Source organism: Lemur catta, chromosome 4, assembly GCF_020740605.2.
Source record: "Lemur catta isolate mLemCat1 chromosome 4, mLemCat1.pri, whole genome shotgun sequence".
In the NCBI taxonomy this organism is placed as follows: domain Eukaryota; kingdom Metazoa; phylum Chordata; class Mammalia; order Primates; family Lemuridae; genus Lemur; species Lemur catta.
Window position 1 is genome coordinate 9849024 of NC_059131.1, and position 72089 is coordinate 9921112.

Genomic DNA, 72089 nt, shown 5'->3' on the forward strand with positions numbered 1-72089 from the left:
AAATATAGAAGGAGTCTAGTAAATACTTGTAGGATGAAGAAAGAGAGGAAAACAATCAAGACCGAGAAGTCTATACCCTCATTATTTAAGTGCGGTCCTTAGACCAGCAACAAGGGTGTCATCTGCAAGCTTGTTAGAAATGCAGACTCCCAGGCCCCACTCCAGACCTGCTGAATCAGAACCTGCACCCTAACAAATCCCCCTGCGAAGCACTGATCTATAGTAACTGCCACACAGCAAGCACCACTGGAATTCCAAACAGGGAGAAAGTAGTAGGAGCTGGGGTGATCAGAGAGCACAGCTTGGAGGTGGTAGAACTTGAGTTGATCTTCTATGAGATTATGGTAGAACTCCTATGAGGAGATGTTTGGCATTCCCCTGGGCAGTGAGGAGCAAGGGAAATGTATGAGGAAGAGTAGACGAATGTGCAGGTAGCCAGAGCCCCCGTGTGTGGTATCCAGCCCACTGCTTTTTGAAGCACCCTGAAGCTACTTGCTCAGTAAGTGAATCTCAGGTGGCAGAGTCAGCAGAGTTATGTTAGGAGGTTCCAGATGTCTGTTACCCCCACAAGCACCCATCTTTTCCAGATGCCATTGTATATACTCATTTTAACCATTTTCTTCTTTCTTTTTGTAAATTGAAATACTTCATGTGGGGTGTGGCAAAGGTGATATATGTAACCTAAATATTTTTACCCCCGTAATATGCTGAAATAAAAAACAAATAAATAAATAAAAGAAATACTTCATGTGGGACTATAACCTAAGGCATAGAAAGGAAAATTCCCAACACTCTTCTCCAGGTACCCCTTGCCTTGGGCAGAATGGTTTGCTCACTATTCCTGAACCACCTGCCTTGCTTCCTGCTTGTCTACTCTTCCTCATGCATTTCCCTTGCTCCTCACTGCCCAGGGGAATTCCAAACATCTCCTCATAGGAGTTCTACCATAATCTCATAGAAAATCAACTCAAGTTCTACCACCTCCAAGCTGTGCTCTCTGATCACCCCAGCTCTACTACTTTCTCCCTGTTTGGAATTCCAGTGGTGCTTGCTGTGTGGCGGTTACTATAGATCAGTGCTTCACAGATTTTCATGTGCACACACATCCCTGGGGGATTTGTTAGGGTTCAAGCTCTGATTCAGCAGGTCTGGAGTGGAGCCCAAGAGTCTGCATTTCTAACAATGCAACTCACTTGATAAAGCTTCTATGTTCTGAAGATTCTATTGGCATGAAGGCATTCTGAGTGCAGTATCAATCCACTGAACACAGTTGTTATCCACATAAAGCAGGCCACATACAGTCACTGGTTCACTGATGGTTAACTTGCCCGGTGCCTTTCTCCAGGCAAAGCAAAATTCACTAGAAGGGAGCTGACTCCCTGTGGCCTCAGTGATCTGCTATGATCATTAACTAAATGTTAATCATCCACAAATCAACGGGTATATGGCCTTAGAAACGAGCCCTGCCTCTCAAAATCCAGGGCAGTCCACTCATTCATACAACAACCCTTTACTGGGTGTTGACCTCACATCGGGGCTTTGCCAGCTACTGTGGATTTGGGAATGGAAAAAAAATGGTCCCTGCATTCAAGCAACTGATAGTCTACCTTGAAAACAGCTAAGCAATTAAAATCTTGTGAGAAGTTTGCTAAATGGGGGAAAGTCAGAGTTTAGAGTTTAGAGGAAACAAAGCTCCCGTCAGCCCAGAGAATTTAATGAGATCCCACAAAGGAGGAAGGAATCAGACTGAGTGTCAGTTGTCATTTGCCAGGTAGACATGTAAGAAAGGACAGGAGGGTTCCGGGCAGGGAAAAGAGTTTGCACAAGGTCAGGGAGGGATGAGTGAGCAGGAAGCGCTGGGGGTTATAGAGGTCACAGGTAAGAACACAGATTTTGGAATCCACTAGTCCAGGGTTCAAATAGGCTTTGCAATATAGTACAAACAGACCCTAAGAAACTGTGTAGAGTACTAAATGTTTGCTGTTTCAAGTAGCTAAATGGGGGGTGAGTAATTTGTTACCCAGCAATAGATAACTAATACACCATGGAACTGATGAGAAACTTAAGTTTCTCCTCACTGGTACCTACTTTTTCTAAAGCTCAAAGCAGAGTGTGGAAGGAGCTAGCAAAGAGTTCGCCTGGTCACAAGTCTTTGTAACTAAGCAAAAGCAAAATATGTGATGTTTGAGGTATTTGCTAGTCTTTTAAAATTTGTAATTAGTTGTGCTTTTTATTCACCCTAAGTAAACATTGACTTTCATAGCAAAATAAATATCTGAATAAATATGTAATGCACATGCACATATATAACACACCGTATTTAATGGTATGTGGGGTGTGTGTGATGCTATGTTTAGTGACAGGTGGGTGAGATACTCCATCACCTCCTGCCCAGCTGCTCACCATTTGGAGCCCCGCTGCTTACAAAGACATGTAATCAACCTAAGTGTCTATCAATACATGAGTGGATTAATAAAAGTGGTATATGTGTACCATGGAGTACTACTCAGTCATAAAAATGGTGAACCTAATGCCTTTTATAATAACCTGGATGGAACTGGACACCATTCTTCTAAGTGAAGTATCTCAAGAATGGAAAATCAAACACCACATGTACTCACTATTAAATTGGAACTAATCGGTCAACACTCACATGCACATATGGAAATAAAACTTAACAGAAATCAAGCAGGTGGGAGGGAGCAGGAGGGGATGGGTAAATACACACCTAACAGGTACAATGCACACTATCTGGGTGATGGGCACACTTATAACTTTTACTCAAACTGTACAAAAGCAATTCATGTAACCAAAATGTTTGTACCCCCATAATATTCTGAAATAAAAAAAGAAGATTGAGTTCCATGGCTCAGATTTTTTTCTAAATAGTTTGTTTTTGACCCTATGAATATATAATGATCAACTACTGTTCTTTTCTAGATCTTTCTTCTTTGAATCTACGTACATTAGATGACCACCTGATGCAGTATTAAAATGAAAGTCTCCTCTAAGCCCTTTCAGTGAATTGCTATAGAGTTCAGCTCTATAGTTACAGCTATAGATTAGAGCTGTAAAAGTCAATAATCAAGTCACCAAACACATAAGTTAGCTACCATTACTTGATAATTTATTTGCATGGCAAATAACTTTGATTTAAATATTTATGATTTTGCAGCCAGTTTGTGAATGCAGTCTTTCATGTATTGAATAAAAATAATGGAAAATAATGCCTCCCATCAAACTCCAGTCAAATTGAATGTTGAATAGCCTAACTGCATACACAGCAGATTTTTCTCAAAAAAAATCAATCTTCCAACATAAAGCCTACATTTATAAATACTGAACAACCCAGTATTTGTTGTAGAACCACATTTACACAGTACTGCATAACACATTTCCATCTCTGCACCTGTGTTTGTGACATGCTCTCCATTTTGAATGCTCTATCAGCTTTCAAGGCCTAGTGCAAATGGACAATGAGGCTTCTGGAATCTTCTCACAAGTGGTGACATTTTCCGCCTCTGAATTCATTTAGTCAAAAATACTCATGACACAATTATTGAGTACCTATTGTATCATATTTCCTGGAGCTCACAGCAGAAGAGATCTTTACAAAACCACCCACAGGCATATGCATGGTGCTACCAGAGTAGCTTATACACTAGAAGACAATGATAAGATTACAGGAGAAAATTCAAAAAACAGTTCCAGAGAAGAGTAGGAGGTAAGAAAGAAGAAACTGATACCACTGCTTTGTTCTTTAATCACTGCATCTTTAATGAATAAGACACTTCTAGAAGCATGGGCTGTAAGAAAGCATAATTAATAAGCCTATAGAAAAAGGTTAAGAATGATTTGTGTAAGCTGGCATAAGGCAGTACAAGTTTAATGAGGGGGTGGACGTGATCAGGTCGGCATTACAGACAGAGAACTCTCTGATGCCAGTAGGGAGGATAGAACAGAGGAAGGCAAGGGCAAACAGGAGAAAGGAGAAACAGAAGGCTGTGGAAGTGATATAGATTAGATACAAAGCCAGTAGTAAGAAATGAACAGGAAGGATATGTTCAAAAGACATTAGGGAGTGAAATCTACAGAACTTTATTGAACATGATGATCAAGAGAGAAGGATGAGTCAATGATGATATCCAAGCCAGGAAGATCAAGTCAATGATGGCAACCCTCACCCATTTGGGGAATTCAGCAGGCAGAACAGATTTTTGAGGTAAGAACAATTCAATTTGGGGATGTTGAGTTTGAAGTGTCCAGGGAACTTATGAGTAGATGTGTCCATTCAACATTTAGATGTATAAATCAGAAGCTCAGGATAGTGATATGTGCTGAAGACATTTTAAAGATATTTTAAAAAAGCTTTATGAAATAAAAACACATTTCCAGAAAAACATATAAAAATAAATATGCAGTTTAATGAATTATTATAAAATGTTTTATAATAAATTGTTATAAATTGTCACCATGTAATTACCACCTAGGTAAAGAGACAGAAAGAACATTTCTAAATTCTAAGAAGCCACCTGCCTAATTACAACCAAGTCCCTCCATCCTAACAGAAACACTATCTTGATTTTATGGTAATCGCTTCCTTGTTTTCCTATCTATTTTTAGCACTGAATTATACATTCTTAACCACTCTAGCTTAATTCTGCCTATTTTGACCTTTATATCAATGGAATTATGTGAGGGTGCATGCTTTTATGCCTGGTGTCTTGTCTTTAACATATCTGAAAAATGTATCCCTGTCACTCTTTGTTGCAGTAGTTTGCTTGTTTTCACTGGAATATAGTATTCACATCTATTTATTGCTGGTGGACATTTGAGTTGTTTTAAGTTCTTGGCCATTATGCGTAAAGCTGCTGTGAACATACACTTATCCCCTGGCAGACATTTCTGCTTGGTAAATAACTTGGAATGGAATTGCAAGGTCAAGGGTTTGCATCCTCAACCTTAGTAGAAAATGTCAAAGTATGTTCTGAAGTCACTGTACCACTTTACACATCTGCCAGCAGTAAATAAGAATTCCAGTTGTTTCACAATCTCACCAGCACTTGATACTGGGTGCTTTTCTAATTTCAGCCATTCTAGTGTGTGTGTGTGTGTGTGTGTGTGTGTGTGTGTGTGTGTGTGTGTGTGTGTGTGCAGGGGTATTACATTGTCATTTCACTGACAAAGTTGAGTACTTTTCCATCTGTGTGTTAATCACTTAGATTTCCTCTTTTGTGGAAAGTCTGTTCCAGTATCTTGGCTATTTTTTCCACTGGGTTGTCTGTCTTTCTCTTACTGATTTATAGGAGATCTTTATATTTTCCGAATAACAGCCCTTTGTTAGTTACATGTATTCTCACTTTATGGATCGTTTTTGGTTTTGTTTTGTTTTTACTCTTTCAGTGGTGATTATCACAGAAGTTCTTAATTTTATTGTATTACAACTACCATTTTTTTCCTATGGTTAATGCTTCTTTTGTTTAGCTAAAAAAATAAATAAATAAATAAAACTTCTCTACCCCAAAGACAGAAAAGATTCTTCTAAATTTTCTTCCATAAATTTCACTGTTTTGGCATTCATGGTAAGGTCTCCAATTTACCTGAAATTGATTTTTCACATGGCTTGAGGTTGATAGCAAGTTTCTTTTTTTTTTTCCAATATAGAAATCCAAATGTTGCAGTATCATAAATCAAGTGTTCTTATGTGTAACTTATTCTGGATTCCCTATTCTGCTCCATTTGACTGTCTATCTTTTGACTAGTACCTTGCTGTCTTAATTACTGTAGCTTTAAAACAATTCTTTATATCTAGTAGAGCAAGTTCTCTTACTTTTTCAAGAGTGTATAGGCTACTTGGAGCCCTCTACTAGTCCATATAAATAGAATTATCCTGCACATAGTCACACAAACCATTGGATTTTTATAAAGATCATATTGAATCTGTAGATATATTTAGGAACATTTAGGAAGAATTGATACCTTTTTTATATTGAGTCTTCCAATCCATGGACATGTAATATTTCTCCATTTACTCTGGTTTTCATTAATTTCTCCCCATTATTTGTGTATAGAGGTCTTGTACCTCTTAGATTAGGTTCATTCCTAGAAATTTGTTATTTTTTAATTGCAAGTAGTAACTTTTTAAATTTTCTTTTTTATGTGTATATTTATTACTGTACATAACAAAATTAATTGTCTTTTATTTGATATGTCTAGCAACCTTGCTAAACTTATTTTTTAATTTTAGTAATTTATCAGTATAATCTCACACTTGTTACATGCAGAATCATATTATTAGTGAATACTGACAGTTTTATTTCCATTTGTACAACTTTTATTTGTTCTTCTCACCTTCCTACACTGGGTAGATCTCTCAGGGTTAAGCAAAAGTGGCAAGAGTACATATTCTACTCTTTTTCCCAATCTCAAATGGAAATTTTTTTTCATGGATACCTATGCAAAATTCTAAACAAAATATGAATAAAGTGAATTCTGTAATATATCAAAGAGGTTACTACATCATACCCAAATTGGATATTTCAGAAATGCAAGTTATTGAGCAAGATTGGTACTTAATATGTCTTTTTAGTAATACCCTTGTCCAATTTTGCCATCCAGGTTTTGCTGGACTTATAAAACTATATAGGGAATGTTGTTTCTTTTTTCCCCCTGGAGGCTTTTGTGTACTATTTCTTCATTACTTGTTTGGTAGAATTTTCTAGAGAAGCCATATAAGTCTGAAGTTTTCTTTGTGGGAAAGTTTTTGTTTATGGATTCATATCATTAATAATAATAGAACTATTTAATTTGTTTGTTTCTTCTGTGGTAGCTTGGAAATTTTATTAGAATATTTAACTCCATTTAACTCTACTTTCCTTCTTACTTTTTTGCCATAAATTTAATTCTTTTAATTTTATGTATTAACAACTCTATAAGGAATTACTAATATGTTCTAAATTCAATATTTGTTTGGAATTATCCACCTATTTATCATAGTCCTTGCATTTAATTTCTTCCCACATTAAAAAATTCTATCTGAGACAATGTTCTTTTTGTTTGAAGAACACCTTTTAATATTTCCTTCAGTATTAACACTGGTCTCCTAGTGGAAAATTCTATTTTTACCGGAATGAAATTATCTATTTCACCTTCATTCATAAAGAATATATTTGCTGATTATAGAATGCCAGATTGACATTTTCACATTTAAGATATCAGTTCATTTTACTATGATATAACTTGGTGTGTCTGCTGTATTTTGTTTGTTTACTCATGTTGCCTTCTTGGGTTTAATTAGGGTTTTCAATCTATGGCCTGATGACTTTCATGTATTTTCAAAAATTCTCTTACATTATTATTTTGAATTTTTTTTCCTGTCCAGTCAATCTCTTCTCCTTCTAAGACTCAAACTACACCTTTTACTTCATGCCTCTTTGTCTCAAATGCTCTTATTTTCTGTATTTTCTATTCATTATTTTCATTATGCCCTATTCTGAATATTTTTTTCTGCTATACTTTCCACTTCACTAAGAAACAATGTGGTTGTGTTTAATTTGCTATTAATCTCATTAATTAAATTTTTAATTTCATACATTTTCAAAGTTCTAGAGTTTGTATTTGGTTTTCTTTTAATTTTGTTGCATTACTTTTGATAATTTCTAGTTTTCTGAGAAAATTATCTCATATTTTATCTGGTTATAAATTAAAAGCATCACTCCTTTAAAGTCTTTTACTGATAATTTCAATGTCTGAAGTTTTTGTGAGTCTGTTTCTATTGTCTATTGCTTTGACTTTTTTATTCATGTTGTCTTGTCTGTTGATGTGCTTTGTTATGTTTGATTGTGTGCCAGATATTTTTTAAAAAGTGTTTACAGAAATTCTGGGGGGCCTTAGGTAACGTTATCTGCCCCTAGATTTTTGTTCTTTTCTGCCAGATACCTGATGGCATCAGCAAACCTAAATTATCTTTGCCCAAATTCTAGAATTGAGACTTTCTCTACCATACAGATAACTATATTACAAAAAAAAAAGAAAAGGTCAAATATAATGATGAAGAAAAGTCCACTGAATTTGACAGCTAGAGAGTAGTCTTTTTTTTTTTTTCTTTTTTTCAAAAGACAGGATCTTCCTATGTTGCCCAGGCAGGACTCAAACTCCTTTGCTCAAGTGATCCTCCTGGCTCAGCCTCCTGAGAAGCTGGGACTGTAGGCACATGCCACTGTACTCAGCAAGGAAGGAGTCTTAATGATGTTGGTTAAGGCAGTACATGTGGAATAGTAGAGAAAGTCAGATTTCAGGAGGTTGAAGAAAGAATGTTGACATAAAGACATAGAAAAGTAAGTGTGAAAATGTTTTCAAGGAGCTTGAATTTAATGGGAAGAAAATATAGGGGAAAGGCCATATGTGAGGACCTCCATTTCCACAATGGTAGCAAAGAAGCAAGCTGGTTTCTCTCTCTCCCCCACAGAAAACTAAAAACAAATATACAGCATGAGATTGTCATAAGTAATAACACTGAATTCAAACTGGAGAATGAGATAGTTCCCAGGGCCACAGACAAAAAACTCCAAGCAGATGATAAGAGAATTAGACTTCCATATCTATGATGTTGCTTCCCCCAATCTGTCCATCACCAAGTGTTCAGAAAATTTCCTCTCAATTCATGGTTTCTATACTGGAAAAAGTGAGATCAAGATGAACAAGCAGATTCTCTGACATCTTAGGTTTTCTCGCAAGAGACTTGTCCCTGCCTCAGCCCACGGGGAGAATTAGGAGTAACTGAAGGGAGAAATATTCCTAAGGACAACCAGAGTAAAAGGGGTAAGGTGGGACTACTATCTCCAGCACTGGAAACTCTGCTTTGTAACTCAGCGGAAGGAAACACCAAATCAAAGTGGCTGTTCAGCAGCATCACAGTGTAAGAGAATCATTCCACAGGTCCCATGGGCATGAGTCCCTAGCCAGTCTTCCCACACTACCAGGATATTCCTTTTGGGATCACCCCCATTCAGGAGAGACAGCACGTTGATTGTAAGAGCCAAGGCAAACCTGGGCAGAATGCACCATGTAGTGTTAAGGAGGAGGCAGCAACAGAGCAAGAAAAAAGGAAAGAAAGAAAGAAAGAAAATCAACAGGTAAATTACAAAGAATTTCTAAGCAACCATATATAATAAAAACAAAAATAAACCAGACAGAAAGGACTGGAATAATTAACTAATCCTTCATTGCAAATACATATATGTACATCCCTAAGAAACAACAGCAAACAGGGAACAATGACCTCCCCAAACAAAGCAAGAAACGAGTGACTGACCCTAAAGAGATAGTGATATGCGAGCTCTCTGACCAAGAATTCAAAAAAGAATTTTTAAGGAAACTCAGTGATCTTGAAGACAACAGAGAAAAGCAGTTCAGAAATTGATCACAGAAATTTAACAAAGAGATTGAAATAATAAAAAAATCAAAAATCTTAGAACTGAGAAATATGTCTGCTGAATTGAAAATTTTTTGGAGGCTCTCAACAGCAAGATGGATCAGCAGAGGAAAGAATCAGAAAATTCAAATACAGCTATATGAAATTAAACAAACAGAGAAGAAAAAAGAAAAAGGAACGAAAAGCAATGAAGAGTACTTACAAGATATAGAAAATTACCTCAGAAGACCAATTCTAAGAATTATTGGTATTCAAGAGGAAGTTGAACAAGAGCAAATGATAGAAAGATTATTCAAAAAGTAATAGCAGAAAATGTTCCAAAATCTGAGAAAAAGATAAATACCTGGGTACAAGAAGGTCAGAGGACACCAAACAGATTTGAACCAAATAAGACTACCGCAAAACATATAATAATCAAATTCTCAAAGGTCAAGGACAAAGACAGGATCCTAAAAGCAGCAAGAAAAAAGAATAAAATAACATATAAAGGAGCTTCAATTCATTAGGAAACAGACTTCTCAATGGAAACCATTTATCCCAGGAGAAAGTGAGATGACATCTTTAAAGTGCTAAAAGAAAAAAAAACTTCCAAGAATACTGTATCCAGTTAACTATCCTTCAAATATGAAAAAGAGAAAGTCTTTCCCAGACATACAAAAGCCAAGAGAATTCACCATCACCAGACCCATCTTACAAGAAATGCAAAAGGGAGTTCTTCAATCTAGGGGGAAAAAAAAAAGAAACTAGTGTACAAAAAGAAAACATTTGAAGGTATAAAACACATTGGCAAAATTAAGTACACAAACAAACTTAGAATAATCTAATACTGTAATTGTGGTGTGCGATCCACTTATAACTCTAGTATGAAGCCCCAAAAGACAAATCTATCAAAAACAATAATACCTACAGGAAACTGTTAGGAGATAGACAATATAAAAATATGTAAACTGAAACAAGAAAAGGTCAAAATGTTGGAGGATGGAGTGAAAGTGTAGAGGGTTTTTTACTTTTTTCTTTGTTGTTTCTATTATTTTCTTTGTGATCTAAGATAAAGTTGTCATCTCTTTAAGATAACTTATGTGCATGTGTGTGTGTGTGTGTGTGTGTGTGTGTGCGTGCGTGTGTATTCTATAAGCTTCAGGTTAACCAGAATGCAAAAATCCATAATACATTCACTAAAAATAAAAAGCAATGAATTAAAATATAGTATCAGAGAAAATCACTTAACTACAAGGAACAACACTAAAAAAGGAAGAAAGGAAGAGAGAATTTACAAAACAACCAAGAAACAAGCAAAAAAATGGCAGTAGTAAATCTTTACCTGTCAGTAAAAACACAAAATGTAAGCAGACTCAATTTTCCAATTAAAAGGCATTGAGTGGCTGAATGGATAAATAAACAAAACCCAACTTTATGCTGCCTACAAGAACCCCACTTCAACTATAAAGGCACACATAGATTCAAAGTGTAGGGGTAGAAAAACATTTTCTATGCAACTAGAAACAAAAAAAAGAGCAGGAATATCATATTAGATAAAATATACTACAAATAAAAGACTTTAAAAAGAGACAAAAAGGATGACTATATTATGATAAAGGGGTCAATTTACCAAGAAGATGTAATAATTATAAATACCTATGCACCCAAAAAACAGCTCCCAAGTATATAAAGCAAACATAAATAGATCTAAAAGGAGAGATAAACTACAATACAATAATGGTAAGAGACTTCAACACCACACTCTCAGTAATGGACAGATGATTATTTAGACAGAAAATCAACAAAGCAACATTGGAGTTAAATTACACACTAGACCAAATAGGCCTAGCTAACATTCATAGAACATTTCACTCAGCTGCTATAGAATACACATTCTTTTTATCAGCACATAAAACATTCTCCAGAGTAGGCTATATCCTAGACTACAAAACAAGTCTCAACAAATTCAAAAAAGTATAAATCATATTTAGTATTTTTTTCTGACCACAAGGGAATAAAACTAGAAATTAATAACAAGAGGAACTTTTAAAAGTACACTAACACATGGAAAATTAAACAACATGCTCTTGAATGGCCAAAGGGTCACTGAATGAATTAAAAAGGAAATTAAAATATTTCTTGAAACTAATGAAAATGGAAATAGAGCATATGCAAATTTATGGAATACAATCAAAGCTACACTAAGACAGAAGTTCATATTAATAAATTCCTATATCAACAAAGTAAAAAGACTTCAAATAAACAACCTGAAAATGCACCTCAAGGAACTAAATAAGCAAGAACAAACCAAATCAAAATTAGTAGAAGGAAAGAAAGAATAATGGTCACAGCACAAATAAACGAAATTGAGACTAAAAAAAAAAACAGAAGATCAACAAAATGAAAAGTTGTTTTTCTTTAAAGATAAACAAAATTGACAAGCTTTTAGCTAGACTAATTAAGAAAAAATACAGAAGACTCAAATAAATAAAATCAGAAACTAAAAATAAAACATAGTAACTGAGGCCAAAGAATTATCAGAGACTATTAGGAACAACTATATGCCAACAAATTGGAAAACCTAGAGGAAATGGGTAAATTTCTAGACACATACAACCTATCAAGATTGAATCATGAAAACATAGACCTCAAAAAAATAAGGAACAAGACCACAGCTGTAATAATATGTCTCCCACCAAAGAAAAGTCCAGGACCTAATGATGTCACTGCTGAATTCTAACAAATATTTAAAGAAGAATTAATACCAATTCTACTCAAACTCCTCAAAAACTTGAAGAGGAGGGAATGCTTCTGAAAACATTCTATAAGGCCAGTATTATCCTGATACCAAAACCAGGAAAGAACACAACAAAAAAGAAAACTACAGGCCAATATAACTGACGAACATAGATGCAGAAAACCTCAACAAAATACTACCAAACCAAATTCAACAACTCATCAAAGAGATCATTTACCATGACCAGGTAGGATTCATCCCAGGGATGCAAGGATGGTTCATTATATACAAATCAGTAAATGTGATATATTATATTAACAGAACCAAGAACAAAACAAATATGATTATTTAAATAGTTTCTGAAAAAACATTTGATAAAAGCCAATATCCCTTTATGATACAAATGCTTAACAAACTGGGTATAGAAGGAACATACCTCAAAATGATAACCATATATGTCAAACCCACAGCTAACATCATACTAAACAGGGAAAAATTGAAAACCTTTTTTCTAAGATCTAGAACAAGACAAAGATGCTCACTTTTAACACTTTTATTCAACATATTACTGGAAGTCATGGCCAGAAAAATTAAACAAGAGAAAGAAAGGGCATCTAAATTAGAAAGGAAGAAGTCAAATTAGGCCTGTTCACAGATGACATAATCTTATACTTAGAAAAACATAAAGGCTCCACAAAAAAAAAACATATTAGAGTTTATAAACAAATTCAGTAAAGTTTCAAGATACAAAATCAATATACAAAAATCAGTAGTGTTTATATACGCCAATAGTATTAATCTAAAAAAGAAATCAAGAAGGCAATTCCATGTACAATAGGTACAAAGAATATAAAATAGGAATCAACTTAACCAAATAAATGAAATATCTATACAAAGAAAACTACAAGACACTGATGAAAGAAATTGTAGTCACAAAAAAAAAAAAAAAATGAAAAGATATTCCAGGGTCATGGATTGAAAGAATTAACATTGTTAAAATGGCAATAGTACTCAAAGCACTTTACAGGTTTTCAAAGAAATTTCTGACAACATACCAATGACATTCTTTACAGAAATAGAAAAAAAAATTCTAAAATTTATATGAACCACAAAAGACTCCAAATAGCCAAAGCAATCCTGAGGAAAAAGAACAAAGCTGAAAGCATCACACTACTTCAAAATATACTGCAAAACTATAGTAACCTCATTAGCATCATACTAGCATAAAAATAGACACTTAGACCAATGGAACAGAATAGAAAACCAGGTATAAATCAACACATTTACAACCAATTCATTTTCAACAAAGGCGCCAAGAACATACAATAGGGAAAGGATTGTCTTTTCAATAAATGGTGCTGGGAAAACTGCATAACCATATGCAGAAATGAAACTAGACCTTTATTTTTCATCATTTATAAAAAAAATCAAATAAAATATATTAAAAACTTAAACCTAAAACCTGAAAATATGAATTTACTAGAAGAAAACATTGGGGAAATGCTCCAACAAATTGGTCTGGGAAAAGATTTTTGTGTAAGATATCAAAAGCACAGGCAACCAAAACAAAAATAGAAAATGGGATTATATCAAGCTAAAAAGCTTCTGCACAGCAAAGGAAACAATCAACAAAGTGAAGAGACAACCCACAGAATGGGAAAAAAATATTTGCACACTATCCATCTGACAAAGGATTAATAACTGAGTATACAAGCAGCTCAAACAACTCAGTAGTAAAAAAAAAAAAAAAAACAACAAATAATCCCATTTAAAAATGGGCAAAAGATCTAAATAGACATTTCTCAAAAGATGGCATACAAATGGCCAAGAGGTATGTAACAAAATGCTCAACATCACTAATCATCAAAGAAATGCAAATCAGAACCACAATGAGATAGCATTTCAGCCCAGTTAAAATGGCTTTTATCAATAAGACAGAGATTAACAGATGCTGGTGAGGATGTGGAAAGAGGGGAGCCTTCGTACTCTGTTGGTGGGAATGTACATTATTAGTACAGCAACCATGGAAAACAAAAATGGAACTACCATATGTTCCAGCAATCTCACCTCTGAGTATATCCAAAAGAAAGTAAATCAATACAGGGAAGAGACATCTGCACTGCCATATTTATTGTAGCACTATACACAATAGCCAAAATATGGAATCAAACCAAGTGGCCATCAATGGATGAATAGGAAAAGAAAATGTGGTATATGCACAAGGGAATATTAGCAATTAAAAAATAAAATCCTATCATTCACTGCAACATGAATGGAACTGAAAGTCATATGTTAAGTGAAACAATCCAAGCACAGAATGCAAAATATTACATGTTCTCAATCATATATGGGAGCTAAAAGAGAAGACCCCATGAAGCTAGAGAGTAGACAGGTAGTCACCAGAGGCTGCTCAAAGTGGGTGGGGACAAAGAGAAGAGGATTAATGGGTACAAATATACAATTTGATAGAATAAATAAGTGTTAGATTGATGAATAGGGTGACTACAGTTTACAATAATCCATTGTACATTTCCAAATAGATAGAAGAAGATAATTCAAATGTTTCTAGCATAAAGACAAATATTTAAGGTATTAGATATCCCAATTATACTGATTTGACCTTTTCAAATTATATGAATGTATTAAATGATCAAATGTACCCCAGAAATACGTACATCTATTGTGTATCAATTTAATAAAATAAAAAGTATATGCAGCATTTTTGTACCTTTTCATTACATCTAAATTATGCTTATATGAAGGCTTGCTTTCCCTGCTCAGATATAATCTTATTACTAGTAAAATCTTCTTGCTGTCCAGAACTTTGACTTCTACTTACTTGCAATGCCAACACACATCCTGGAATCTTGCTCATTGCAGATGCACAATAAATCTAATTGAGATAACTACATTAACCATTTGGGAGTCATTCTGAATACTTAATCTCAACAAAATATGTATTTTGTTTTATTGTCTTCATTTATCTCATTGGTGTCTTTGGAGAGATCAGTACATTCTCCAAGGACTAATAAGAGCCACAAGGATTTACGAGCATCTTAGTGCATGTACACCAGCAATCTGGATGTGAGTTGAGAGACAAAAGAACAGGAAGCCTTGATGATTCATTTAGAAGAACACCCAGTCTGGCAGAGGAGACAAAAATGCATATGCAAGTTTAGAAAAACAAAACATTTTCCCTTTTAGTTCTTGAAAAACACAGACTTTAGATCACATTATTGCTTTCAAGGGTTGCACTGAGCAGACATAGCTCTTCAACAAGTACCCCTTTGAGAAATCTCAGGATGATGCTATTCCCTCAATAATTTAAGTGTTCTATTATGTGGTAACTTGTACTTTACTACTGGGCTTAAAAATTTATATTGCATTCTTTAAGAGCCTGGCATTGCACTGCAAAACAGGCAATGTGAAATATATCTTGGAAATACTCCCATCATACCAGCATCACTCTCTCTCCCTGGTGGGAAGGGAGGTGAAGCCGGGTTGTCTTGGCAAGTGCACACCCTAGAAAGCCAGAGTGGGATGTGGGGCTTCCCGTATTTATTGTTTTCTGTGCCTATAGCCAGAAGGCTAGGACCACAGAGCAGACCTAGAAGAGCACGTCTAACCCATAAGGAAAGTAACACCATCCCAGGTGGGGATTAGGATTAGAATCTGGAGCCAAGAGTCAATGAGCAAAGAATGATCGATCCATACAAGCAATGAGCAACAGGTCAATACACAATTCAGGAAGGGAATCAAGATGAATGCTGGAGATCATTGGCTTTGTTTTCAGCTATTCCTGGCATTCTGGGAGTAAGCCAGATTTATTTAAAGAATCTATAAAGGAAAAATTATTTCTGGAGGGTGCAGGAGTGCAATTTCTGGAGTCAGAGAGACCAGGTTTCAATCCTACCTTATCCTCTTAGCTGTGAAATCTTGGGAGGAGAGAAAAAAAAACAAGCAAATGTGTAATCTTTCTAAGTTTCAGGTTGTTTATCTGTAAGATTAAAATAACTAAATTTCAAGGTTGCTTCCATGGTTAAATGAGATAGTATATATGAAATTGCCTAGCACAATGTTGAACATATAAAAGGCAATTAATAAATGCTATTTTTCCATTATATCATATATTAATTAAGGTAATATAAGCTGCTATAGCAGATAAACCCTGAATTCTAAGTGGCTTAACACAATAAAAATTCTTTGCTCACTCATATTACAGTGCGGTACCAGCATCTGTGGTTGGGAAGCCTCACACAAGATAATTCAGGGACTCAGGCTTCTCTCCTCTGTGGAGCCACCCGCTCCAGGTTACTGGCGTCCCCTCCATTCAGCCAACGAGAACAAAGGGAAACTATGGAGAAGGCACACCACTTTTATGCATTTTGACCCAGAAGAGACACATCAGGGGCACATTTCAGGAACTCTGCAATTTGGAGACTCTTTTCTTTTATACAGGTCCTCACAAAGCTTTCTATTTTCTTCCCTGAAGACACATTATCTTCCTTACCCTAGAATATGGCAAATCTGCTCTGGGGAAGAGCAGGGGACATCCCTATCTTTATCATTCCAAATGAGATTAAATTTTATATGGAAGGAGTCACTGTCTGTGTCTTTCCAAGGTCATTGGCTTATGTACACCTTCTTGAAAAGATATTGAATTGAGGACAAATTGGCTTTTAATACATGGATGTATAACCATGACAGATTCAAGGAGAATTATATACCAGCTCTTATAATACCTACTTTTTAGGACAAGGAAACCTAAGATTTAAAAAGCTGACTACCTTCCTGGAGGCCACCTGATAGCAAGCAGTGAGTAGGGAAACTGGAAGTGGCATCTTGGTCATCTTGGTCTCAAGGCAATACGGCTTCCAGTGAGAAATGTTGAGGGCAAAAGCCAATTTTTTACAAGTGACAAAACTAGCAGTCCAACAGGATGCCTTAGATGAGATCACTTACTTATTAAGACTTGAATCCAGGACTCCCTAAGATTTTTCATGTATGCCACAGGTATGCCAGGTAGCAGTACAGGTATAGAAACACCATACATGCAAATCCTATTCTCCCATTTCTAATAGGTGTTTGAGTCTTGGTCAGTTCTTTAAACTTTAAGATCCCTTTTTTACTAAATGTGAAAAGTGGACTTTCATTGAGAAGTTATGGTGAGAATTAAAATGAAATAACATATTATAAAGGAGCCAACATAGTGCCTGGAACCGTACGGATGCAAAGCTTTGTGGTTAAGAGCAAGCTTTGAAGTTCTACTATTCTGGCTGCTCTTATGAACTGTGTGACCTTGAGCGATTTATTTAACATCTCCTTAACTCAGTTAAAGAATCTGAACAAAGGGAATAATAATAACATCTATATCTGAGGACTGTTGGGGGGATTAAATAAAATAATCCATAGAAGCACCTAGAAAGGTACCTAGCACATAAGAAGGACTCAAAAAATGTTAGCTTTCATTATTATTACATATAGTGTAAACTGTTACAGTCATGCCATCAATTCTGCTGCTGTAAGGAGCCTCCAACGTTCAGAAACCTCCTCAAAGACCTCCTCTAGGAGGGGTCACCAAACATGTGGCTCTCTTGGTCTCCCCCCACATTTAAATTGAGTAACTCAGCTTTTATCTGTATTATCTGTTATCCCTCCATAGATGGATTTCTTCCAAGCGTTTCTGTGTTAAAAGTAAATAGAAACCACCTCCCTCTGTTTTGCTGCTTTTAAACTATACTAAGGCTTAGATCAGCCACCTCACCTTTCTGGACTTCAATTTCCCCATCTGTAGAACAGAGGGAGGTGGGCGGGGGTGGAGAATAATAACTTTAACTGCTTTCCCCTCTCACTTCCTATGACACTAAAATTATACAGCCTTGGTATCAATACCCCTTTAGCTTGTTCTTAATACCATATATCTCAGTGTGAATTGAGGTTGGAGGTGGTGTGCGGAGTAGGAAATTTGGAGGGAAAAATGTATTAATAGAAGAACATGAGGAATCTATGGGCGGACATGTCCTACCAAAGGATAAGCGCACAAAGTAAGCGGACCCACAGAAGAACGAGAATATGAATGTCCAACTCTACTATCTCAGACAGGTCAGTGATAGAAAGCATAGCTCCTTAGCTATGAAAGAAAAGGGCAGCTTAATTTTCAACTGGGCTTAAAAAGAAAATCTCTTATAGTTCTAAAACACGTACTATATTTTATATTTTAACTTCTCTGAAATAGGAAATTGTCTTATAACAATGTATATATTAATCCAATATTGTTTTGTTTTTTATAAACATTGATGGTAAGTCATTGAGGCATCTTATAATTAAATGTGTGCTAGACTTGCAGAAATATGGTAATACATATGCAGTATCTACAATGTACCTAGGTGCTTTCTATAGGAGATCACATTGTATCCTCACAACAATCCTATGAAACTGGTATTATTTTTGTCCCTAGGCTATTCAAAAAATTATAGAATTTGTTAATCTGTTCAAGTTAGCAGAACTCTAAAGTAGCAAGATTAGGATTCAAACTGAATATTTGACACACTCCAAATCTCATACTCCTTTAATTATACTAAATATGCCTCTAGAAGAAATTGTTTCCCAGTTCTCCTATTTTCAGAGGAATTTTAATCAGAGTAACAGCTTCAGTCTCTGAATCCACCTCATGGGAAGTGGGATGCTTTATCAGATTGACAAAATTGCAAGAGACTAACATCAATTAGTTCTTATCACCCCATAGAAACAGGTATTTGGTGTTCAAAGTTCCTATTGTCATGTGGTCATTTCCACTCCACTATTTCAGAGAGATCAGCCTCTCTCTTCAGTGCAGTCAGCTTAATGGTGCAAGGTCCACCCTTGCAGTTAGTGACTAGTGGTTCTGGGTACTATAACCACGCAGATGATATGAAGAAAACAGACTCTAGACATAGACCAACCCATATTCTCCAACCTAGTAATGCTTGCAATGTTTTTCTCTCCATCTATCAGTCTCTTCTGTTTCTCAGTTGACTCTTATTGCAGTGGGACAGAAAATGTTTGGTTACTGGTTTGTTATAAATTGCTAATGCAAATAAGTCTAGAATATATTATAATAGCAATAACAATAATATTATACATATATATATTCATCTAGAATTTTCATTACTTAGCTTTTAGGTGCAGGAATCAAATCCCAGAGATGCTAAGTGACTTGCCAAAGAGCTCTGAAGTGGAAAGTGTATAAGGAGAATGCATCATGTTTCCGGATGCCTAGTCAAATATTCTTCTCCTTCATCCCACTTAATTATGTACTGATTAAAATATAATGGTCAAATGAGGTTATGTGGCTAAAAATTGACCACTGAGGGTGTAGAACTTCCTCTTGAGACATCAGGATCATTTTGAAAAAATACAGCTAAGCAGATTTAATGACGATCAACAACCAGAGTCAATATCCATTTGAACCACAAAAAAATAGATGATCTGAAATGGGCCTTGCCCTAGCATTGAAGTGATTTGCACAATTCAGAAATAGCTTTGGAGAAATCTAATGCTAAGAGACTACTAACAAGTCATAGACCTAACTGTAACATTGTGAGTCATAATAATGACATACACTTGACTCTTTCAGTCATAGAAACACCACAGAACGGTGTGCCCAAAAGACCTTGAATGGCTTATACGCTATGCAGAGAAATGAAAAGCAAACAGAATAAACTGTAAGAGCTTAAGAGTAGCAAATAAAACCTATTGGGTAAATGAAACAAGTTGACATGTCATTAACTGGAGTTTACAGACTGGTCTGTGGCTTGGTTAGGAAGCCAGTCTTTCTGGCTGTGATCCAAGAGTCAATAAAATCTGTGTTGAGCCATAGCGGTTGTCTGAATAGAAAGCAATTCAAAGTATTTCTAAACAGCTCTGTCTCTACATCATGGCTCAGGAGGGTTGAGGGGTTGCAGATTGGTAGATTAATTATATCGCATTCACAAACAATCTCAAAAGTCCAAGGAAGCATGGAATCAATCCTCTCTAGGGGAAGACCTGAGCAGCTGGCCTAGAAGAGTAAATTTATAAGTGTTCTACCTCAAGATCCAGCCAAGGGCAAATATCTTCATTTGGCAGGGTCTGAATTTTAAAAGTGATGTTTCTAAATGCCTGCCCTAACTCTTCCATTTTAGAATTCAGCAAGCATCTACTGGGCACTAATATGCATGCATGCAAAAAGTGCTTTGTAAGCTGAAAAGTGGATGAATGCAAGGAGTGGTTATCATTCATTAGAACATTTTATAGATCATGCACATGATTGTTTTAAAAATAAGTTAATTTTTCCTCTCTTCTAAGAGGTGGAGTTTTTTTATTGTTTTGTCTTTTGGTTTGGGTTTATTTCCTCTTATAAAGAAAGGATCATGCATATAATTTTTCTATTTACATGTTTGTTTTAAATGTGCTTACACATATTTTCAAAACATAAAAATTAGCAAATCTCATTTTTGACTGCTTACTATGTTCCTGAATTATTAAATGTTTTCTTTTCTAATCATTATGACAGCCCTACAGAGGTACAGAAAAAGGAAAACATATGCCCATGATTGTCTAAATGATGTGGGATTCAAAGCCACAACTTCACACTTCACATTGTTTGTTACTAGACCTTGGTAATGAGTGCCTTTGATGGAGTACCTGCTGTGGGCCAAGCATCACCATGTATTTTACATAGAATATTTCAATTATTAACTTTATTTTACAGTTAAAGAAACTAAAGGCAGAAAGAGTAAGCAACTTGCCTAATATTATAGCTTACAAAAAAACAAAGCTAGAAAAAAGCTAAATCAAGATGTGCCTTGCTCTACAGCTTTTGATTTTTCTACCACACCACCCATCCCTTCTAGTCTGTATAGTCAGGGGTCCAGATTAATAATGGCATTTGTTTTCTCAGGACATCTTGATCAGTATTTATTTTATATATTTAATATTGGAAGTAGTTATTTTGATTTTGGACTTTAACAAGAAAACACTATAATATGTTGAGAATGACTAACATTTCACTAGGGGAAGATCTACATGTAGTTTGCTATTAATGACTTAAAAATAAGTGCCTATAGAAAATTACAAAAATATATTCATAAAACTGATATGTGGTAGTACCTGAAAATCCTTCTCTCTAAAGTTGCTTTGTTGATACTTCCCTCATTATTCTGCAGCTAAGGCTATAGGCATCGACAGAATATGATCCTGGTGTGTCACATACCAACCAGGACTCAGAACCCCTCTGAGGTTTCTTCAGTGATTGTTCTAGGTATGTCTTCTCCCTCTTTCCGAGCTTACTCTAAACAACACAACAGGGACTTTGCCATTAGACTAGCTTGTATAATCCATCTCTATGGCTTTATCTTCCCAATACCCCATTCTTCCTTTGGAAAAGTATTCCTTCCCACCTCCATTGAGTTCTGATAAGGTTGCAAATTATGAAAATATACTTTGCCTTATAGCAAAGAGTATGGGTTGGAGAGATTGTGGAAGGGTGGTGGTCATGAGCCAGACTGAGCCCAACAAAATCACTGCCTAGAATTTTCTGAAGAGGGGCTGGAGGAAGTGTTCTCTCCTTGCACTTGTATTATAATTTGTATGTTACCTCAGAGGTACCGGTGGACGTCTCCATATTTATGTACAAGCCTGAGAGAATGAAGCCAACTCACAGATTAAAGAAAAAAGAAGCCTCTACCTTCATGGTCCTTACAGCGAATGGAAGGAAACAGGAAATGAAATAAACAAGCAAATTATGCAGCATGGTAAATGCTATTGCTGTTGACTCCCAAGCCTGGTGACAACTTCCTATCTCAGTACCTGCACCATCCTGCCTCTTCACTGAGGACTTCCCCTTGCACCTGAAGTGGTGCTTATCCCTTGTACAGAGCTACCCAGAAGTGCCAGAGAGTTAATGTGCCCAGGGCAGCCGTCAACCAATAAAGGATGCTGGGATTCTACGGAAAATATCTGTTTCTCCATCTCTCAGTTGGGTAATTCTGGAGTACATTCAAACTAGCTATTCAGAAAATCTCTAGCAGGATTGAGTCAAAGTTACCCACAGTGGTACCAGCTCATGCATGCACCTCTATTGGCTTTCCTCTGCACCCTGTCTCACTTTCCCCACTCCCTTTCTCATGTGTTAAGTTATCCAGGGTTTTCATTGGTTGATGGGACAAACTATGGTTCCTAATTCTGCGCCTGCTTTTAGTGGATCACAAGTGGTCCACACCATCCTCCTCCTCTACTAATCATTTTAGATTGCTCTTACCCTCAGTCAGCATTGCTCCTAGTCTGGGTGGTCTGATGAGTAGGGTGACAAAAACCCTCATCCCCGAGATGTCTGAAGTCCTGGTTGCCACGTCCTTCTCAGGCCATGACTGCTGCCCTTGTCCATTTGTACCACTAAAATTGGGCACAAAAAGTAGTAACAGAGGTCCAAGTTGGTGAACCAAATGTCCAATATAGTCTTCTCTGTAGCCATTGTGTAGCTGTAATGTTCAGGGTCTATCACCACAGCCTGGATGGTGATTCCTTTCCCTGCCTATAGGGCTTTTGTCACAAAGACTCAAAACTGATGAGTGGTAGACATAACCTTAAGTGATACGGGGCTTCTACTTCTCGCCGTGATTAAGTAACAAAACTGAACTTATTTTTTTGTACGAAATTAAACTTTTATTTTGAATGTAAATGGAAAGACATTTACAATATTTAAAAAGAGAGAACACAAATATGGCAGAATATCACCACAGGGTGAATTTATGTGAAAGATACATGGAATTTCATTTCTAAATATTCAACAATACCATAGACTAACCTTACTTTTGGCTTCAGTTTTCACTCCATTTCCTTTCTGGGAATGATTAACATCCTCAATTTGATTTCAGGGTTTACAAGTTAGGAACAAAACAATGAAGGGAGGAGACAGAGCAAAGGTGAGCTGGCAGCAGCTGGGAGGCAGTTATTACCGAACACATCAACCTACAGGGCTGTGGAGCAAGTAAATTCATTCATAAAATTTCTTGTGCATCCAATTTAGTCTTGGGCTTAAAAACTTTGATTTCTGATTTAAAAATAGTAGCTGAGAAGATGAACTTATTTTTCTCCTTTAAAACTTATAAACACATGTAAAACAATGGTTTTCAAACATTGGCCAATGGGCTTCAGAGTGGTCTGTGAGAGAAGGAAGGCAAATTAAGTGTTCACTGCAAATCCCTTCAGTTTACTCCCCAAGGAGATTCTACAGTACAGGGGGTGGCTGGGGTGGGGCAGCTGGCAGTGGGGGGGGTGGGTTGGGACAAACCAAGTCCAAGGGGTTCCCTGGGTGGTAGAGCCAGAATTCAGATTTCAGGGAACCCAAAGTGTCTGGAATCCACAGGGCAGAGTACCAGAGAGCTGCACAGACAGAAAGAACGCCAGAGAGCTGCAAAGAGGCCCCCTCCAGTCTTTGGCTGAGTACTGATCAAATTATGGGCTTAGAAAACTACCTAGTCCAGGGAAAAGCCATCAGAAAGGAGCATGCTGAACAATCCCCAGCATTCACACAGATCAGGGAATAGTCTATGTTCCTGCCAACTAAAATGGAGAGGCCTCCTAACATATGGGGCATTGAGTAGGATCCTGAGAAGGGTATTGTCTCAGCAGTGGGGCCAAAGTTGTCCTAGAATAAATTTTATTTAGGTCCTAACTAGCAAAACTTAAAAGCAAGCCTCAAGTGAATCAAACTATTTACATGTAAGTTAACTGTGTCCTAGGGGGAAAAAAGGCAAAAAATAATTTTAAAAACACACACAAAACATCCGGCATATAATAACATAAAATCTACAATAAAAATTACAGCTGTGCAATGCATCTTCAGATAATGCTGAGAAATCAAACCATAGAAACAAAAAATTACACAATGACAGAAGTTAGTAGACAGAGATATTAATGTACTATTATAACAATATTTCCTATATTCCAGAAGGTAGAAGAATACAATTGTTTAATAAAGAGAGAAATTGAAGATAGTAGAAAAATCCAGATCAAACTTGTAGACCTAAATATGTTTGAGGTTAAAAATAAGCTGAAAATGAAATAAAATAAAAATTCAGTCAATGGAACTAACTGCAAATTACACACCTCAGAGAAATAAACATGAGTGGCTTCGAAGGCACAGTAATTAATAGAAACTATCCAAAATGAAAGACTCAGAGGGAAAAAAAGACTGAAAAACCATAAATAAATGGATTATCAGTTAGCTGTGGAGCAACACCAAGAGGCCTAACATATATGTAATTGAAGATTATGAACAGAGGTAAAGAGATCAATGAAGACAAAATAATATCTAAATAAAACATAGCACAAAAAATGACATTTTAAAAAACTAAACCTACAGAAGCAAGATAGTCAATGAGTTTCATGCAAAAGAAAATTCAAGAAAATTCACCAAGGCACATCATAAACTCTCGTTTATTAAGAGTTTATCAACACTCTTGATAAAAAGAAAACATAAAATCAGTGAAAGGATGGAAAAAGAATTGCATACAGTGGAATTCAGATAAGAAAGACAGCAGTTTTCTCACCCAAAACAATATAAGCCAGCAAAGAGTAAAGTAACATGTTTAAAATTACTGAGGTTAAAAAAAAAAAAACTGTGAACTTAGAATTTCATACCCAGTGAAAACATTTTTCAGACACAAAGGTGAAATAAAAACATTTTTAGATATATGACACCTGAGAAAATCCTTTGCCAGAAAGCCAATACAATAAGAAATGTGAAATTAAAAGCTTCAGGCAGAAGAAAAATGAGACTAGTTGGAAATTTGGGTTTACACAAAGATATAAAGAACATCAGAAATGTAAACTATATGAATAAATATAATAAATATAAATATAACATTTTTATTTTAAAAATATATTTAATATATTTAAGTAGATCTCAATAATCTAAAATTTCACCTTATGAGAACAGAAAAAGAAGAGCAAATTAAAATCAGAAGGATAACAAAGATAACAGGAAAAATCAGTGTAACAGACAACAGAGAAAACAATGAACAAAGTCAATGTAACCAAAGCTGGTTCTTTGAAAAGGTTTATAAAATTGATAAAACTCCAGCAAGAATAGGAGAATAAGTAGAGAAAACATAAACTACTGACATCAAGAATGAGTCATGGGATATTACTACGAATCTTAGAAACAATAAAAGAATAACAAGGGAATATGAAGAAATCTCTAGGTCAATAAATTTGAAATTTTAGTTGAAAGGGACAAATGCCTTAAAAGACACAGACTCACTCAATAAGAAATAGATAAATTGAAAAACAAATAATAGTAATTCTACATAAATATTTCCAGAAAAATTAATGTGGGATTAATATACAACTCTTTCTATGAGGCCTACACTGCACTAATGACAAAATGAACATGATTACAAGATGAGAAAACCATTATCTTTCAGAGCATAGATGTAAATATTCTTACCAAAAATTTGGTAAATAGAATCTAAAAACAAAAAAATTTAAAAGAATAATACATTATGATCCAGTAGGGTTTATCTCAGAAATGCAAGTTTGGTTTAGCAGTAGGAAATCAGTAATATAATTTATTTTATTAATAAACAAAAAAAAACTTATTTGACCATCTCAATAGACATAAAAGACCCTTTAACAAAATTCAACATCTATTCATGATAGAAACTGTGAGAGAACTAGAAATAGAAGGAAACATCTCATTGTATGAGAAAATGTTGCCAGAAAAAACTGTATCATCGTACTTAATGTCAATAAACAGAATACTTCAGGCTAAGATCAGATAGAAAGCAAAGATAAACAATCTCACACTTTTATTCAACATTATAAAGAGATCTTAGGGCAATATGGCAAGAAAAGGAAATAAAACCACACAAATTGGAAAAGAGAAAGTAAAACAGTTTTTATTTGAAAACTATTTGATCATCTGATTGTCTATGTAGAAAATTCTAAAAAATCTACAAAAAAAAGCTAGGACTACTGTTCTCACTGGACAAGTGAGATGAACAAAGTTTCAGGATATAAAATCAATAAGGAAAAATAAATTATAGCTTTATAAACTAGCCACAATTAAAAACACAATTAAAATAGCATCAAAAATATGAAATACTTGATATTTGGTGTCCCCAAAACTTGATACTATATTATGAAGAGAATGAGCGTGTTAACACAGCCCGGTAGAACAACTGTAAGCATATACTATTTTCTGACCCATGTGAAGCAGACCACTCTGGTCCTCCTCTCTGGAAGGGAAGAGGAGGAAAAGACAGCATTTCCTAGATCAATGGTGGCACACCATGAGACTGTGTGAGCTTGCTCTAACAACCATACTACATCTGGCATAGTGGCTGCAGCTGGGGCAACTGTTTGGTTGAGCCCGCAGGACCCATCTAGTTTGTGTAGGGGTCACACAGGTGAATTTAATGGGGATATGATGGAGATGACCAGTTCTGCATTCTATAGGTCTTTAAAGGTGGCATTAATCTCTGCCATTCCCTATGGAATACATTCGATTTCAAAATTTATTTATTTATTTTTTTTTTTAGTTTATTATCCCTATTGAGAAAAAGGCAATTTCAGAGGCTTCCACTTGGCCTTTGCCATGACAATAGCCCTTATTTTCAGGTCAAGGAACCAATGTGAATGTTCTTCCAACTATCAAGTACATCCGTTCCAAAATTTAGGGATTATGAAAATGACAACCAGGTGGACCCACAGACCCAGTGTCTTCTCCACTGTGAGCCAGACCTACTCCAGAACTCCACTCATTACCCAGTTTACTACGCCCCGACTCTAACAGAGGGCCCGCGATACCAGGTCCTCCACTGTCAAGTTCTGGTCCAGCCTTGTGTTCAGCAGTCCTCAAAATGCCTGGATATTTTCTTTTTCCAAGAGTACCTCTTTGGCATATAGATATTCATGTAAATGGCAAAATGTCCCTTTAGGGACTTACAAATCATTGAATCATCTGGGGGGAAGTATGTACTTTATGTGGTATCACATGTTCTTGTGGGAAACCCCTATCCTTCAGTCAGTGGGTTTTGAATTTAGAAACCAGTTCAGCCAGGAGACAGGGGCAGGGAATGATGACGTCTTGGGGGCAGCTGATGTCAACCTTCTGATCATGCTCCATTATTTCCTTTTGATTATACAGATTGAGCTGTCCCTTTGCTGGCTGATCATCTCCATTGTTCTTACAGACTAACATGATTTTCGCTCTCTGTAGGTCAGGGGCTCCTGGCTGCCCCCCAGCCTTGCTATTCATGATGAGTCTGGTTTGCTTCTGCTGCTTACGAGCTACCACCCAGCCCTGTGTGTCACAAGAATGCAGCACCCCATTGCTATCAGAGCATCACTCCCAACTTACAGAGGGCAACCACTGCTAAGCTTTTCAGTGATATCCTTGTCCCTCTTACCAGCACCACCCTCATCACTTTCTTAACTACCATCCTCTGAGCTCTCCTGTAGAATATGCATAACTGATGATTTTTCTGGCCTGTGCATGGTATATTCACTTTAGCATGACCATTTCTCTAAGCCTTTGGATCTGATCTCTTCTTCCACCTCAGCCATGGTGTTTCTATTTCACCTAGTGGTCCCACAGGGAGCTATGGACCTGACATGTCCTTTAGAGTTCTCTCAAATTAAAGGAAGGCAGTCATAACTTTGTACCCTCACAAATGCCAGTGTTGGATATGAGCACCTATAAAAAGTGGCCAGATCATTGGGTGGACCACGTTCCTCTGGCTGAGGACAATTCCCAGGGAGTGTCTTAGCTGTGAGTCATCAGCATCTAATACTCCTGGCAGCTGGAAAAGTAATTATCTCCACTCAGAAGCTGGGATCTGAGCAGGACACCACAATATCTCTTATGTCTTCATTTTTGTTTTCATAGATTCTACATTGAGAGAAGTTTTAGGTTCACAGAAAAACTTAATGGAAAATAAAGACAGTTCCCATGTACTCCCTGCCCTCACACTCACTATTAACATTCCCCATCATAGGGGTACACTTGTTACAAATGATGAACCCACATTGACATACCATTACCACTCAAAATCCATAGTTTACATTAGGTTTACTCTTTCTGTTGTACATTTTATGGATTTTGACAAATGTATAATGATATGTATCCACCATTACAATATCATACATACACCATTCATTGCCCTAAAAATCCCCTGTAATCTGCCTATTCATCTCTCCCGCCACACTAACCCCTGGCAATCACTGATCCTTTTACTGTATCCATAGATTCTACTTTTCCAAAATGTGAGAATTATACAGTATGTAGACTTTTCAGATTGGCTTCTTTCCCTTAGTAATATGCATTTAAATTTCCTCCCTGTCTTTTATGGCTTTATAGTTCATTTATTTTCAACACTGGATAATACTCCATTGTCTGGATGTACCACAGTTTATTCACCTACTGAAGTACATCTTGATTTCAAATTTTGGAAATTATGAACAAAGCTGCCATAAACACCTATATGCAGATTTTTGTGCAAATATTCGATGTTTTTTAGAACTGCTAGGACTCAGAGTACATTCTTTTCTCTGATTTTTCCTGCCATGTAGAAAGTTTTCTGGAACAATCCTCCAGCTACTCTGCATACACATAGATAAATAAGTTTAATTCAGGAGAAAACTGTAGGACAAAGCTATATTCTCCAACCCGCTTTTACCAACAGTAATACTAATAGTATATTTTTATTTTGATATGATTTTTATAACTGTATATCAAGATGCAAAGATTATCAAGAGGTACAAACAGATTATCAATCTGTTTATAGATTCTTGATTAAGAATTTATAGGGAAGACTTCAGTTCTCATAGTATTATAGCATAACCCACCAGTTAGAAAGAAAATCAAATGAAACTATAAACAACACATGCCTACAGGATAACTAGAACAATACAAACTTTGACATTTATGTAAATGGTGAACTAAAGATCCAAAACTAATAGGGAAAGCTTTGGGCCTCATCCCAGAGCAGAGAACAGCAGACTTCACAGAAAAGAGGAGGGTGCATCATGCTCCTAGTGAAGAAACACAGGAAGCATCATGCTCATTAAAAAGAGGATCCCACTCTAGTGGGGAAACACCAGTGGAACATCTAGGAGAGAGTAGACTAGCTATTGGAAAAGCTAAAGGAAGCAGTTTGAAAGTACATGGGGGTAAAGGAAGTAGTCTTGGGAAAGCACTAGTTTTGGGGCAGAGAAAGCCAACCTGGAAGAAGAGTCATCTCCTGGAGACTTGGTAATGAAGGAAAAGAAAAAAGTATATTGCAGAATTAGAAGACACTACCGAACAACATCTATCCTCCCTAAGGAAAGTTTTCATTAATTTTTTAAAAATATACAGATGAAAGAACCCTTGAGCAAAGAAATTTAGTAGGTACCCCAAATCCACCAAATCTTTTCATAGATACATTAAGTTTTGCTATTCCATAAAATCCAAGACCCTTTAGAATGAACAGGAAAATACAGCAAAATTCATGTGAAATCACTGTCAGAAGAAAATAAAAAGTGAACACCAAAAATTTTCAGCTCATTAAATGCTCTATAAATTCCACCTAAATAGAGAAAAACTATAACACAACACACCAGCGTGAAGTAAGGCAAACATGCAATGGCAAATATAAAATAACACCATGAATTAGAAATTCAAAACTCAGGATAAAAATGCATATACAAAGTAACTCAAGAAAGAAAATGAAGAAAAAGACAAAATCACACCAGAAATAAAGGCTAAATTATAAAGCAAAAAGGAGTACAGATGTTGCTAAAACTATAATAAGAGATACTGAAGAGAGTAATGCAAACAGTTAAGAGAACAAAAATAAGATGAAAAAAGCTAAAAGTTGGGATCTGAAAATAAGAGATATTGAAGATAATAAAAGGGGATCCAACATACGTGTAATATAGTTTCTGAAAAACTAGAACAAATGGAACAGAATCAATGTTTGTGATCACAATCTAAGAAAAATTTCCAAAACAAAAAAAATAAGAGCTAAATATTCATATTAAAAAGATCCACAATGTACCTGGGAAAATTTACTCTGAATGGTCAACTTTGAGGCATACCTACAGAAATTATTGGATGTTAAAGCCAAAAGAGAATAAAAAAGAACCTAGCCCACCCCAGCGCTTCTGTCTGGCTGGACGCAGCCGCGCTGTGCGTCTACACAGCGTTCTTGTCTGCGCTTGAGCTGCAAGGGCAGAGCTGAGTAGTTACCGCAGAGACTGCAGGGCCTACAAAGCCCCCAATATTTACTAACTGGCCTTTTAACAAAAAAAGTTTGCCAATTCCTATATCAGAGAATGGGCTTTAACCAGATAAGGGATTACTGGGGAACCTGCCAAAATGTCTAGCGGTGAATACAGAATAAAGATAATAGTAACTCTGAAAGAAGAACTAAGATGGGGACAATGGTGGAAGAATAATACATAAATGTTCCGTGTTCTGACAAAGTAACAGGGGAGGGGAAGAGAGAAAGGGGGAAGAATAACTCCCCTGACAGCTGCTCCCGCCACTGCACTACACCAGCACTTCCCTCCTCTCCCCGTCCCCACGCTCGGTTGGCTGCAGTGCTCAGCACACTGTGTGAGATGAGATCAATAAAAATAATGGCTGTGATTTTCAATCCAAAATTTCATTCCAATCCCACTAATTAATCTTGTCTTTCAGAGGAGCTGACCCACCCTTGAGTTACCAGGGTTCGCTGTGTCCTTCTAGACTAAAAGCAGTCATGAGCAGCCTCCCGGAAAAATCTCCCCAGCCCAACGCTCAGGTCTTCACCCTCAAAGTTTTACCTCTATAAGAAGAGATAAAAATAATTATGAGATGGAAAAATGAACCCTGGAAGAGATAGAAAGTTTCCCCAAAGCACAAAGAAAATGTGCCTGAGCTATTTGTGCCTCCTTTTTCACGACTCCACACTTGGCATTCAAAATAAGGTCATCGGAAAAGAAAGGTCCTCTCAAGCAGGACTTGTCCATCTGCCAGCTTCCGGAAAAGGAAGAGAGTGAGGTGACCCTCAAAGAGAAATCATCAAGGGAACAAAAGGATCCAGAACGGGTTCTGCATAGGAGAGAACTTTACTCTTCCCACCAAATTATGCATCATCTAGCATCAGGGCCAAATTACACATTGCTAAGGGCTACATTTTGTCTTTAACTCTTCCTCAGAGAGTTTATGAGAGAGGGTTTTGCCTCTCCCAGAGAAAGAATAAGCCATTAGCAAATGATATCCCAGAATGGCGCAGCCCCTCCTGGGGGACATGCCAGTGAGTTCAAATGGGGGCATCTGACCCTGTCCCTTTTATGAGAGTTCCATACCATTGATTCTTATAGTTCTGACTTTTCACTGGCTCCTTTTCCTTTAGAAAAAATAAATAAATAAATAAAACTATGGCCATTCTAAAAAAATAAATAAATAAAAATAAAAAATAAAAATAAAAAAACATGTCTAGTAAGAGCCTGATAAGTTTTTGTTACTAGTAGTGTCAAAAATGCAACAATATTCTCTAGCACTCTGTCCACAGAGACTCATAACAGGTTGTCTGTTTCTCTTCAGCTGCCCATCGTGGTTTTGTTATTCTATTGTTTATGTGAACCACTCGACATCCCTTGGTGATATTTACCCACATAAAACCTAAAATTAGATTTCATAAGGGGTGATAGTAGACATCAGCACAGCAGTGACAATGTGTATAACTGCTAAAATGTGCTTGAAATATGTCAACTTAAGCATTTGCCTAATTTCACATTTACATATTAAAGATACTATTGAAAGACATGGTAATTTTGTGCTTAGTTGGAATAAAGAAAATGAAAAGAAGCTACAAGGTGTACACGTCTCTTCTTGAAAGCATTTCCTTTATCTTTGAAAATTTGTCCATATTTTCTCCAAAAACTATCTTCATTATATTTCTAGCTAATACAGCAAGGTAGGATGGCATTAAGCTTATGTATCACAAAGTTAATACTCATGCTGTAGTTTACATTTTATTTATTTAACATGAACATACATTTCAAATATTTAAATGCTTTATGTTTGCAATCTCTCTTGCATCCTTTTAACATGCACAATATACAAGAAAATTCTTCAATGTAGATACTCAGGTCAAAGGAGCTCTGGATTTAGAAATTAAAGCCGTGCTAATCCCTAAAAAAAATTGAGAAGTGATTTCTGAGGTATGGACAACTTTCGTGGGCAGAAGTTCGTGATCAAAAGTCACTAAGACTTGGAGGCAAGATACAAGAATTCTAACACCAGCTCCACCACTGCAGGTGCATATCTCTGGCTAATTTGATCAACCTCTCAGGAGGTGTCCACCCTCCAACCAACAAACTGGCTGCTAGAAAGTTAAGGAATTTAAATACAGCATGGAAAGAGAATACAGCATTGATGTCCATCCAGTGGCTGATGGGGGGACTCCTAGTGGCAAAGGGAATACAGATTCCCTCAAGGCTCTGGGTGCCCACACCTTCCATGGCCCAGCCCGGCATCTTCTTCGTGATGGAGAGCTTCATTCAAAGATGCACTCAATGTACCAATTTTTATAGAGATGGGCTTGTGCTCAAACCTCAGCAGAGAGCTGTGTGACAAATGAAGCCAGAACACAAAAGGCCCTGGAGGACTCTGGGAACTACTCCTTCACCCTAACCCTAACTCTCACCAGCACCAGCATCTGACTACTGAGGTTGGAATAATATTTCAATGACAAGAGAGCTGGAGAGGCTCAGTCTGCAGCAGAGAAAAAAGCTACTTTCATGTGCACGACCTTTCATATGTACACCCACTGGAAAACAGCTCCTGGAATCTGACCACATCAGAACTGCTCACCTCAGGAGCAGTGAGAAAGATGGTAGGATGAGGGAGAGGGAAAAGGGTAGAAACTCTATTCTGTGTCAATGTGTCTCTTAAAAGTGTGCCGCACAGAGTTGAGTGGCCTGATATCATTTTGTATTTATTTATGCAACAAAAATACATAGAGCACCTACCATGTGCATGCCCTAATCCAGCCCTGAGGATACTGCAGTGGGTGGCATAGCTCAGAGCTCTTCCTCAAGGAGCTGACATTCCAATGAAGGAAGACATGCAGTAAAAAATAAACAAGTGCAAACGCTAACAAGTGCTCTGGAGGAAATCGGCAGGTAACATAATGGAAGGTGACTGGAAGATCACTTTGGGGAGTGTAATTTGGGGAAGGCGTCTCAGAAGAGATGCCATTTGAGCTGGAAACCAGTGTAAAGAAGGTTCGGAGAGATGAAAGCAGTAAGTGCAAAGGCCCTGAGGCAAGAGGAGAAAAGGCCATGGTAGATGGAGAGCATGAGAAGAGAAAGGGAGCACATAAGGTCAGAAAAGAGGCAGAGCCCAAATCATAGAGGACCTCAGAGGCCATGTCTGGGATTTGGGATTTTATTCTAAGTTCAATGAAAAGTCATGAAAGACTTTTAAAGATGAAAATAATGCAGTATGATTTGTGTATGCCAATATTACTCTTACTACTGTCTGGAGAATGGATTTGGGGTGACAACAAGCCTGGAAGCTCAGGGAAATCAGTTGTTTAGACAAGAAATGGGACTAGGCTTAGACTGGAGTGTTGGTAGGAGACATGGAGGGAAATGGGAGAATTTGAGATACATCTTTAAAAGAATGATGAGATTTGCTGATGGATAGGATGGACAGAGTAAGAGAAGGAATAGAATCAAGGATGATAGCAACACCTAGGTTTTTGGACTGAGTAATTAGGTTGGCAATAGTGTACTTTCCTGAGATACAGAACATTGGAAGAGGGAGAAGTATGTCTGAGGAAGAGGCAGAATCAAGAACTCCGTTTTGATGCCCATTGGGCACCCACAGCACGATGTCCAAAGAACAGTAGGACTGATGAATCTGCAATGAGGTATAGTTGTGAGGACTACAGGCATAAATCTGGAATTCATCAGCATCCAGATGGAGTATAAAGTCCCTGGAGTAAAGTTCCCCAGAGATTTTCAAAGTGGAAGGAAAGAGTGCCCAAGATGGAGCCCTGGAGTGCTCCTCCGTTTAGAAGTCAGGGAGGAGAGAAGCGTGCAAGGACCGGAGAAGCAGAGGCTTGTGTGGTGGGAGGGGAAGAATAAGCAGTCAGAGTACACAAGAAAATGTATCCAGGAGAGACATATGTGTGAAATATCCTTACAAAATTGAAGAGAATGAGAACAAAAGTTGTGTCCATCAGATTTGACATGTGGTAACCTGAACCAAAACAGTTTCTCTGACGTGGTGGGAACAGAATCCAGATGGCAATGGAATGAACTAAAGGGTAGACGGGTGGTAAAGCAATGAAGAGAACCAGCAACTGCCTTTGAGGAGTTCGCTATGTAAGCAAGGACTGGGACAGTACCTGGAGGGTGGCAGATCAGGGACCCAGCCCAGATCAGATTTCTAGGACTCAACGCCTGTCCTCCCTGTTTTATCACACACACCACAGCCCTCATTGCCCTCAAGATAAGCTCGGACCTCTCAGGCAGGCAGGCAGTCAAGGACCGCATAGCCTGACCTCCAAGAACAATCCCACCTCAATTCCTGCCTTTTCTCTGTCCTTGCCACCCCCGATTCCACTATCTACGCCAAACCCAGACCATGATTGTCCCCATTCTCCTATCCTTTCATTCTCTTTGAAGCCTCTGTGCTGTCCTACATGCTGTTCTTCTTGCCAGAAATGCCTTTCCCTCCCTAAGTCTTCAGTACTTAAGGTTCAGTTCAATTTACCTCCTGCATGAAAGCCTTCCAGTAAACCTGCGATGTCGTCACCTGGCCTGCCTGTGTGGCACTCCACCAGAGCCTCTGCAATGATCTGTGGATGTGTCTGTGCATCACTCGCAGTTCCCGAAGGCAGGGGCTGTCTTTTTCCCTGCTCTATAGCTTGTACCTAGCATAGGCCTATGGCCCATAGGTAGATGTGAGATGAATAAATCCACCCACTGATATTATCAAAATAACTTGAGGCAACTGTCTCCCCATACCTTGAGCCAGTGTCCACAGTAACTGATCCAAACTCTAATACTATTCCTTTTTTTTTCCACCTTCCTCAGAGGGCAATGCCCAAGGTGAATAAGTGGGCAAAGTGTTAAACAGAAGAGAAGTAATGGTGAGGGCTTAGTAGAATCCCAAGATTCAGTAAATATATATTAGCTATTTTTAATTTTTGTTACCTGAGGGCCATTCTCCTATTTCACATAATTTCAGATTATCAAGAGGTCAGTATTTCCTGCAAAATTGCAGAGTTCTGCAAAATATAAAGGAGTTAAGGATAAGCTTCTTGTTCTGAAGTGAAATCAGGTAGATAAACATGATCCCAATGGAAATTTAACCTTCTTAAACTGATTGACAGAGAAAACAATTTTTCATAGCAGACTGTCTTAGAAACCCCGTGAAATTTCATAATCCTTTTTTGAATAAAGTACTCTGAATTGGCATTTTTTAAAAATGATAGCTCTTCTAGAATGTTCCCTGCTTCTGAAGAGGGTATGTGAGGACAAGCCTACCAGAAGCACAGAGCAGGGAAGGCTCAAATGTAGAGCCTGGGCCGTGTGGTGTAGCATCTCCTTTGCCCCATCTCAGCAGCTCCGTCTGCCCACGAGGGGACTGAGAACTTTGCCATCTTCCCTCTGCCTCATTTCCAACACCTAACTGGCCACTAAATCGTATCTGTTTTAGGTTCACATCTCTACAATCTACCACTTCCTCTCAGCTCCGCTCTCCACAAGTCTGAGCTCCTGCAGGTCCTGTCTGGGCCACTGTACAGCTGCAATTCATCACACGTCTCCACGCTAACCTCAGTCTCCCTCTGCTCGCAAATCTTCATTGCTTTCTTTCCCTGCAAATATCAGAAAACATGCTTCTCATCTGCTATTTAAGCCTTCCAGAGTCTGGCCCACCTTACTGCTGGCTTTTCCTCTTATCGAAGAATTATGCAACTGAAAAGTATTAAATTAACTGTTTCTGTCCCAGAATGCTCTCTCTTTATCTACCCACCCCGTTTGCTCTGGCAGGACTGGAGTGAGAGCAAAACACCATGAAGACTGTACCGAGCTGTGCGGTTCTGCGGGCTGAGCTCGACCACACAAGCAATTCTGCCAGCACAGTCCACACAAGAGCATCCCGAGGGAGTCTGAAACGTGAGTGATTGAGAAGGACATTTTCTTCTTTTTTGTAATTAACCATAGTAAATCAGACTCATCGAACCTCATTCTCCCTGATTTCTCTACATCCATCAAGACTGTGGGCCATTCTCTTCTTTTTCTTAGGTCAAAGAAAATGTTTTAATATGTAGTATTAGTATATTCTTTACATCAACACAGTCATAAAATATAATTTAATATTTCCTTATGAAGAAAGGGGTTCACGAAAATAAAAGTGGCTCTAGAGCCCATCAAAGTCATAATACGACCCAGCTTCCATTCATAGGACAGTTTAAGCTTAAGGTCAAAGCCAGGTAAATGTAGCTGGCTGTCAGGTCCAAAGAGAAAGAGGAAAACATGAATGAGAAGACCAGTTATAAGGTCAGATACCAGGAAAAGTGGGAACGATTTCGGAGTAGACCATGAGGTCAGCTGAAGTGAGTAGCTGTAAAGAGAAAGCATGAATCGCATGAACGGTAGGTGCTTGCTCTTTGCTGAGTGTTCCCACACTTTCGTCACCATGTGTCCGTGCTAGGGCAGTGCTCTCTGTCCGGAACTCCCTTTTTGCCCTTCGCCACCACCTGCTCAAATCCCACCGACTCCATTAAGGCCCACTGCATGTCTACTCAAGGGAATATTTTCTTATCCTTCCTAACTGGAGGTGCATTCCTCACCCTTTCAATCCCTAGGATACTTTTGTGTCTTTCTCGTGGCTCCAATTAATAATCTGTTTTGACAGTGACTGATTTAAGTTTGAGTAACTGGTGGTTAAGAGCAGTGGCATTCTGTCTTGTATCCCTGCAGTCTCTGCTATTTTACACACTGTAGCTTCTCCATCAACGTTTGCTCCATTCACCACTTAGACTGGAACAGTGCCATCAAGGAAAAAGGAGTTGCTAATGTTTTCTATATTCTAAATGGAAATATTTGTCTGAACCAACTGACTCAACTCGTATGTGAGCACTCAAACCCAAATGGAAAGTCTCCAAACCAAGGATACTGGCAGATATCCTGTAGAAACACAAGCATTAAAAGAATGCCCCACCACCAAAACAAGTCCTTATAACAGGCCCAGAGAACACATTCCTGTGCTTTTCCAAAACCTAAGAAAATGATCCAGACTTCCCCCATTCTTACCATACGTGGAGTTTTGAGGGACAGATGTGTTGGCCTGACATAAAAATCCTTTCCAGATTCATTTTCTAACTTTTCTAGGAAAGGTACAGGGGGATGAGCATGAGATGAGAAAGGTAGTTCTTCAATCGCTAGATGTGGGAATTTGACTATGTTATATTGCTCTTCTAAGGCTCCTAATCTATAAAATGGAGATGATGGAAATTAACCAACAGGACAGGTTTTCAAGAAAGCACATGCATGAAATAACCTGGACAAAATAGGTGGTCAATTAATTTGTGACCCATTTTACTGGGAAAGCCATATAATCACATGCACGTATTTGGTAAACTAATATTTTTAAATCTTAAAATGATAATCTAATATGCCTGTGTGAATGCACATGTGTGATTTTACATGTTCTAAATAACTAAAATCTTAAGACATGTGCTTTGAAATAATCAATGACTTTCAGCAGTTTATTTGAAGCATAATAATGTGCAAACTCCTAATGTATTTTTCTAAGGAAATTATAGACTTTTTCCTTTGATGCTAATACCTATCTTTCCTGATTCATTTCCCCTCATTTAGGGGAACTATGAAAAGAAAAATTTATCCTTTATTCATAGTTCCTAAGGATTTTGTTCTCTAGAGCTCAAAGATTCATTTTACAAAAGAGATAATGAAAGAGTTTTAGTTAAGGAAGTAGAATGTATTATGATGTAAGATAAATTTCCATATCTTCCACACAGCAAAAAACTCAATCTCAAGCCTGCAAAAGGCCTCAGAAAAAAATATAACGCTTAGCATATGGCATATTTCACAATTTTTAACTTTATTGAGCACTACTAAGCACTTTTTACTGATAAAGGAATTATCTATATTTTATCTATGAGAATTTGAAAATTATTTTGCTGAAAGTTGTGAAGTTAAAACATATTAATGGTAGTGATAATCATGTTCTCTTAGAATAGCAGGCATTAAAATCAAAGTGTAAATTGCCTTAGAATTTAGCTTCAAAAATACCCCTTGGTAAATGAAAAAGATTATTAACAGCAAATCTTTTTAGAATAAAAGCATTAGAGTTACTAATTTCTGTAAAAAATTACCACCTTCTTTCTTGCCAAGTTATTCCCTCAGAGATTGGAAGCTGAAGGGAAAGAATGATTCTGAAATAGTTGTATTAGCATAAATATGCCGTGCCACATCTAAATGTGTTGTCAATTTTTCATGGCTACTGGAAGAGAAAGCAGAAAGGCAGTTGCACTTAGCGGGCTAAGCACAGGGCTGAGGTGGGGGACAGAAGCCCCTGTTCTAAACCCAGACAAACCACATCAGACAAATAACTCCCACGAAAAGGATACAACAAAAATAAAATATAGAGGTAAAAATTAGACTGTTGAGATAAAAGTGCTTTAAAATTTTTTTTTGCTAAAATTAAAAGGAAATAAATTAACAGGAAGCACATTTTTAACATTTTCCTCCACATGTAGGTACCTGGTTCTGACAGAAAAGCTCTTCAATGTTTGTAAGAAGAGTGAATCATCCCAGTTTAAAAGAAGGAATCACTTATTTATCGACTGAAGATCACTAAATGTATGAATTTTACCAGACACTTTACCCACATAATTTTACTCAATCCTCAGAACTACCTGTGAAATTTATACTGTCATTAGCATTTAAGAAATAAGGAAATTGAGCATAAGAGAGAGCAAAGGGAATAGTCCAAAGATTCACACCTAGGAAATAGCAGAACATATGATGTACACACAGGACTCTGTATTCCAAAGCTTTCCCTTCACTCAGGGTGCCGCCATGATGCTTTCCTAGAATCCAGTTCTGACCGAAAGCCCAGGACCACCACAGTGCACATCTTCAACCAAAGGGACCTGCAGCTTTACCTAATGTACCTTCACCACTTTTTACAATTTTCTGGAATTCTCAGGGAGACAAGAGACAGCTGTGGTATTATATGAACAGCACTGGGCTTGGAATCAAGTAATGTAGATCAAATCCCAGCTCTGACAATTCTTTTCTGGCCAAAAGCACTGACCCACCATTTCATTAAACCTCAGTTTCCTCTTTTATAAAATGGGACTGGTAATTCCTCCCAGTATTGTGATGAGACAAGCCAAATGGTGTGTGCTATAATTGCCTAGCATGGCACACAGAACCCAGGATAGGCCCAATTAAAACATTTTTAAAGGAAATGAACTCAGAAATGGTAGTCATTCCTCATGCATGAGGCAATGCTGTATTGTAAGTCGTTCTCCTTTCCCACAATAAAAAAACTATATATAACAGTCGCATAGAGTTCTAGAATAATAGGAAGGGGAGAGAGGTGAACAAGAGGTAGCAATGATCACATGACCCATCCAGAGGGAAGTGATCCCAGGCTGTCCACCACCTCTGCTGGTGAAAATAAATCAACCAACCAACCTCAAGGTCACGTCAAAGAAATGTTGCAACCTGCAGCTAAAGCATAAACCCACTGTGGTGAGATGGGCTGTCACAGTGGAATAAATCAAGATCATGTAGGAGAACACCTGAGTTTTCTTCCCTGCCTTGTTCCTAATTTTCTGTCTAATTCTTAAATCTCTTTTTTCCCTGGAACTCCATTTCCTCTGCTATGCAATGAAGTGTTTATACTGTCTCTGTGGTGGTTGTTTAATTTAGATATTCTCCTAGTCCCAGTACTTAGTTTTCATTAGGAAGATCTGCTTAGCTTTAGCAAATGTCTTTTCAACATCATTTGATTTGATCAATAAGCTCTTTTTACTCGTTTATTTTGTATATTTAATAAGTTGTGTTTATGGCTTTTTCTAGCATCTAACCACCTTTTTATTTCTGGGATAAACACAATTGCCATTGTATTATTCTTTAAATAGTCTGTTTGGATTCTATTTTTATAATTTCATTTAGATTTATAGCAACTTTATTCTTAATACTGATCTACTATTTTCTTTTCTTTTCTTTTGTTTTAGTTTTTGCCCTTCCTTATCAGGATTAAGACCAGTCACTTCTTTAAATGAATTGGGGAGATCTTTTTCTAAAGCCTAGAATAATTTAACATGAGAATCACCTGTTCTCTAAAGGCAAGATAAAACTCAACTGTGAAAGAATCTTGCTAATTTTTTAATAATAGTTGGATTCTTCAAGTTTTCTACTTCTTGGATCAACTTTGGTAATTTAAATTTCATTAAGAAAATAAAGTGGCACATTGTCAGGAAATAGAGTTGCATGTAAGTCTCTTACTCTCCTCCATACATATGACTATTACCTTTTCATTTCTAATTACAAGTATTTTCATTCTTTCTTTTCCTTCACCAAATTTCCTTCATCTACATTTTGGTCTTTTCAAGAAAACTGCTTTTGGATTTATATATCCTTTCTGCTATTGTTTTGCTTTTTATATCTTTTCTTCCAACTTTTTATATTTTCCTCTTAGTTTTTGTTACATGTCCTACTTCTTTTTCTAATTTTTCAAGATAGGCAACGATTCCTTTATTTTTGTCTTTCTTCTTTAAAACAAATATGCTTGAGACTATAAATTTTGCTTTGAGTTCACCCTTATCTGTCTCAATCTTGGCAGAAAGTGTATGCTGTTATTCCCTGTCTGTACTCAGCGGATACACTTTCCAACTTCCTTTACTCTATGTTCCAGGAACCCCGCCTCCATGGGCGTCATCACCCAGGTTCTCTTGCTGGACAGCTTTCACCCAACTTTGGCCAAAAGGGGGCAGCAACAGGAAATCAGAAAACAGGAGAAAAGAGTTCTGCCCCACTCAGGCCCTGTTCCATCCCAGCAGTTCTTGCAGTGGCAGTTGCTACAGTTCTTCCACAAAGCACCTCATCCATAGCTTCAGCAGACTCGATTTCTCCAACACTATTTTTTCTTGTCCCTTCAAGCCCAGGGGTGAGAACAGCCTCCCACTGTTGCCAGTCTTTGCAACCTTCTTTAACTCTGCCCAGACCTCTGCAAATAATCACTTTCAGTAAAATCTCTTCAGTTGAACCATTTTACAAGAGTCTGTTTCCTGTTGAGACTGATACAGCATATTTATTATCTAATAGCTTATTATTTTAAAATAGATTCCTTCTTATATCCAGTATTCAATATAACTTACAAATGTATTTCTTAATTTCCAAAAGTTAAGACTCTATTGGTGTGATTTTTTAAATTAACTTTAGACTTGTAGAGACTAAAAAAAAAAAAAGCCATAGCTCTCATACATGTTTAATCAAAAAGCTACTAAAGGGTCTGCTCCACCAAGATGAGAAAGTAAACCAAGAAATAAGAACATGTGGGATCCAGAAAACAGAGGATCCAACAAGCATGAGGCAAAGAGACTTCCCCGATCATTGGAATCAAGTCCTCAGATGCCAAGGATGCAGTCCAGAATGGAGCAGGCGTGTAGGGGGCCACCAAAAGGATGTTTCTAATAACAAAATATGAACATCTGAACTGATATGTGGTATGTTTGACTGCATTGACAGAGGATTTAAAGGTACTTTGAAGAGTATGAAAAAAAAAATGAATAAGTACCATGACAGCTAAGCAAATGAAAGGAATAAGTAATCATTAACTAAAAAGTGAAAAAGTTGTACAAAAAAGAAATATAAATATTATGTGGCTGATCTGTGAGCATTGTAACCATAATAATATAGGCACTGAATATTAATTTAACCAAAAACTGGAATCCTGCCACGTTGGGTGGGAGGGAGGGAAGGTATATAAGGGTCTAACCCTTAATTCTATGGGAGAATGTCAAAGCACACTGCATAAGCTGATAAATAAAAAAAATGGCATAATAAGCACATTATGTAGGAATCCAGAGGTAAATACCAGAAGAGATAGCTTACATAATTTAAAGAGGTTCATTCTAGAAAGCAGGGCCCAGGAGTGTGGAGGAGAGAGACAGAATTGCTGTTTTGTTATTCTTACTGTTATTGTTACTGCTGTTGTTGTTTTTGTTATAACCCTTATTATTCTATTTTTTTTAAACTATATAAATATATTACTTTGACAAGAAGTTAAATGTTTAAAACAGAAAAACAGAGAAAGCTAAGAAATTTAGCTTTGCCTCACCAGGCAACCAGGAACAAAACAACAAAATTATTCTGGGAGAAGTGAAGCCATTAACACCATAGTGTAAATTACATGAATTGGCTCCTATTTATAAATCTCAGCAGTCCACTGGTTCGGAGTTCCCTAGGAGGCTCTTTAGCACAGGCAGGAAAGGGGGTATAGCCTAACTCTGCCCCTCAAAATATTAGAGACCTTGCTTCAGCTGTGCCAAGAAACTCTGTTTTATCTTGATAATATCAATGTTCATTTTATTCTAAATGACAAACTAGTATATATGCATTATTAAATCTTTTACAAATTTGATGCCTTACTGCTTGAAATTTAAGAGCAGTTTTATTCTGTTTCTTATAGCAACTTAATTTTTCCCTTAGTCATTCATCCTCCTACGCTCCCACACTTAACAAATCTGCCTTCCCCAGTGTTGTGGGGGGATGTCTCCGTAGCATATATCTGGAAGCCCATCCTAACAACAAACCAATTAGCTGCTAAGAAACACACTGCAGAGTTCTCCTGCCATTTCTTTTCACTCAAATTTTGTGTTGTAAATAGCCCAGCAAAGCGGGAGCACTGACTGTGTGTCAGCACTGCAGCTTTTGCAGCTTCTTTCTAGACTTTGCAGGGCCTTAGTAAGGGGACAGGACACAGGGAGCCCAGGCCTGTTAGTGACAGAAGGCTACAGACCATTAAAAAGATGAAGCTGGTGTTTTTAAACACCTGGGAAATAGATCACAGTGAACAACTATCATGCATTTACCGTAACTCCTCTGTTGGTAGTGTATAAGCATTTACATATAAATATCTTATTTTTTTGTAAAAATCATATGAAATTAGATCACATAACTGGAAAGAAAAGGAAGGGACTTTAGTTCAGAGATTCCCGAGTCTTAGTTGGAGGTGCCTAGAGTTGCATGGAAATATCTCAGGGGCCTCTGTGGCAGTCAGGGGAGGAGAATAATGACTCGTGAGGCCCCAAAGCCTGAGCAGTTCCTCCTTTCTTCATCATTTTACACATGGGAAAACTAAGGCCTCCAGGAAGAAGGAGAAAATCACCCAATATCACACAACTAGCATGTGGCAACGCTGGAACCAAACTCACATCTCCTGATTCCCAGTTCAAAGTTTTCTCCACTGCCTTTTGCTGCCTTTCTAATTTTAGGCGCTTTTCTACATATAGAAACTAAAAATGTATCCCTTTCTAGGGAGTTATGGAGATGTTACTACTCTGCATTTTCCCCAAGGAAAGAAGTTTGATAAATTATTTAAATATCCACTTTTCTCAGCTAAAACGTGCACTGTTTTTCTCTGGGTAAAATGAGAAAACACTTATTTTACCGAGCCATTTATAGGCACCATTTTTCTTCTTAAAAGCTTCCCTTCTCCCATATCCATAGCTTTGGAAACACCAGGAGATATAATGATGAGATATTGATTGCCCTCTCTCTTGTCTCCACCCTATTCTAATGCTTCTATAACTTCAGAATAATTTTTGTGGAGGAAGCACTAATTCAGAAACGTGTTTCTACATCTGGGTTCTGTTGAAGCTGGAGCGACGCTGGCCAGGGCGTGTGCAGCAGCATTCCAGAGCATCAGCCCCACTTTGTGCTATTATCTCCTGTTAGGACATCGTATCTCATTAGTGGCAAGAACGTTGAATTACTGACCTCAGGTGGGCGCTTTCAGTTCTCAAGCAGGTTCAATGAGATGGGTGTGGTTAAAAAGCAGACTGTGGTCTTCAGGAGCGAGGAGGAACCTTTTGAGTCCCCAGTGCAAGGGAACCAGTTTGGCTCCTGGAAGGACTGGGGGTTATGCGCCCTCACAGTGTCGGAGCAGGAGACAGGGCTGAGACGGATGCAGGGGCTTGCAGAGCGGGTGCGGGTGTTAAAGTAAACCACCCTCGGGCAGTAGCTAGCTAGAGGGGCTGGTAACTGCAGACAAGAACTGGCTTCAACCATCTTGTCAGCTATCCCTGTCACCTTACATGAACTTTGACTAATTATAGTATCATTTACATGGTTTTAAAATTTCTCCACCCTTGAAATCACCATGACAATTCTGAGACAACCATTTAAAGTATGAAAATGGGAGGGAACCCAATTGTAGGAATTACCACCCAAATTCTTAGTAAAAAAAGCCAATCCCTTCCATCCGCCTGGTGCACCTGCTCTTTTTGAGCCTGCCACCCCACCCCCTACCCACCCCGGCTCTCCAGCTCTCTTGCACTTTTGCTTTCAATCTTTCAACAAAAAGCTGCTTGCTTGACTTGTGTGATGCGTCCTGAGATTCTTTTCTCCCAGTGTCACCAAGAACAGGGAAAAACCTCCACGCGGAAGCGACTAACAATAACGCACCCAAGGCTTGGGATTGGGCACGTTCTTGGCTGGGCCACATGGAGGTGGGGGGCAATGCTGAGGGAAGGACCCAATTCCCTTTCAAATTATCAAGCATTCTGGTCTAATGAAATATGTTCTGGATTTAGACGCTCAAAAGCTATTCCATGGCCTAGAGACTCCACAATCTCAGATAATTTAATTAAATTTAATGAATTTAATTGGTTTTCCCATAGGCTAGAAATAAATAAGGACTGCCTTTTTGTTGATATTGTGCAGATTCAAGTAGATAATTCACGTTAAATGCCAACACATGCCTACAAATCCTTTAGGAATGTAAAGCCTCTCTCTTCCTTGAGGAGAAGAGGTGAAAACCACCACTGGTGTTTCTAAGGAGACAGGATAGCTTCTCCCAGTAAGACTCAGAAGGTGCTAGGCAAATCAATCGCCCATTCTAAAATGGATCCATCTGTGTAGTTATGCTGGTAAAACCATCAAACAGCGGAAAACAGAGAAAAAACAGAATTGCAGACTAGAGGAGTTCTTCTGTTTTTCTATTGCTGCATAGTAAGCCACCCTAAAACTTAGCAGTTTAAAACATAGCTCGTATTAGTGTCTCTTACCATTCTGTAGTTTCAGCTCTATTAGGAAGTTCTTCAATGGGTCTCACTTGGGGTCTCTCATGTGGTTTCAGCCCATGGTAGATCATCCAGAGGCTCCACTGGAAAAGTAGGATGACCAGGCCTCTTTCCCTCTTCAGGCAGTTTCTCTGGGCCTCTCCCACTACGTGGTCTCTCCCGCAGGTGGCTGGAATTCTTTCGTGGGAGCTCAGCACTCCCAAAAAGCAAGAGTTCCAAGACGGAGGAAGCAGGAACTTGCAGCCTTTCCTAATGCCTGGAATCAATGCCCAAGAACTTTCTCCATATTATATGGTAAAGCAGTCCCAGGCCCAGCCCAGATTCAAGGATTGGGGACCAAAGACCTGCCCAGAGAGGCCTCAGCCTCCAGCAGTCCAGGTGGCTGATGTCCATGAGTAACATTAGCCTGTGTTTTTCACACAGAATATTTTCACTAAATAAATGTCAAATGACTGAATGAATATATAAATAGTTTTCCTTAGTCCAGATTAATTTTTTATACTAGTGCTTGGTTAAGTAAAATAAAGAAGGGTTACATTTGTGGCTGGCTCACCTACAGCCGCTGCCGTTTAGAATGTCAGGCTCAGCCTAGCACAGGTTCTTCAGATACCTCATTCTCCACACCTATTTAACTAGGAACTGGGCTAATGGGCCACACATGAGCTTCCTAAGGAAACGTCACTGACTTTACAATCCAATATTTTTAAAGTGATTATGACATGATGTGACTATAATCAATTTAACCTGGAACTGGGTGTGTGGTTGCTGTTTTCAACATACTTCTGTCCATTCTTCCAGGGTCCTTTAAAAAGCAGGATCACATCTTTTTTTTTTTTCCCCAGCACCCGGTATCAGGCCAAAGTTTACCCTAGGAAAGAGTTTACCTAGAGCTTGTGATTTCAGGAGCCTGGGGAAAGAGACACACTCACAAACGTGGCTCTCCCACCTGCTGACTGTTTTCAGGGAGCAAAGTATTTCATTCCACAAAATAAAACCTGGTTTACAGGAAGGACAGAGTAGGTAGAATCCTTACCAAAATATCAATGACTGCTGCTACATGCTCCAAGAGAGTGGTTATAAGAGGGGAGGGAGAGATAATACTAGAACAAAAGGAAACCTAAAAACGTGGGTAGAAAGAATGGAGAGTTCTGAGACATATCTTATTCAAGAGTCCTTTTGTGATTTATCCTACCTCTCTAAGCATTTAGTGCAAGACACATAGGCATACTCAACAGGTATTTGTAAATGGAATAAATGTATGAATATCACTACTAAACATGCCTGTTTTGGCTACACTAAAAGACTTACTATAGTCCAAGTAAAAAGTAAAGAACCTGAGCTTTTTACCATTTTTCCTTTTTTGTACAGGTATTCCCTCCATCTGGTACATCCTACCCCATGAAGTTTCACCACTGAAATTTTATTCATCCTTTATGGTTTGGTTATAAATGCCAAGTCTTCCAGGAAATCATCCTGAATCTCTGAATCGATAGAGAATTCCTTCTCTTCCAGGTCACCCAAGCAGTTCATGATTACTTCCAAAATAATAACTCTAATGCCTAGTTTCATCAATAATTTGACAAAATTTTCTGAATGGTGAATTGAGCTCTGGGGCATAAGATCAGACTAAGGTAAGTCCTCTTTCCAAGGAGTTCAACATCTAGGAGAGAGAGAGAGAGAAACATTTAAACGGTCACAACAAATTATGATTAGTACAAGGACAAAATGTGCATAGGGCATAGAAAGTAGCACAGAGGAAGGAAATAACTTCAGAGGAGAAGCATCAGGAACCATCTGTGAGAGGAGGTGACACAGCTTAGGGAAATAGAGGGAAACCATCCCATACTAACCATTTGCAAAGACTTGAACCTGAACCTTCATGCTGAGTTTGCAATCCCACATGGCTGCAGAGGTGGTCACTGATGCTAGAGGTCTACAAGAGGACAGGGATCTGGTCACTGACAGCCTTGGGGTCCATCTCAAGGACTTGAACTTCTCATGGATGTGAGTGGAAGTCACTGCCAGGTGTTACGTAGAGGCACGGCTCATTTCTTGTCCATCTTTGTAACCCTAGGGTCAAAGAAATAACAATAACCATATGGGCATCTATTGAGTGCTTGCTGAGTGCCTGGCACTGTGGCTGTCACTTCACATGCATTACTTAGTAGGTACTCAATAAAAGTTCACCCCATTAAATTAAATGGAACTGCAGCCCTATCCCATCCAGACAGGGTAAAAATAGAAACTGTCATCATAACTTTAGCAGAGAGAGTTAAAAAAAATTATAAGTTTAAAGAAGTTTTATAATGAAAAAGGATCAGAATAAAGGAGGAAAAATTGATTCTTCCTCAGCTAAAGGCCAAACCAGAAGACTCAGGTAATAAGAAAACGAAGAGTAATTTTTTAAGTGGTAAAAGAGCTGGAGAGGATTTTATAAACACTTTAAGGGAGAAAAAAGATAAACCACAGAGAAAAATGGGTCTTCTAATAAATGAGTAGGAAAAGAGAATTAACAATAAATGAGAATGGCTGAAATATTGAACTCATCCTTTGCAAGAAAAATGAGAGGAAATAACTTAGATTCTTAGCAAGTAATAAAAATCTTGCAAAATACTTAATAGGGATAGGAATCTAGTAAGGAAATATTCATTAAATTTAATTCATCATTTTTAAATAGGCAGCCCACAGCCCTCACAAGGTGCGTTTCTGGCAGGAATCAGATGAGGGTTAGCTCTCTCCTAATGTAGTTACTGCTCCAAAAAACAATGACCTTGAGGAAAGATCAAAAGTTCTGCAGAAGGACAGTCCCACATGCAGGTACGGCCACCGGACAGTGCCAAGGAAAGCAGGTGCTGGGATCAGCAGTCCCGTGCTGGGAAACTCCCGTGGGATTTGGCTGTCTTGTGATGACGGCCACCCCCCACAAAGAGCACCACTGGGCTCTTGCAGGTCACTCGAACTCTCTGTCATAAGGCTACTTCCCAATCTTTCTGAATCTTAGCTTTTTCTTTGTTCTGTAAAATGAGAGTGCTTAATTTAAGCAGCAATAATTTCTTTTTTCCCTTCTAACCCTCAAATTTCTCACATTCTCTATGTCTAATATTTTCTGTAAGGGAAAGTTAAGGGAGAAGAAGGTGGGCGGTAACTATGTGTATGTACACCTATTTGTAGGATAATATCTGTGCAAACTTTGGAAAATGGCTAGGAAGATGGTCTGAAGCATTGTTTCCTGCCATCGCTGTCTATCTGGGGATTTTTGCCTCATCTGGCAGTGAGACTTGCTCACTGATTAAAATGAGTCAACCCAAGACTCAAAGTTACTGAAAACTGAAGCTTCTGAAAGTTTGGAGAAAGGGGAGGAGTATGGAAGACCAAGAACCAGGAGGTTATAAGGAGAGTAATGTAGACTGGAATTGGTAATCAAACAAGCATAATCTCAAAGCCAGAAAGTCTGAGAGGAAGGGGTCCCAAAAAAACCCACAAAAAGAATTCTTATTAGAGCACATTAGCCATTCTGGGGAAAATAAACTAGGTGGGAACGTTATGTCAGAGGACCAAAGGAACAGGCAGTCACACGGTTAAGAAACCATGATAAAAGCTAGGCAGAAAGATGAGAGACAGCAAAGACACAGTTTGAACCAATGAAAAAGACCAATCCGAATGAAAGACAATTTGTGTCAACAAGCTCTCAAATGAATAGGAGGACAACCTAAAGCCCTCTAAATAGTGTCTTCATAGCTCCAAAGTGTCCTAGAAAATAAGGACCAATTATAATATTTTGCAACCCATTTTCTAGTGATGCCCAACCCTTTTGATGAAGTTACCAGCAATTCCATCTGCACAAGATGGTTAAAAATCAGTCCATATAAGCATGTTCTGAATGTCACAGAATCTCAAAACACTACAACCAGATTCTTTTTGTGTGTGTGTGAAATAAGCTTTGCAAAATAAAATATGGAGAATAAAAGCCAGAAGTTGATAAAGAAAAACCAGATGAAAAATACATACCAACTATTTTCCCAAAGTGTTGATGAGAGCCTAGTGTGCTCAGAAGACAAGCCCCAGGTGAGGAACCGTACCTGGCCCAGACACTTTAAGAAAAGCTGCTCCCGTGTGACTCTTACCACTTTGAAGGAGCAGGTGTTGCTGGCATTTAGCTGAAATGCATGGAGAGAAAAATATACACCAGAGGGGGCCGGATCTTATAGCCACACTGTCAGTATGACGACCCCCAGAGCCAACTCACTAGGATGCAATCAAGGCGTTTTGAGGAAAAATTTCACATTAGCACAAAAATCATATAGCTGGTTTCATAGGATCAAAATAACGATCAAAATCACGGTTTCAGAGGAATTGGGGAGCAGGTGTCAACACTGGAGTTCAACGTTGACTTTTCAGAGCTGAGAAAATCAAGGTTCGGGGAGGAGGAGCACCTTCACCCCAAGGCATGGTCACATCTGGCGGGTTGTCAGAGGCAGCACAGCCCAAAGCAGGAGGGTGGAGCAGGCGGACCCAGAAGAGCAAGGACAGCTGGAGGAGCTCCAGGTGGAGTGCCGGTCACCACCTGCAGGGGCGGACCCCGAGCTTGACCCACCCCTCTACTCCATTAGGTTGTGTTAGGCGCCCCCTCCTGGACCCTCAGAGAAACACTGGCTTTTCTCATTCTGTGCTTTCACATTGTTTTATTAATATAATTATTTGTATTTTTCTTTTCCCTGCAGTCCTAAGAGGACAGGGGATGCATCCTATTGAATGGCGTGACTCTAATGAGGGCTCAGTACATGTCTGTTGAATGAACAAATGGATGGATGCACTAAATGAAAACTCCCAAGTAGATTGACAAAGACCCCAGACATGTAATCACGAAATCGGAGCAGAAAATCTGTAAGCAGAAAGACACGTGGTGCTCACATGTCACCCTGCACCCACCTGCCCCACCCAGTGTCTGCTGGAGAGCTGGGCCAAGGACCCAACTCTCTGGTGCCCCTGCCTTGCTCTCTGTGGTCTCACCAGGGAATGAGGAACTAACCAAATAGCCTGGCCAACAAAGAAATGAACAAGATCTGTAAAATGCCACTCACCTATTTATCTGCCTCCTCCAAGTATCCTGAACTTAATGCCATGTGGGAAAAGTGACCTGGCCAAAGTGCTTGTGATCTGGGGAGATTAAAATGAGACTCATCCTGGTGAAAGCAATCAGACCACACGTGACTCATGTGTGTTCGGGGTGATGTGGATAGATAGTGATTGCTGATCAGATGGGCTCCCCGCCGACACAATGTCTTTGTCGCTCAAATCCCAAAGTGCCTTCTATCTCCAGAGTCCCAGGGCACTTTCTTGGCTATGTATGACAGCCTTGGTCACAATTGGCTCTATACACTGGTGTGTATGCATGTTTGTAAAATGCCATCAAATTTCAACCTTCCTGAGGGCAGAGAATACTGCTTACTCGTCATTTTATTCCTATTCCCTAGTTTGGTTTCTAGAACAGAGCAGGCACTCCAGTAGTAGTACTAGCAGCAGCAGCAGCAGCAGAAGCAGCAGTACCTACTCTTAACTGAACACCTGGTATTGTCAGAAACTGTGCACAATTTGTGCCTATCTATTTCATCTAATGCTAAAAACAACTCTAAACAGTAGGTGCTTATTATCTCTATTTTGCAGGCTTCTCTTACAGGTGAGAAAAAGAAAGGTAAGCAAGATCAAATAAACTGCTTGTAAGTGGCAGAGCCAAGATCCACACTCACATCTCATTGACCCCAGAGTCTGCTCTCTTCCTAGTTGAATGAACCACCGGCTCGGTGACTGAAGGCACAGAAGGCTGCCCCCGCCTGTGATACGGGGCTGAACTCCAAGGCACATGCTGTTCCGGCCCCACCTTTACTTTCTGTTGCTCCTACACAGGCCGCCTTGCTCTGCCCTAGAGAACTGTGGAATGCCGGAGTCCTGGGGGCCTCAGAGATAACTTGACAGAGGCCCCAGAGGTGGCCTGGCCTGCCCAATGTCCCTCTGAGAATCTGGATGAGAACAGGACAGGCAACCTGGTGGCCTGGCTCTCAGGGATCTTTCTCCATTATTCCCCAATTTTTCTTACGTTGTGGTCCCAGCTCTGTCCTCACCACAGAGAAAACCTCAAACAGAAGCACTGAATAATTTTCTTCTGCCAAATCCAAGAACACAAAGCTGAGGGCTCCCATTATTAACGTTGATGACATGAGGAAAACATCTCTAGCTTAGCCTATTCCCTCTATTCCGGTCGGCTTCCTGTCCTCTTTCCCCAGACCTACCGTCAAGGTATTTCGAGTTGAATCCCTCAAGCAGAGGCTATGCCTATTATCCCTCCTGAGAGGTAGGCGTCTGTGCCTGTCACCCACTTCCCAGTGAATGAAATTAAAACGTCAGCCTGGTACCAAATGCTTTTGCTCACTACTGTCTTTGGCCACTAGTACCCTGGCTGCTGTGGGGTAGACAGGATTCACTCCCTCTGCTGGCGTCTGGTGAGACAGTGGCATCTCCAGATGGGCCAGCCTGCTGAAATTGCAGTCCCCGCTGTCACCCTGGTCATTAGTTCATCCTGCCCCACCACAGAGGCTCACCTCATGGAACAGGGTCTCCTGTCTGGAAGATGAGAGCTGTAGCAATGGACTTCCTGAAGTGTTTCCCTGGCCCTTTGAAGGAGGCACATCTTCACACAAATACAAAGCCAGAACAAAATAACATAGGATTTTTTTTCTATATACAGTACAATACTAGAAAGAACACAGTATCTGATTTCCTCTTGTGTAAATTTGGTATATCCCCCAGTTGCTGTGAGAAGTCAGTGAGGCTAAATAGCCAGATACGTATGAAGCAGCTAGCATCATGCAGGCACATGTCAGAGATTCAATGGCAGGGAGCTTTTTCCCTACCCTCCAAGCTTCCTTCTAGACACACCTCAAATGCAATCACTTCCCCACAGCCTTTCGGGAGTGCCTCCCTCCACTCCAGCCCAAATTGTGAAGATGTTTCCTTGACACTCAATTTCTCTTGACAATGATCATATTCAGGCTTCCATTATTATCATTTATGTGTCTTTAAGTCAGTGACAGGGACCTTGTCTTATTCACCTTACTGGTGTAGCAGGTGAATGGCGTTGGATTAGACTGGAATGGATAGGACTTGACATCACCAGCTCTGCCATGAACTTGCTGTGTGACCTTTCTCTGCACCTGAACTCACTTGTCTACAAAACAGGAGGGTGAGACAAGAGGCTTTTGTCCCAGAGCAGCAGTTCTCAAAGCCTCCTTTCCAAATCAGCATCACCTGGAAACTTATTAGAACTCCAAAACACCAGACCTACTGGATCAGAAACTCTGGGGATGGATCCCATTGTTAAAGTATGAGAATGGCTGTCCTCAAAAGTATAGAAAACCATCACAGCTTCTGAGAGCCTCCCAAAGCTATAAGCAAAAATCTCTATGTTCATGTAGATACTTGTGTATCCTTTTCCTGAAAAGAGTTTGCTAATCTTTCATTGTATTCTTGGCTTCCTTGGCCTTAAAAAGAGGTGGGCACCCCTGAGTAAGCCTTGCCCTACAACTCTTTCTTGATATAAAATGCCATGAATCTTAACTAAAAAAAAAAAAGAACATGTGATGATTAACATAATCACTGCTTAATTTCCATGCTGATTGATTAGATGAACACAAGCTAAGGGACCAGGGCGATACACCAACAAGAAGTCCAAAAGGGAAGAGCATTTATGCGAATCTGCCAACTGCTCTGAAAATAAAATTAGTCCCAGACCTCTGTCCCTCCCCTACCTCAAAGATCATAGCTTCTCAGAGTTGGAAAGGTCATCAGCACCCATCTGAGCCGTGGCTATGTGTTAGGACCACCTGGGGAATGTTAGAGCCACAGCTAGAGCCCACTCCCAGAGACTTCTACATAATTAGTCTCAGATGGGGTCTGATCCATCTCTTTTAATAAGTTCTCCCAAGTGATTCTAAATTTCAGCTAGAAATGCAAACCATTAAGCCTAGGGGAGTGTTTCTCAAAAAATGATTGTCCACTAACCTGCACTGGAACAAATCCAGGTCATTTTTATGCCTATCGACCATGGACACCTGCTATAGAATAATGGAGGAGGTGCCCAGGCTCAGAAAGCAGATCTGTGAATGAGGGTTGGATTTGATATTAGAATTCATTTGTAAGCTCAAATCCTGAACCTACTAATATCCCATGATCTCTCTAAGCTCCGTTTTCTTGCCTGTAAAAAATAGGGTAGTCCTGTGTACTCCTGTGCCATTGTAGGAAGAGATGAGGTAATGATACAAAGTGCTTTGTGAACGATGATGCACTAGGTCAGTGCACGGCGGTAAACACAACATGCCAGGGAGGGAATCAAGTTGGAGGGACTGAAGAGGTTTCCATTTTCAAAGTGGGAGGTTAGTGACGAGATTGCCCACTGGGTGACGGCCACAGAGCGCAGGGTGGGAAGGCAAAGGCGGCACCCACACGCCCAGCAGCAGCTGTGGGGACAGCTCAGTCGAGCTTGCTTCTTCCCCAGCCTTTTGGAGTAGGGAGCACTAAAGGGTTAATTTACTCCAAAATTGACGCTATCAGGCTTTGCCTGTTGCTGGCAGGATTGTTGTTGTTCCTGCTAATTAAAAACAGGTGCACTTGCCTGAGACTTGCTTTCTCAGGTCTGGTTGCCCTGGAGACTACCATCTCCACAGGTAACCGGCTTAGGAGGAAGAGTTCTAGCTTCATTTGCATATGAGAATTTGGGTTTCACCTGAGGTTCATAAGAAGAACAGAAAAATTACATGTGCTTAGCTGTTCTTCAAGAAAGAAAATGGCTTGATGAAAAAGGCTTCTGAGAAGGCAGAAAGGGTAGCAAAGAAAGAGCAGGACTGCTTAAGAGGGTGTGAAAACTGAGGTATAAGAAGGGCAGGTTGGTCAAAGCCATTCCACCGGGTAAGAGCGAGCCATAATTCAAACCCAGCTCTCCTAGGCTTTACCCCTGACCGCCATGCTGCTTTTCTGCTCTGAGCCTCAAACTCTTGCACGAAATGAAGACTTTGCACTGCTCTAAGCTTCCGTCTTGCCCTGTAAGTCTATGACACAAGTCCATCCTACTGCGGCAGAAGAGAGCATTTCTCCTTCCATGTCAACCTGTCTGGCCATCTCAGAACCAAGGTCTCTCAGCAAGGCCCAGCCCAGGTTTTCTGACTCTGAGCTAAGGAGGGAAGAGGTAATTGAGAGACAATACTGAGAGAGGGAGGCCGGTGCAATAGAACAACTGCACCGAGGCTTTAATTTGATTTTGAGCTTTGTGGTTGGGCAGATATGAGGCTGACATTTGGAGTGGATGATTTGGATGTCAAAACGAAGCCAAGAACTTGATTTATAGTGGTTAGGATCTGTGCCCAAAGATTTAACATCTGATTTCCCACCCACCCCCCACACTTTTTAATTTACAGCTCTTGAGCCAATTTAATTGGATTTGTCTTCAGTGGGGCTGTTTGTTATCATTTGAGAACGCAGGCTTTCAAAATAAGAGCCTTCAAAATTGTACAGGGAATAGTAAAGAATCAGAATATAAGAATTCCGATGCTCCTTGCTAATTTACCCGCACAGCATGAAGCAGGGTGAGAGGAGTCTTAAGTTAGTGTGTTACCTGGAATGACTTGGCTGGATGACAACTTCAGAAAAGTTTAGTAAAATCAACTTCTCTTCCCTAAGTCAATCACTTGAGGATGTGAAAACTTGTCTCTCTGTTCCTTCCTTTGAACAAAGGAACTCAAAGTTACCTTTCTGAACCTTCCCCTCAAATTTAGCTTTCAAGATGTTATCGAAAGCAAATTTTCGAACAATCTACCAACTTTTCAAGATCACTCAATTTAGCTGTCACTCAACAACTCTGAGGGAGCTGTGAAAAAGTGGATATTGCACTATTCTTGAAGTCAGAAAATGTGCATTTGTTTTTCTCTCTAGCCTGTATGACCTTGAACAAATCCCTTCCGCACTTAACTCAAGTGTTTTCTCACCTATAAGAGCAACCCTTCCCCTTTCTGCCTCAGGAATCCGTGAGGGTCAATTGGGATGGCACGGAGACATGCCGGACAGGTCTGAAACACTATCATTGCTTATACCAATAGTGCTGAAAGGAAGTGACGCTCCCTCAGAGAGGCACACGGGGCTATTGCACAGTGGAGTACAGGACAGTACATGGGTTTTAGAGTAAGGCACACCCAGGGTCATAGCCCAGCTCTGCCATTGACAACTTCCCCTACAGCCTCTAAGCTATAGTTTCTTCTGCTATAAAATCAGAGTGATATGTCACCCATTTGTTGTCAAGATTAAAGAAAATGATTTAAATCCCAATAGTTAATGTTGAGTAAAAATGCAATGAAATTTCCTTCCCTAGTGTATTGGTTAAAGACCCAGATTCCATAGCTAGACTGTGCAACTTCCTGGCATGTGCCTCTGGACAAGCTGCCTAACCTCTCTTAATCTCAACTTCCCCATCTATAAAATACAGACAATTATAGTACCTAATACATAGGGTTGCCATGAGGATTAAATGAATATATTACTATCGTGTGTCACAAGGAGATGTTCTGAGAAATGTGTGGTTAGGAGGTCTTGCCCCTGTGAGAACATCATAGAGTGCACTTGCACAAACCTAGGTGGTGGAGCCTACTGCACACCTACGGATGGTCTAGCCTATTGCTTCTAGGCTGCAGACCTGGACAGCATGTTACTGCACTGCATATTATAGGCCATTGAAACACAATGGTGAGTATTTGTGTATCTAAACATACCTAAACATAGGAAAGGTACAGTGAAAATACTTAATTGTAACCTTATGGGACCACCGTCGTATATGCAGTTTGTCATTGACTGAAACATCACCATGCAGTGCATGACTGTATTTGAAAAGTGCTTAGAAAGGTACCTGCCCATAGTAAGTGCTATTTATCAAACCATTTTAATAAGAATTCACTCAAACCTGTGTTTTACTCAAGCAACACTAGTAAATACAATTAATTATAGGAAAGCCGAACCCTAAACTTCACCCCTCATTATCGTACCTTAAAAGTACTAGCTATTAATATTTCAATTAGGAAAATCTGCCTCCAACATAGATATACATAATACGGAGCAAACCCAGAAACAAAATGTCTCATCAGGTCATCGCCATGCCAAATGACCCAATGGCTTAGAAGGGGACAGAAAGGTTGGGCACAGATGTGCATGACACCCTCTCCTCCCTTTTCTCATGTAGATCTCTTCTTTCACATGTTTAGTCAATGCAGAGACTGGGAATCCACTCTCTGCCACTACCAGTTTCTCTAGGTTTGTTATGAAATTTCTCACCAGATATTCATTTAAAAAAATAAAAAGAAATCCCTTTAATAAGTCAATTTAGAGATCCTATGGTGTTCATCTGTTACAAGGGAATTTTTATCTGAAATAATGTTATAGGCCAAAGTTTCATTTTTGCCTCCTATTCTATATCTTGGTCTGGATCTATTTTATTTTAAACAACACAAGGCATAGACTGAAATTTCCCAAGAGCATTTCAAAGAGCGATTTCTCATTTCCTGCCCATATGAATTGATGTTCTTAAAATAGAAAGTTTCTTCTGAAACCAGGTTAATATGAACATGAAATGATGGGGGGAAAATCTGAAAAGAAAGAACATTAAACCTTTTACAAAATCTATTTATAAGAGACTGTATCTCACTCATGAGCATGAAAACAAGCCACTCATTGGCACTGGAACTATTTAGCTGTCATTCGCTCATTAATTCACAAATGTTTACAGAATGCCTTCTGGGTGCCAAAGGCTGCCATCAGCATTAGCACTGATAGTCTGTGGGGAAAGGAGGACAAATAAAAGAGACAGGTAGAACATAGGCCTGTGCTTGGCAGAGGTGAGCGTGGGGAGTGGGTAGAGTTCAGAGCCTGATGCCTCTAATCACTGAGAGACAGTCAGGAAAGGCTTCCTAGAGGAATATCTAATATTTGCTAGTCATTAAGGACTAGTAAAAATCCCAAAACAATAGATGTTGGCATGGATGTGGAGAGACAGGAACACTCATACACTGCTGGTGGTGGGACTACAAACTAGTACAACCGCTATGGTAAGTGGCATGGAGATACCTCAAAGAACTAAAAGTAGACCTACCGTTTGATCCAGCAATCCCACTACTGGGTATTTACCCAAAGGAAAAAAAGACACTCTATACAAAAGACATCTGCACTCAAATGTTTATAGCAGCACAATTCACAATCACAAAGATGTGGAAACAACCCAAGCAATCCATCAATACATGAGTGGATTAATAAAATGTGTCATATGTATACCATTGAGTACTATTCAGGCACAAAAAAATGGTGAACTAATACCTCTTGTATTAACCTGGGTGGAACTGGAGACCATTCTTCTAAGTGAAGTATCACAAGAATTGAAAAACAAACACCACATGTACTCACCATTAAATTTGAACTAATCTATCAACACTTATATGCACATATGGAAATAACATTCATCAGAAATCAAGCAGGTGGGAGGGGAATGGGGGGATGGGTAAATTCACACCTATAGGGTACAATTTATACTATCTGGGGGATGGGCACACTTATAACTTTGACTCAAATGGTACAAAAACAATTCATGTAACCAAAACGTTTATACCCGTGTAATATTCTGAAAATTTTTTTTAAAAAAAGCTTGACATCCTGAGATGCTTGAGGAAAAAGAAGGAAAAATTGAATTATGACTCCCTGGTATGAAATATGTAAACATGCTTGGAAGTGATATTATTAAACATTTATCCCACAATCAACAACAAAAGAGGTAGAGAAGGAAAAGGCCTTGACCACAAGGAGGAGCTCAGGCCTGAAATCAAAGAGGCCCCAAGGTGAGGAGAGAAAGCACAGGTAAAGCACGTAGGTTGTGGTGTGGTGGACTAAACTAAAGACAGCCAAGCCCAAACCAGGAGAAGCTAAGGAAGCCAAACAAATTGAGAGAGATGTCATTTGTACCCTGAGAACCACAGGAAGCCATTTATGGATTTTAAGCAAAGGAGCGACGTATTCATATTTGTGTTTTAGAAGATAACCCGGGGCCAATGCGCATGGTGGAGCAGAGGGGAACAGGCAGAGAAACAGGGCGGTCAGGAAGCCATTGACACCATATGTGTCAATGGTATACATATGACACATTTTATTAATCCACTCATATATTGATGGATTGCTTGGGTTGTTTCCACATCTTTGTGATTGTGAATTGTGCTGCTATAAACATTTGAGTGCAGATGTCTTTTGTATAGAGTGTCTTTTTTTCCTTTGGGTAAATACCCAGTAGTGGGATTGCTGGATCAAACGGTAGGTCTATTTTTAGTTCTTTGAGATATCTCCATGCCACTTACCATAGCGGTTGTACTAGTTTGCAGTCCCACCACCAGCAGTGTATGAGTGTTCCTGTCTCTCCACATCCATGCCAACATCTATTGTTTTGGGATTTTTACTAGTCCTTAATGACTAGCAAATATTAGATATTCCTCTAGGAAGCCTTTCCTGACTTAGGCAGGGAAAGAGCGTGGTCAGGAAGCTTCTCTGACAGCCAGAGAAGAGGCAGCGGCCGTGTGAGTGGAGGAGAGGGCACAGAGAGAGGGGTATTCAGAAGAAAGACTCCCGCGGCCTGTATTTTAAGCACCTCTTAGTCACCCTGTCGGGGAGGGAGGGATTTCCGTCCCGGGGTTATGGAAACAGCCAAACACATAACCCCAACACGGGACACACGAGACTGACAGCAGCTGGTTGATCGCATGTATCCACAGCCCTGGCACACCACACAGGGCCATTTGGGAGTTGCCTTTGGGAACACATTGCACCAGCAGGAGGCAGGTTTTGTAATATCCAGAGGGTAGGATTTCTCCTGATTCCCAGCAAATGATGTGATTGGCTTGTTTGACTCACTCCGTGGGCTGGCAGGGAGCTGAAACGGCTCCTCGGGGATAAGCAGGAACCGCGCCTGGTCCGTTGTTCAGGAGCACTGGTTAGCCAGGGGACCTTATTCGCTGGAGCAGATAGGGGATGGGAACTTGTGATTAGGCCACTTGAAGCCCCCATGATTTTACCAGATGTCAGGACAGTTCATAATACTGCGTCTTCATTTTAGCCAATTAGTGAAAGACATGGAAGGTGAATGTGAGAGAGGAATCAGGTGTCTCTGGGTTTTGTGGTTTCGGGGAAGGGGTAGGTGATGGTACGTCTCCCAGAGATAAGGGATTCAGAGTGTGCATACTTTGAGATGATCATGTGTTCACTTTGGGCACATTCCGTAGCAGAGATTGAGTGTGAAAAGTCTGTGGGTCACATGGGAGATGCCTAACAAGTGACTGGGTACAGATGACTGGAAGGTCAGGGAAGTTTCACCCTCCACCTTCTGGGAGTCTTTCTCTTTACACTCTCCCTCCTTAATAGATTTAGTTTTATGCCACAAAGTTTTGGGGGATTTGTTATGCAGCAAAATCTTACTGACACAGAACGTCATCTACGTGGATGCAGGTTGGACAGGAAGATGAGAGCCAAAGTTTCCAGTGAGTGATGGAACTGGCCCTAGAGGAATAATGACAGAGACAGGGCAGATCCAGGTGGTGAGTTTAATTCCCTTCCTTTTCTTTGTTCTAGATACTCAACATATTATCAAAGGTTTCTGGTGAAAAATATTACCATCTTTATATCAACTGGGTATCTTAGAAGAAGTATTTAACCAAAAATAGGAGCCCAGTGCTGGGAGGTAGTATGTCCTCATGGTTAAAGGCTGAGTACCTGGGATCAGGAAGAGCTGCATTGGAATCCAGGCTCCGCTCCTCCCATATGAGCTGTGTGACTTGCAGAAGTTACTTAACCTCTCTGTGATTTGTTTGTTCGTCTGTAAAATGGAATAATGGTAATACTATTAGGTTGTAGTAAGAATTAGATCAAGATGCTTGCTAGTAAGCCTGGGGTTTGATTTGTTCCCTCTCTGCCACTAACCTGATTTATGATACAGAGAGAATCCAGGCACCCCTCTGGCCTTGGTTCCTCATCTTTAAAATCAGAAGTTTCAATTAGAAGAGCCCTAAGCCTCATCCACCACTTATACTCTATGAAAGCAAGGAAAGGACAAATACTCTTCAGGATTCAATATTTATAAGGCAAGAAGATTCGTGGATTTTTTTAAAGGCTTTTAAATAAGTGCACTGCAGCTGTGTAGGAAATTTTCATTGTTTTCCTGAGTTTTCTTTTCTATTTTCCTTTAAAAAAATCAGAGAGCTATTTGTCAGCACCAAGATAAAGCCTATCACATCTAAGTTATATCCTGCTGACAGTCTGTTTTGTAGCATAGCTAAATATCATGCCTAGATTGCTTTCAGTAAAAATGTTTTATATGTATGTATGTACGTCTGAAAGATAGTATATATCAGGGCTGAAGGGTGATTTTACTCACTGTAACTACTGTAATGTTGCACAGCAATCTTGCCAAGCAGATGGACCACAGTGTAACGGTTTGCTCCTGATCCCTGTTTGATAATTTATTGACTCTTCCTTGACTATTATTGACTCAGCAGATGCCTTGTGTATTCAGATATGGCTAAGTCTGCAATCTCAGAGTCTGAGGTTTATCTTCTTTTCATTGTCCCAGCAAAGCAGACAGTGCATCACATGCACAACATCTGATTCTCCTCCCAGGCCTGTTCTTAACTCCCTGTCCATAAGGTGGGCCAGATTGTAACATCTTCCTTCCTTGTCATCCATGAACAACACTAGAAAGCAGAAAGAACCCATGTGCTTTTCATGTTCCTACTGGAAATAAGTTATGTGCTGGCTGGACTAAGAGCAAGAAGGCTGATGGATTTGATCTACATAGAAAGAGTCAGAAAATGTTAAATGAATGTATTAGTTTCCTAGTGCTGCATTTAAAAATACCTCAAAACTTAGCAGCTTAAAACAAAACACATTTATTATCTCACAGTTGCTGTGGGTCAGGAATTGGAGTTCACAGTTTCTCCAATTATAAAGACTATAACCACAGTGTTGGCCTTGGCCGGGGTCTCATCTGAAGGTCCAACTGAGGGAGTACTGCTGCCAAGATCACTCACAAGGCTGTTGGTAAAATTCAGTTCCTTGAGGGTTTTTGGACTGAGGGGCTCTGTGTCTTTCTGGCTGTTGTTCAGAGGCCACCCTCACTCCCTTGCCAGGTGGGCCTCACCAATGTGGCAGATTCAACAAAGCCAGCCAAGGAGAGAGTCCACAAGCAAGATGCAAGTCACAAACTTTTGTGACTTCATCACAGAGGTGCCATCTCATTACCTTTGCCATACTCTGTTGGTCAGAAGCAAGTCCAGGGGAGGGAATTATGAGGTTTGAATTACGAGGTGTGAATTACAAGGTGTGAACACCAGGAGGCAGAGCTGAGTGAGGGCCATCTTAGAGTCTACCTGCCACAAGGAGGGTGGAAACTAGGCTGCCCAGCCGTGCATGGTCAGGTAGTGGGACAAGGGGAGGCTGAACATTGCTCTGCTGCCATAGTCCCATGCCCTGAGTTAGTACTCTGGCCACCCTGGCTGAGGAATGCTTTTTTGCTATTTATCTGTTCCTTTAACGTGAAAACACTGCATGTACTAAAAGTCACCCTGAGTGAAAAATGCACATACCTGGGGAGAGGATAAGCTCCATCGGCAGGCAGGGGTGAGGGCTTTGATGAACTGCAAAGTTCGTACTCCAATAAAGGCAGTCAATTTCATTCTCCCCACCTATCCCACCCTTGTGACTCCCACAGACATAATATCTTTCAAACAAATCAGATGTGTGGGACAAATGCAGCTCAGGCTTCCAAAGGTGACCCCTATTTTATAACTGGTGGCATCCAAGTTCCAGCCCCTGCCTTCTGAGAAGAGTGGGTGCCCCAGTCTTGGTGAGTTTATTCTCGTGGCCAAAGCTCAGCCTTGGAGAACCAGCCTTGGGATAATGGAATGGGGGCTGCCCTCTCTGGAAGGCGGGTCTGAGATTGCAAACCCCACTCTCTACCCTGAGGTCATTTGACCAACATTACAACCTCCCCTTTCACTCTAGTTTCTTGTGCTTTATTCATTTAGCAAGAAATTATTGAGCACCTACTGTGTGCCAGGCATGGCACTAGGCATTGATATAAGGATGTAAACAAGATTCTTGCCCTGGAGAAGGAAGAAATCCATGCAATGATGTTTTCTTGGCGCATGATCTCAATCTGACCTCGGCAGAGAAGAGATAATGTCTAAAAAGGAGAGGAAGGCATGTTTGGTTTGAGTTAGGCCTTTAAAAGATAAACAGGTATAAGTAAAAGGAAGAAGTACGGCAGGCAGAGAGGGGGTTGTACAGAGAGGCAAGGAGGGTCATAAAAGGATCTTTTTAGTGACTAGACCATTAACCCAGATGCAAAGAGCCTGATGCCATAGAGGAGGCTACAGTCCTCAGTCCTGTCCCCAAGGGCTTTCAAGGACATATTGAGACATCTGCACATGGCCCTGAGGGTAGGCGAAAAACCCTGAAGAGTCCCCTACAAAGGCCACAGCATGAGGAGATTGGCATTTAGGAAGCCTGTCATGGCTACAGTGGGAGACAGGAGTAGAGAGGGCCAAGATTAAAGCTGTGGACTGGGAGTAAAGCTTCCTCGGTGACCCAGAGGGCACGGAGGAGAGATGTGGGCAGGAGAAGTGCCAAGGGGCAGAGTTTACAGGGTGGTGACTGATGGAAAGTTGACCTCAACTGGGACCAGAGGACTAGGGATGGCACAGAGGAGGCAGGAAAAGGAATGACTTCCAGAGCTTCAGAACCATTTAGAGGGAGGAAGGAGGATTCAGAGGGCAACTGGATAGATGGTAGCATCAATTTCCAGAATAATTTGTATATGGCCTGGAGCAGGTTTGAACAGGAGGATGCTAAGGTGAGTTTTGCACCTGTGAGCATATTGTTCCTGTGGCTTATCCTAGTTGAGATGAATACAGGCATACCTCAGAGATATCCAGACCACTACAATAAAGCAAATATCACAATAGAGTCACATACATTTTGGGGTTTCCCAGTTCATGTAAAAGTTAAGCTTACACTATCCAGTAGTCTACTAAATGTGCAATAGCATTTTAACTAAAACAAAATGTACATACATTAACTAAAAAATACTTTATCGCTAAATAATGCTAACAATCATCTGAGCCTGCAGTGAGTCATAATCTTTTTGCTGGTGGAGGGTCTTGTCTCCATGTGACGGCTGCTGACTGATTGGCTGGTGGTTGCTAAAGATTGCAGTGACTGTGGCAATTTCTGGAAATAAGACAATAAAGTTTGCTGCATCCAAAGACTCTTCCTTTCATGAAAGATTTCTCTGTAACATGTGATGCTATTTGATAGCATTTTAACCACAGTAGAACTCCTTTCAAAATTGAAGTCAATCCTCTCAAACCCTACGACTGCTGCTTCATCAACTAAATTTATGTAATATTCTAAATCCTTTATTGTCATTTGAGCAGTGTTCACAGCCTCTTCACCAGGAGTAGATTCTATCTCGAGAAACCACTTCCTGTGCTCATCTGTATAAAGGAGCTCCTCAGCCATTCAAGTTTTATTATGAGATTGCAGCAATTCAGTCACATCTTCAGGATCCACTTCTAATGCTAGTTGTCTTGATAATTCCACCATAACTGCAGTTAATTCCTCCACTGAAATCTTGAACTCCTCAAAGTCTTCCATGAGGATTGGAATCAACTTCTTCCAAACTCCTGTTAATGTTGATATTTTCACCTCCTCCTAAGAATTATGAATGCTCTTAATGGCATCTAGAATGGTGAATCCTTTCCATAAAGTTTTCTATTTACTTTGTCCATATCCATCAGAAGAATCTGTATTTCTTAAATAATAAGACTTGAAAGTCAGAATTATTCCTTAATCCATGAGCTTCAGAGTAGATGTTGTGTCTGAAGGCATGAAAAAAACATTAATCTCCTTGTACATCTCATTAGAACTTCTGGATGACCTGGTGCAATATGTTGAAAGGAATCATTTCTCCTGAGCAGTAGATCTCAACAGTGGGCTTAAAAGATTCAGTTAACCATGCTTCAAACAGATGTGCTATCACCCAGTCTCTGTTGTTCCATTTCCAGAGCACAGGCAGAGTTGATTTAGCATAGCTCTTAAGGGCTCTGGGATTTTCAAAATGGTAAATGAGCATTGGCTTCAACTTAAACTCATCAGCTATATTAGCCCCCACAAGACAGTCAACCTGACCTTTGAAGCTTTGAAGCCAGGCATTGACTTCTGTCTAGCTAGGACAGTCTTAGATGGTATCTTCTTCTAAAATGAAGTTGTTTCATCTACACTGAATATTTGTTGTGTAGTGTAGCCTGTTCCATCAATGATCTTAGCTAGATCCTCTGGATAACTTGCTGCAGCTTCTACATCAGCTGTGGCCGCTCCACCTTGCACTTTTATGTTATAGAGATGGCTTCTTTTCTCAAACCTCATTAGCCAACCTCTGCTAGCTTCCAACGTTCCTTCTACAGCTTTCTCACCTCTCTCAGCCTTTATAGAACTGAAGAGAGTCAGGACCTTGCTCTGAATTAGGCTTGGCTTAAGGGAATGTTGCGGCTGGTTTGGTGTTCTATCCAGACCACTAAAACTTTCTCCATATCAGCAATAAGGCTGTTCCATTTTTCTTAACATTTATGTGTTCACTAGAGTAGCACTTTTAATTTTCTTCAAGAGCTTTTTCTTTACATTCACAACTTGACTAACAGTTTGGTGCAAGAGGCCTAATTTTCGGCCAAATGTGGCTTTCAATGTGCCTTCCTCACTAAGCTTCATCATTTCTAGTTTTTTATTTGAACTGAGAGATGCATGACTCTTCCTTTCACTTTTACATGTATGTAAAGGCCATTATAGGTCTAGTCATTGGCCTAATTTCAACACTGTTGTGTCTCAGGGAGCAGAGAAGCCAAAGAAGAGGGAGAGAGATGGGGGAATGGCTGGTCAGTGGAGTAGTCAGAACACATACAGTATCTATCAATTAAGTTCTCTGTGTCATATGGCTATGGTTTGTGGTGCCCAAAAACATTTACAACAGTGAATGATCACAGATCACTGATCGATCATAAATCACTGATCATCATAACAAATATAAAGAAAAACTTTGAAATAGTGAGAGAATTACCAAATGTGATGTAGAGACACTCAGTGAGAACATGCTGATGGAAAAGTAATGTTGATAGACTTTCTCAGTGCAGGGGTTCCACAAACCTTCGACTTGTAAAATGCAATACCTGTGAAGTACAATAAAACCAAGTATGTCTGCAGTGAACAGGGGTATACACCTGGAGTTCAAGGAAGAGAGCTTTGAAACTTTCTTAAAATCATAATCTTTTTTTCCAGAGAGGATAATTTTAGTCCTGTTCATCCAAAAGTTTGTGGAGTCTTAGTAATTAAACTTAAAAGTGAATGTCTGAATTTTGGCTCTTGGCAGGTGCAGCAAATGGAAACGAGGTTTCTCTCATTCACTTCTGAGCCTACCTGCTGTGACGCCGTTCATCACTATAAGCCAATCTTGTGTCAGGCTCTGTGATAGCACTGGAAATAGGTATATATGGCTGGTCTCTTTCTTTTAGGGGCTTGTAGTCTCTGAAGAAGAGAGCAGTGGTAACTGGGGGTGGTGAGTTTGCATGAAGGCAGCGGAAGCAAAGTGGGCTAACTGTGGCAGGTGGGCTGCCCAGAAGAGGTGGCATGTCCATCATCTATCACCTACTTCTCTAGTGTTTCCTCTGTGACAAGTACCAGTCCAGCCCTCAGTAGTCCCATGGTGAACCAGACAACAAGCTTCTTGCTAGCACAGAGCTTGCTCTGCAGTGGGAAACCTCACATTGGAGCCTGAAAGAAAAGGTAGAGGTTTATCTACTAGACGTGGGCAAGGAAGATCTTCCAAAACATAGGAAACGGAGAAGGCCAGGGCTCATGGAGTGAAAGGGATGGGGATCCCTAGAAGCCTGCAAGTGACCTGGCCCCAGCTAGGCATGCATTCTGAGGAGGGGAGGTGACATTTAGGCAGCAGACGCCCCCCACCCACTCCAGGACCACCCACGTGGAGGAAGGTGGTGAATGGAGAACTCTCTAAGCTGGTTATGGGGTAGCCTACTCAGGTTTGCAGAATCGGAAAAGTCTTTCCTGCAGTGTGGAGACTGGTTTGAAGGAAGAGGACTCGAGCAGGAGAGAAGTGCAGTGCTCTAATGTGGATGGAGGGAGGGAGTTGCTACCAACCCTCTTCAGTCTACTTCTCCCTCCCTCGCCTGGGCCTCTTCCTGGAGTGAGCGTCGGTCTGACAGGCCACGTTCAGACAGCTCCCTCTAAAGCATCTCGCACAGGGTGCGTCTGCCGCCACGTCTCCCTCTGACAGTCCCAGGGTTCTACACATAAATGTGCAGGGTGGAACAATTTGGAACTTTAAAAGGAAAGAGATTTTGAATTATACAAACTGAAATCAATCTAAGAACAACAAAATCAAATAAAGTTTTTCCAGGAGTCTTCTTCGGAACTTTCAGAAGGTGCTAAATGCAAATTACTGCCATTGAGACGATGTAAGAGATTTCAACATCCCCCAAAATATATTCGGGAATATGTAATGGACTGGCTGGTTCTCATTTGAAATTCTGCTTTGGAATAACCCGCTAGAAGGAAGTTGTTTTATATTCCTTTTACTACTAATGCCTCACAGCTGAATCCACAGAGCCACAGACCTGCCTGCTAAGTCTGCTCTCTAGATATATGCAAAAGACGTCCTAGCGTGCATCAATTCATCAGACATCGGCATTGAAAACTGAGCAACTTTAGGGCAAATCCAAAACGTTCTGCCCAGTGGAGCTGCAACACTCCAGCAGGGTCCTCGCACATTCCTTGTTATTTCATACATAATAATATCCCCAGATAATCTGAAAAGGTTGATATCCATAGGTTTCCTTTCGACCAGAAGAACAACCTCCTGTGAGCTTCAGTTTTTATTTTCTCATTTAAGGACATATTAGCTCCAGTCGTCGCGAGACCTTTTAGGAAAAGTTGCCAAAGCCTCACGTCATTTTCCTGTAGTTCAGAACTGAGGGATTTCTTTTCTCAAAACATTCCTTCTCCCTACATAATTATTTCTCCAGTGAAAAGCCCATTAGATTCACGTGAGATATTTTTAAAATGCAAATACACCCAACAAGAAGGTTAGGTCTCTGGTGTTTCTACTTTCATCTGAATTATTTTTAATCTTTTATTCTCTGGCACCTGATTGAAACCTGCCTACTCAGAGACTGACAGTTTAGAAAGACACATAAGTGACTCAATAAGGGTGGGCGAATTTCTACGAAGTGACTTCTACTTTCTCAGAGCTTCCTGAAATTAGAGGTGTGTTCCCAAAAGAATTTTCACAAAGATCAGTTTTCAAACTCGGAGCCTGGTGCGCTGGGTCGTGCAGAGTGGAAAACACTACTACAGCACCTGCTAAGTTGATCATAATTACGTACCAATAATAATTCCTCCTGTTTTTACTCTCCTTTTCTATTCCCAGAGTTCTTACAAGGATGATCTCATGAGCAATCCCCAGGGGAACCTCCGGACGTTGTTCTTAGCTCTTCTTTTCTACATCAGAAAGGTATTATTCTGGAAATTTCTCATCTAGAAATATTCACAAACCCTAGAATTCACTTCTTCATCTTGGTATTTCCTTGATAAAACTAGATTCCTACTTTGCCAATTATTAATTAAATCATCTAATATAGCTTTATTTTGGGGCCTATAAGACATCCTCATAAAAATGGAAGTTATGATTACTTAAAAGTTTAGGAAGTGTCCAAAAGCACTTGGTAGGCTGCAAACCCCACTGTATTTCGGCTCACGCATTTCCCTCTTTTTGGAATGGCATTTTTCCCTTTTCCACATGGCAAAATTGCATTCATCCTTCAACATCACTGTGCCAATGCAATATTTGCTGAGTCCCACCCACATGGAATGGTTTGCTCACTCCCCCCTTGGTGATCCCCAGGTTGATTTATTCTTGCTATAATTACCACGTGGCCAGTTGTATATGTTCCTATCTTTGTAACTAGAATGTGAACCCCAAAAGGGCAAGAACTATGTCTTATTATACTTTGTCATACTATAGAAGAGTTTAAATGAAATTAAAAAGTTAAGCTAAACTAAGGACAGTATAGAATTGAATTTATTCACCAAAATTTTCAACTCACCCTTTGGATCAGTCTTCCCACGAGAATGTATTCCTAGAGTTTAAATAAAATTCCAGGAGAATGTAGGATCCCCTTGTAAGAATCCACAAATCCAACAGCCTATTTAATTGCTGCTTGTCCTGGTCACCTCTGTTCTGGAAAGCCCACATCACCTCCTAGTGCAGTGAATCTGAAATATCACTACGCTTCAGAACGCCACAGGAATGCAAAATCCAGATTTCTGGGAGGAGTATCATGGGGCCAAAGTTTTGTCTTTTTAGTAAGTTCCTTGGTGGTCCTGATATAGGCGGTCATAGAATCACATTTGGGAATCACAGTCCTGGCAAGAGCAACGGAGAGCACACCTGGCTCGGCTGCAGATAGAGAGGCCTCTGCCTGCAACGGCTCCTCTTCCACCCAATGCCTGCTTCGCTCCAGGCTTTCCTGGAATGTGCTGGTACCTTTCAAGGCTTTTCAAACTGCAGTGGGGTACGCCAAAAAGAACCTTGACTGAAGGGAGAATGACGCTACTTCCGATACAGGCTTCACTAAATGATTGACCTTGGATCTGTCCTAAAGTAAGAAAACTGGGGGCAATAATACCATTCCAGTTGGTAGTTGTGTAGGTAAGTGCAAATGCATGTAATAGTTCCTGGTATATAAGAGGTGCTCTATAAGAGAGAGCCTTCTTCTTTGTTTTAGAGTGGTAATATATGCATAACAAAATTTACCACTTTAGCAGTTTTTGAGTGCACGGTTCACTTGTACATGTACAGTGCCCTTAAGTACATTCACACTGTTTTGCAAACATCACCACCATCCGTCTCCAGAGTTTTTTCATCTTCCCCACCTGAAACTCTGTACCCATGAAACACTAACTCCCTGTTCTCCCTCCCCCAGCTCCCGGCAACCATCATTCTACTGTCTGTCACTATGAATTTGACTACTCCAAGAACCTCATCTACGTGTGTGATGGTTAATTTTATGTGTCAACTTGGCTGGGCCACAGTATCCAGATGTTTGATCAAACATTATTCTGGATACTCCTATGAGGGTCTCTTTGGGTGAGATTTACATTTAAATCAGTGGATTTTGAGTAAGGCAGGTGACCCTCCGTCATATGGGTGGAGCTCATACAATCAGTTGAGGGCTTGAATGGAACAAAGGACTGACCTCCCTGCACAAGAGGGGACCCTCCAGCAGACTTTGGACTCAAACTGCAGCTCTTTCCTGAGATGCCAGCCTGCAGGGCTCTGCCTGAAGATTTGGATTTGCCAAGCCTCCATGATCACAGCAGCCAATTCCTTAAAACAAACCTTTTCCTACATACACATCCTACTGGTTCTGTTTCTCTGGAGAATCCTAATACAAAGCAGAATCATACCGTATTTGTTCCTTTATGACTGGCTTATTTCACATAGCATAATGTCTTCAAGGTTCATCCATGTTGAGCATGTGTCAAAATTTCCTTTCATTTTAAGACTGAATAATATTCTATTGTATACAGAAACCACACTTTGTTTACCCGCTCATTCTTTGATGGACACTTGGGTTGCTTCCAATTTTTGGCTGTTGAGAAGAATGCTCCTGTGACTATGGGCATATGAGTATCTGTTTGAGTCCCTGTTTTCAATTATTTTGGGTAGCTACCTAGAAGTAAAATTGCTAGACCACCTGGTAATTCTACGTTTAATTTTTTGAGGCATCACATATCATTTTCTACAGTGTTTATCCCATTTTACATTACTATTAACAATGTATAAGAGTTCCAATTTTACCACATCTTTGCCAATACTTGTTATTTTCTGGTGTTTTGGTAGTAGCAAGCCTAAAGGGTGCAGAAGTGTTATTCATTGTGGTTGTGATTTGCATTTCCCTAATGTCTAATGATTTTGAGCACCTTTTATTTGCTTATTGTCCATTTGTACATATTCCTCGGAGAAATGTCTATTCAAGTCCTTTGTCCATTTTTTTAATTGGGTCATTTGTTTTGTGTGTGTGTGTGTTATTGTGGAGTTGTTTATTATTGAGGTTATGAATTTATTCCACAGGGTGTTTTGTCTCAGATTTATTATTTTCTTCATCTTTTCATATTTACTGTTTTTCACTTACTTATTTTCCCTTTGTCTTGCTAGTTTTTCAAGATTCGTTAGCTTTGCTACTTGTTAATTTTATAGGTGATTAGCACCTTCCTAATAATATTATGCTACATCAGAAACATACAAATGACTGGGTTCTTTTCTCTGAGTAATCCCTTCTATTTTTCTCTTCTGGTTTAAGAATTTCCCCAGTGACCTGTCATGGAGAGCTAATGGCACAACCCTCTGCCTTTGATTCCAAATGCAAGTCTAGTGACTATCATGACTGGAATCCTAAAGTGATTATTTTTATTTCTAAGCAGATTGCCTTTCATAGTCCATAGAATACCAAAAAAAAAAACAAAAAAAGCTTTTCACAATAAAAAAAAAAACATAAAAAAGATAGAAGTTAAATATATATTTTACTTAAGTTTATGTCACATGTTGGAAGAGCTTTGGGTAAAAAATATAAGAAAATATAATAAATATATAGTATATGTAAAATATTAGCATACTGCTCACTTTAATACAAATAGGCGATTATTTCTGAGTCATATTTTTGGCACTGAAATATTTCTTTATTGATTTTCACCTGAAAAGAAACTTAGTTTAGTTTAAGAGCTAGCCAGGTAGTTTTTTTGGTAAAGACCATATATTTCACTATGACATTAATTGCTACAATCTGAATCACAACATTTTAGAAATCCTCTTGGAGTTGGAAAGGACCAAAGGGAAACAATGCCCTCTGCCAAAAATGAAAGGAATCCTGCACAGCAAAGAGCCAGCGTCATAATCGCAGTCACTGTGGGTTCACAGACGCCCTCCCCAGCCATCCATTCAGGGGCAGGGATTCAGCCCATTGTGCATGCGGGTCAGCCCACAGTCCCCATGCTCTGGACAGAACTCCGGCACACGTTTGTATGATAACAAAGCTTTAGGTGACCTTAGAGAATTTGGGAGCACAATAAAGACCTGGATTGAAGTCTCCTTGTGCAAAGAGACCTTTCCAAGGGTCAGGCTTGCCCTGGGCAGTCTTTTCACCTGGTCTGCCCTTGTTCCTCAGCATGGTATTAGACTAATCTGGAGCCCTGCCTCAGTGTGGACTGTGTGGACTGTAGATCACTAAAATTGTCGAGTGTTGTTCTCCAAGTAGCCAGAGACAGGCTCTTTCAGAATCAGGGAAGAAAGGAGATGCACATTTAGCATGTGGCTTCCTGGGTCCCACCCAGACCTACTGCA